This window comes from Leopardus geoffroyi, chromosome B1 (genome assembly GCF_018350155.1).
Source record: "Leopardus geoffroyi isolate Oge1 chromosome B1, O.geoffroyi_Oge1_pat1.0, whole genome shotgun sequence".
Classification (NCBI taxonomy): domain Eukaryota; kingdom Metazoa; phylum Chordata; class Mammalia; order Carnivora; family Felidae; genus Leopardus; species Leopardus geoffroyi.
In genome coordinates this window covers 37,265,093-37,335,866 of record NC_059327.1, presented here as the reverse complement: position 1 = coordinate 37,335,866, position 70,774 = coordinate 37,265,093, and the positions used below count along the sequence as shown (strand labels likewise).

The 70,774-nt window shown below is 46.0% G+C and overlaps 1 protein-coding gene across 3 annotated transcripts; it reads right to left on the bottom strand.

Moving 5' to 3' along the window:
* Window positions 1-13,847: 13,847 nt before the first annotated feature.
* LZTS1 (leucine zipper tumor suppressor 1) lies at window positions 13,848-62,843 on the bottom strand. Of its 3 annotated transcripts, none has more exons than XM_045458057.1 (4): window positions 62,609-62,843; window positions 23,276-23,615; window positions 20,842-21,645; window positions 13,848-18,033 (listed from the first exon to the last, which is right to left on the bottom strand). In XM_045458057.1, exons 2-4 carry the CDS (start codon window positions 23,480-23,482, stop codon window positions 17,362-17,364), a joined length of 1,683 nt encoding a protein of 560 aa, XP_045314013.1. In that variant the 5' UTR covers window positions 23,483-23,615; window positions 62,609-62,843; the 3' UTR covers window positions 13,848-17,361. The 3 variants fall into 3 exon arrangements, with proteins under 3 accessions (XP_045314013.1, XP_045313993.1, XP_045314003.1); XM_045458037.1 differs by having other exon boundaries at window positions 23,138-23,615; window positions 62,609-62,842; XM_045458047.1 differs by lacking the exon at window positions 62,609-62,843 and adding an exon at window positions 58,035-58,143 and having other exon boundaries at window positions 23,138-23,615.
* Between the last annotated feature and the right edge of the window lie 7,931 nt (window positions 62,844-70,774).

The window sequence follows — 70,774 nt, the reverse complement described above, 5'->3', positions numbered from 1 at the left end:
CCCACAAACCGTGAGATCATGACTTGAGTCAAAGTCAGACACTTAACTGACTGAGCCACCCAGACAGCCCCTCATTATGCTGCTTTCTATGCTCTCTTCCCCTTTTCTATCATGAGACCTCAGGAACCAGGGTGGTCAGGCTGAACCCTGTGGGAGGGTGGAGAAGGAAAGCAGGCTGAGGTTCCAGTAAAGCTAGAAGCCCCCACTCTACTTGAAGTCAGGGGTAGGGGCAGGGTAAAACCTGAAAGGTTGTATGCTCGTTTCTGGGCCACCCAGAGAGACACTTGGCCCATGAAATGTACCCCTGAGTACTTCAACAATGCCAGGCAGTTACTTGTATGTTTTGCCAAGGATTCTGAAAGATAAAAAACACAAGTATGAAAGATGTTTTAAGCCAATAAGGGCTGGTGTGGAGAAATTTAATCACAGGTTCAGGCTGCATGCCATGGTTTATAGGAGAATCTGCTTTGACAGATCATTACCTGAAGCACTCAATGTGCCCTGGACTGTTGCAGGTCATGCGGTTGTAGGTCATGCAGGAGAATGGTTACTCGTGTGTGTGTGTGTGTGTGTGTTTTAATAGCAGCTGTACTGAGATAGAGTTTACACACCATACAATTCACCTACTTAGAATACTTGCCATTCAGTGTTCTTAAGTATAGTCACAGAGTTGTGCGACCATCACCACAATTTTATAACATTCTGATATTCCCCCCCCCCCCCCCCGAAAATCCTGTACCAATGAGAAGGCACTCCCTATTTTCCCCAGACCCTATCAGTCTGTATGGATTTGCCTATTCTGGACATTTTACATAAATGGAATTATGTAATATGTAATCTTTTATAACTGCTTCTTTCACTTAACCTAATGTTTTTAAGGTTATCCATGTCTAAGCATGTATCGTGCTTCTTTTTATTACTGAATAATACTCCATTGTATGGATATACTAATTTTGATTTATCCATTCATTGGTTGATAAATATCTGGGTTGTTTCCACTTTGTGACTCTTCTAAATAATACTGCTATGAACATTCATGTACAAGCCTTTATGTAGACATATATGTCATTTCTCTTGAGTATAAACCTAGAAGTAGCATTACTGGGTCACATGGTAATTCTGTTTAATCTTTTGAGGATCTACACAACTGTTTCCGAAGCAACTGCATCAGTTTACATTTCCACCAGCAGTGTGTGAGGGTGGGATTTTTAATACCAAAGAACGTTTTGCTTGAGAAGCGAGTAACTTCTAGAAATCTTACTGTGCTTTTAAAGATGTATTTAATACCATTTTTAAAATTAGACCTTTATTTACTATGAGACCAACTGCTTAAATACAGTTGAAATTGAAGATATATGAATGTTGCAGCCTGCCTTTTTACTTAATTGCCTGTGAAGCTGCACTTATCATTCAGACAGTTTAATGACTGTATAATACTTTATCATAAATAGACCATATTTCCTCTATTGTTTAACACTTGAGATAGTTTTAACTCTCACTTATGCCGTGATGCATTTGTTGGTATATAAATAATTGTATTGTGAGCTATTTACTTAAGAGATTTCCAAAAGTATAGTAAAAAGAGTACAAACACTACTAAAGCTCTTGACTTATACTGGCAAACTGCTTTTAAAACATATTTATGACAACTTATGGTCCCACCATCAGTGTATGAGTGTTCATTTCATTTTGCCCACACTCACCTGAGTGTTTTTCTTTGTTAAATATAATCAAAAACAGCATCTTGATTTTAAGGAAAAAAAATTCTATTAAGGTAACATATAGACAATTACATAAATCATTAATGTATAGCTTGATGAATTTTCACAAAGTGAACACACCTATATAACCAGACTCAACTCCATGGACTGGACATTTCTAGCACCTGAGAAATTACCATCATGCTCCTTTCCAGTGACCCAACCATTCCCCACTCACTCCTCAGGAAAACCACTATCCTAACTTCTAATACCATGGAGAGGGTGTGGGGGAAGCTTTGCTAATTTAATTCATATAAAATGTATATTATAATAAATCAAGTTACCACAAATCCCTAACCTTCTTAGCCATTTGTGTTTCTTTCAGAAATCTAGGTCCTATACTTTGCAAAGATAGATTTCCTTATTTTCAGTTCAACACTTGGGTGGGAAACAACACAGCCACATTTCTAAATCCCAGGATCTCAGATTTGACCTGGGCCAGTGTGCCATGCTTCTTAATGTCCCGTATCCCTCCTGGGAATCCACTGGGACTTTCTTATCATCTTGCTTAGGTAATGATGGGTTTTTTCCTGCCCCTCATACATCATCAAGCCAATCTCCAGAGGATACCACTCCAGGATTCTAAGCCAGTAATATAATTTTCACATGAATGAAACATTTTACCCAAGATAAGACCACCGCTAAACTCATGGATCTACCCCTGATCAACTTTTCTGTAAGTGGTGACTCCTTTCTAAAACAGGATGGAGTAAGTATCTTAGGAAGCCATTGCTCTTTCCCCATAGACCTGGGCACAAGCCTGGAATGGGAGAACTATTTTCCCAGGTCTGAGAACATAGGATACTTTTCTCAGAAGATTAGGCATTTTTCTCCAGCCCTGCCTTATCTGTTCTGTTTCCTGGTCTTCCTCTTACACTGACACCCAAGAATTAACATACCACAAATGATGTCACCAAAAATTCAGGAGACTGGAGCATTTCTCTGCTGCTGCCATGTAAAGAGAAGGAATAAGAAATAGGGATTTCCTCAGAAATTCTTGGAAGATCTAAGTATATTGCTGTTTTTAGCACTATCCTTCAAGCCCACTTAAACCCACCATATCATATTGGTCTTTACAACCATCCCAAGATAGGGCAGGATAACATTATTCCCTTTTATCCAGGAAGCAAGCAAGTTAAACAATTACTTGGATTTGCTGGTAGAACAGGAACTCATGGATCCTGAAATCTAGTTGAGTGACTTTCTGTATCATTCTGTACCTCTGCTATGGTTAGGAGTGCTCAGACTCTGGCAGCCTAGTGTGGATAATCATGGACTTTGGAGAACAACAGGCCTAAGAGGAAATCTATGTTCTACCACAAAATTACAAGAATTTAGGCAAGTCATTTACCATCTTTGACCCTGTTTATCATATAAATGGGGATGATACCTACTCTAAACTATTGGATTAAGTGAAAACACCCCCAAATACCTAGCAGAATATCTAGGTTTGAATCCTGGCTGTGCGCCTTTCTTACTGATTGAAATACTGTTTTATCTCTGTCCCTTCATTTCTATGTCTATAATAATACACCTTTTTTTTTTTTTTTCAACGTTTTTATTTATTTTTGGTACAGAGAGAGACAGAGCATGAACGGGGGAGGGGCAGAGAGAGAGGGAGACACAGAATCGGAAACAGGCTCCAGGCTCCGAGCCATCAGCCCAGAGCCCGACGCGGGGCTCGAACTCACGGACCGCGAGATCGTGACCTGGCTGAAGTCGGACGCTCAACCGACTGCGCCACCCAGGCTCCCCGACACCTTTTATTTAAAAAAGAAAAGAAAAGGGGCACCTGGGTGGCTCTGATGGTTGAGTGTCTGACTCTTGGTTTCAGCTCAGGCCATGATCTCATGGTTCATGGGATTGAGCCCCAAGTCAGATGACAGCCCAGAGCTTGTTTGAGATCCTCTCTCTCCCTCTCTCTCTCTGTCCCCTCCCTACTTACTTGTGTGTGCATGTGCTCTCTCTCTCTCTGTCAAAATAAATAAACTTGAAAAGGAAAGGAAAGGAAAGGAAAGGAAAGGAAAGGAAAGGAAGACTTATTTTATTCATGATCAAATGATTCGCAGCTATGGAGAAATTGAATGCCCACACCTCAATGACTAAATCAATTACTTTTAGCTTCCTCAACTGTACATCAATCTGAGCAGGGCCATCCCTATAACCATCATGTGGTAATAGAAATCAAAAGTAAATGAAAACTACTTTCTAGTGCATGATCTCAAAACAATGTAGAAATATTAAGACTCCATGTTTCTTAAAAGAATTTGTGATCTTAAGCCTTAAGTGTTCAGGGGAATCTAATACATCTCTTGTATGGCTGGTGAGATACTTTCCATTTTTATTAATGTCAGCACTGAAGCCATATATTAAGTAACTTGCCCAAGGTCACATAGATAGTACACAATTGACCTGGGTTTAATTCACAGTTTGTTCTCCAAAGACAATGTTTTTTTTGGTAAGAAGGTCATGAATAAGACCTTAAGTCTTATTAGAAAAATGAGACCTATAGCCATAAAGGTGAGTCATGCAAGTTTCTAAGTGGGCTTGTTTAGGATTGCATTCCTAAATAAAACTGTTTAAGGGAAGAAGGGTCAGGACTGGCAACTTTTTGCAAAAGAGGAAAACAAAATAGCAAAGCATAGTGACTCAGTACTGCCTTCTCTCCCCACCCACCACCACAGCAGAGAAACCTCAAGAGAGCTGCCATGGGGGTGGCTGTGTGGGACCAGGGAGGTCCAACTATCCCACTGACCAAGAAAACCTCTCATTTCTGCTAGTGATACCCACTGAGGACCAGGGCTCAGCAGGCAGAGGTGGCAGTGACTAGGGAATCCTCATAACCTCAAGGCAAGACAGGATCCTGTGGCTCCTGAGGGGCCCAGGAAGGCACAGAAGCACGTATCATCAGCTCCAAGAAGGCTTTACACCATAGGCTCCAGAGAGTTTCAGTGACACAGCACTGTCCCTTCCAAGAGAGGGTGCCCTTCCCCAAGAAGAAGTTCTCAGAAGACAGCCTTGGCCCAGCCCCAGGCAGCAGTTGGACAGCCTAAGAGAGGGAGCCCTCTTCCGAGCTCTGGCTGGGTCCTTAGACCACAAGCCCAGCCACTACTGCTCATGGTTTGATCATCAAATATGTAAAATATTGGGTGGGCCCTGCATTTCAGATAATGCCTGGTTCACCCTCAGGTTGGGAGCTGTTAGGGGACCATGCCCTGTTAACCTCAGCCAAGACAGATGACCCTGAAAGAGGCAAGTGACCCTGCCATCTGTGGTGGCAGTAGTAAAGTGACCAGGGTAGAGAAAGAACAGATGAAGGGGATGGAAGGAGAAAAAAGGGAACAATCATGTCTCCTGCATGTCTCAGCACCAAGCCTGAGCCTTATACTGCCTCACGTTTTCCTCACACTTTATTTAGCCCACCTTCCAGGGGTGGTATAATAGGGAAAGATAGGATAAAACAGAGAGGGAAAGGTTAGGACCTGAGGTCCCTGGGTGGGGAAAAACACATATTTTTGGAACAATGCTGGGAGCGTTTAACTACAGCCAAACCTTCAGGCATAAGGTCCCTCTTCAGAATGTAACAGACACTACCTACTCCCACTCAGGATCCCCTCAGGAATTCAACAATCAAAATACCTAGCTAAAAAAGGTAAACCATAAAACTTATAAGAAGGACAGTATGACTAGTCTGACTCCTCACACAATGGAATAGAGCCAATCAGGAATGGACAATCCAGCACCTGGAGTTATCCTGCCAGTAAGGCTAGAACCTGAGAAGGAATGAGGGAGAAGGGAAGGGGTGCTGATAGGAACCTTATAAAACAAAGACCCTTACCTACAGTCACGGGCCTTCACTTTCGAACGCCCCCTCTCTGTAAGGAGAGCTTTCCTATTATTCTTACTTTCTGAGTTTATACTCTAATAAACTTCTGCCTACTGCTCATTGTGTCCACCTCCTCATTCTTCGAAGTGGCAAGACAAGGAACCCCAGGTTTTGAGGTAAAGAATCCTGCAACAGTGGTTCTGGGGCTTAAACCTTTGTCCTAGGGGGAGAGTCTGTTAAATGTTATTATTGGGGCGCCTGGGTGGCGCAGTCGGTTAAGCGTCCGACTTCAGCCAGGTCACGATCTCGCGGTCCGTGAGTTCGAGCCCCGCGTCGGGCTCTGGGCTGATGGCTCAGAGCCTGGAGCCTGTTTCCGATTCTGTGTCTCCCTCTCTCTCTGCCCCTCCCCCGTTCATGCTCTGTCTCTCTCTGTCCCAAAAATAAATAAACGTTGAAAAAAAAAATTAAAAAAAAATGTTATTTTTGATGGGCACTGTGTTATATATGCTTTCTCATGATCGATCAGTAGGCATTGATTCCTATTTTACAGATGAGAAAACTGAGGCTCAAATTAATTAACCATGACCAAAGCTCCACAGAAGCTGAGTACCAACAACGGTCACCATATTTGTGCGGATTCCCAGTCCCAGGCTTTTGGAGCAGAACCCTGACTTATCTTGGGTGCTGACTTTGAGCCTGGGGTTTGAGGTGGAGCCAAATGGTATCCCTAGAGCGCCCCTTCTGCCAACGGGCCCCCTGTGCCTTCTTATCCTCAAGTTCACGCATTGATTCTTATCAAAACCATCAAATATCCTGTCCCCATCTTATAAATTAGCTCAGATGCCACCAAGTCTGCCTGGAAGTAAACTGCCCGTTAAACAAAGAGTCGCTTGAGCCCTTCCTCCCCTCCCCCGTCACCACAGTCCTGCGGGGGCAGCAGGTATCTAAGCAAATGGTGAAACAGGACCACAGCTGCTGCCCAGCACATTAAATGCTGTTTTTTTAATTCCCTCTCGCACTAAGTGGTGATTACCCGGACTGCCTGGGGGCTGATCCTTCCAGCCACCTGACTTCGGTCAGTGGGGCACCCGGGAGTGCAGGAGCAGCTGGTGGGGCGCACTTCCGGCAGGGGCAGAACCGGCTATGGCAGATGCTAGGCACTGATTATTCAGGGCAGGGGTTGCACAGTGGGGCCTGCATTTGCACTTCAAAGGGGGACAGGCCCCAGTTCCCCACTCTTGGGACTTGTGTCTGTTCTGGGGAAAATCAAGTTGCTTTGAGTGAGCCATTGGGGCCCACCCCCTTCCTAATGGGAGGGCGGTTTTAAACAACACCCGGAGTTAAAGCGCTCTCCCTAAACACTCCCCAGAACCCTCCTCCTCTGTCTTGCAGCTCTTCTTGGTTGGGGTCTGTTTCGGTCTTCGCTGGGCATGAAGGGCTGTGGTGATTAGCTACCCACCCCCCCCCCCCAAATATTAATGCCCTTGATCTCAGTCCTCCCAACACCTCTTGTTATGCGTTGGATTGTGTCTCCCAAAGAGAGATATTGACGTCCTAATGTCCTAACCCCCAGTACCTTAGAATGTGACTTATTTGGAAATAGGATCATTGCAGATGTAATTGGTTAAGGTGAGGTAACCCCTAATCCAATACGACTTGTGTCCTCAAGAGGAGAGAGACACTGAGAGTGACATGTACAGACAGGAAGGCACAGGGGAGGAGACCAGGGGAAAATGCCAGCAGAGATTGGTGTGATGCTGCCTCAAGCTAAGGAACACCTGGGGCCAGCAGAAGCTGGAAGAAAAAAGGAAGGATCCTCCCCTGGAGGCTTCACAGGGAGTGAAGCCTTGCTAACACCTTGATTTCGGGCTTCTGGCCTCCAGAACTGTGAGAAAATAAATTTCCTTTCCTTTAGGACACCCAGTTCGGGGTGCTTGTTAGGCAGCCCTAGTACAGTAATAGACCCCTAAAAGGTTGGTGGCATTATCCCTATTTAAGCAGGAAACAAGCTGGAGAGTTTCCAGACTTCCCTAGGGGACCAAAGCTGAAGTTGTGGGGCCTCTGTTGTTCACATACCACTCTTCTTGGCATAGTTTCGCAAGGACCTCCCTATAAGCCCAGAGCAGTCTGTTGTGACTAGAGGAGACCAGCCCTGGTGCCACCTCCACAACCCCCACCACCATGACTAACCCCATGGGAATTAAGGTGTGACCAGGGCACTGAAACCACATGATGAAATGGAAAGACTAGACAGATCAATCTCCTTTTTCCCAGGATCCCCCCTACCCAGCTGTTTGTGAAGTCGGCCTCATGATTACTCCTGTGTCAGTCTCCTCAGCCTAACATTGGCCCTGAGTGCAGAAGCTGCCTCCCTCTCTTCCCCTGCTCTTTCTCCACTCAGTAAATGCTAACAGACTTCATCTCTTATGCAGGGTGTGGTTGGGATTCGAAAGCTATTAGCACCCTCAAGGAGCTTACAGTCTGAAGGAGACCAGGAAGGAAGATGTATTTTGACTCCTTCCAGGCTCGTGAGCAGCAGGAAGGCAGCAGTACCAAGACATGTCCTGGCCCAGAGCACAGACCCTGAGGTCATTTCTGTCCCCGCTTCTGAAATGTGGTTGTCTTCTTATGGCCTCTAGGAAATGGGGCAGTAAGAGCACTGCCGACCTGGGGCATGAGGGTCTTTGCAGGCTGTAAATGGCTACTGTAAGACCCCTCAACCCCACTGCTATGGGTGTCCTAATAGGTCAGAGTGAGGGTGCTGGGATCCAAGGGGTAGGGGGGTGACATTCCCACTCACAACCCAGGCCCTCTTAGTTACCGTGGAACAGCCCTCATCGAAGTTTCCTTTCATAAATTTTGGCCACTAGCATTCCAGGGAAGGAAGCCAGTTTGGGTAAGCTCAGGAGATACATATTAGGGCACAAGAGGGAGAGAGACAACCAAGGGGGAACCAGGAGAAACTGTTGTTCCAAAGGTCGTTAGCCATGCGGGGGACCTCTGTGGTGTCCCCGTCATTCAGTATGCCTGTGAAATGGGGATACCATATATCACAGTTGCCATGGCTCCTGTGGGACATGGACCTGAAGCCACGTAAGCCAATGTGCTTTTCCTCACAGGCTTCAGAGCTGCTGGGCTCCCTCATCTCTGTGACTCTGAGAGAAAGGAGGGACAGTTACTATGCCTTCCCTTTTTGGAAGACAAAGCAGGAGATCCTTCCCCAGCCCAGTCCTGCTCCAGCCTTCTTTCTAGGATGCTGAAGCAGCCTTAATGATTTCTGCTTGCCTAATCAGGCTGTTGTGTGGAGAGCCCTTAGCTCTCCCCAGACCAGCCTCCCCACTGTCATGATCATTTGTCTCTACACCTTTTTCCTTTCCTCTGTGTAGAGCACAATAGTCTGGAAATGTCTACTTCCTCTGTCATTTACTACCTGGGATGGCTTTACCAGGTAGCCATAGGGTAAGAGACTTGCCATGTACCCTCCAGATCTCCAGGACCATGTGGGTACAGAAAGCCAGGGTCTTTGGAGTTAAGACATTTGCTCAAGGTCATTTGGGGGAACTGGCAATGGAGACCCATGGGAAATCTGACTCCCCATCCAGGCCACATCCACTGTGGCCATGTTGCTGCTGGGCCAGCTTGTGAGGCCACTGCTCAGAGGTTAACCACAGGTGAACTGGCAGCCTGGCTCTATGCCACCCAACACAACACAACACAACACAGCACAATCCCCCTTAGACCTCCTTCCCTTGCCAACCCTAACTCTGGCTGGACCCTGCATGTGCCTAAAGTTCCACCACTGGAGAATTGCTGGAGACATCCAGGGATCTTTAAAAAGTGTATGTCAGCTAGGCACACTGGAGATATTTAACATATGTTCCTTCTCTCCTCTGTAATTTGTCCAACTTCATAAACAAGTTTGGTTCTTGGCAGTAAGCATTACTGAGCATCTCTACAATTTTATTTTGGAATCAGGAAGAAGGGAGTTGTGAAGGTAGCCTGTATTTCAGCTTTACACAGCACTCTTAGCTTGGTCTTGGTGTCATCCATGAGGGCTTGGAGGGTGGGATGGCTAGGACTAGGATGGATATCACGCCATCCATAATGCTTTTGCTTGTGGTGCAGTGTTGTGGGAGGGTGGGTGGCAATAATAAGGGTACAGGGAAGAGAGGGAGAAGACAGAGTAGGGAACATGTAGACCATGGTGGATGGCCTAGATCCCCCGCTCTAGGAAGAGACTTTCCCACCTGCTGGGAGTGTAGTGGCTGCAACTGTCAGCTGAGTCCCTCTCTGAGATTTGCTCTTGGCTCCAGATAGCTTCCTAGCCCATAGCCACACCTCTTCTAAGGGGGCCCCAGGTGATGACTAGGATGGAGGTGAGGGAGTTGAGTAAAGACTTTGTGTCATGATCTCACAGTTCATGAGTTCAAGCCCCACATTGGGCTCTGTACTGACAGTGCAGAGCCTGGAGCTTGCTTTGAATTCTGTGGTCTTCCTCTCTCTCTGCCCCTCCCCCATTCATGCTCTGTCTCTCAAAAACAAACATTTTTTTTTTAAAAAGTGAGAGCTTGTGTTGTGGCTACAATTAGGTCCCACACACTGGGGGCCACCATTCTATCATATGTAAAATACAGGGTTGTTATAAGTGGTAAATGCAGATGCTAGCTTGAGAAGCCATCTAGCCCCCAGCCCAGTAAAGGTTAACTTCCCTTCTGCTTAGCATGGGCAGCGCCCCCTTGCCCTAACCCCCTAGCCTGCTCTATTGTACCTCTGTCTTCTTGCCTGGAAGAACGGGTCAAGCAAAGGGAATTTTGGACCTTGAACACTCAGGCTATATGTGTACCGCCTGGCTCTGGGCCCCCACTGCCCAAGAGAGTGTCAGCAGCTGATGGGTCTTGATGGCTCAAACCGTCCTGTTACTTTTGGTTTAAGGAATTTAATTTGTCTCACCTGTCACTGATTACAAACACCATCTTAAGTCTACTTACAACTCAATTAGCCCTTATTGAGGTGGTAGGGGGTGGCAGGCCCTGAAGGGAGAATACAATGGGGACTTGGGGTGTGTGCATAAATGTGTGCTGGTGCTGGCACTGGAGAGGCTGCCCTTAGTGGGGTGGTGAATAGGATTGTAACTAGGTACCCCTGGGCATGGGGTTTTGGTCAGTGTCACAGGCTGGCTCCAGCACAGACCTGCTCCACCACACCCCCTAGCAATTCCCTCTTTGTTCCTTTCTTCTCCCAGCTGTGCCCTCTGTCTCTCCCAGGGGTTTTACCCCACAAGCCAGCTTTCTGGAGTTGAGAGCTGGGGAGAAAAGCTGAGGGTGGGGGAGACAGCTGTTCTTCAAGGGGTGGGGTTTTGCTGAGGCTGCTAAGAGTCTTGGGCACCAGTGTAGTTCAGCATAGCTGGAAGCAGTGACATTATACTAACAAATAATAATGATAGCAATAAATTATGATAGTAGTAATAAAAATAATAGCAATACTTTAACTTTCAGTGGGCATTATCTCATTTAATTGTCAAAAACAATTGTCTGAAGCACAGGGAAGTTAAGTAACTTATCCAACTATGTGAGGCTTGAACCCACAGACCACAAGATCATGACCTGAGCTGAAGTCAGACACTCAACCAACTGAGCAATCCAGGCACCCTGACCCAAAATTTTCTTTATAATTTTCATGTGTGGAAGGACATTTGATGTTTCAGGCTTTTTGGTGATCTTCATTGGAAGTGATGGGAGGAACTGTTTCTGAGGGAGAGGAAGGTGAGGGCTGTTGTAGGAGATGTTTGGGGCAGTAAGAGAGAAGGTGAGGTGGGAGAAGCACTGTAAGTCCCCTGTTAAGGTGTCTGCGGAGGCCCCCAGGAAAGGGGAGATTCCCAGGAGAGGGAACTGGGGTGGGCATGGGAGGTCCAAGTTAGGAAAGGATGATGACCCAGTCTCCCAAAATATTGACATAAGAGGACATTTTGGTTTTTCAACCTTCCTTTTCCTATGCCAATTTCCCCCATGCTGCCTTTCCATACAGTACCACCAATGCCTGTTATCACCCTGTTAATTTCCTTCATGGCACTTATCTAAATTGAAAATCATCTAATTTACTTCCAGAGTATAAGCTTCATAAGGAGAAAGGCCCTTCACTATTTTTGTTCACTTCTGTATTTCTGGTATCTAGAACAGGGCTTGGCATAAAGTAGAACTTAATAAATGTGTGTTGAATAAATACATGTACGTTCACATGAATGAATGAAATGATGAAATTTCAGGACTTGCAATGCCTGGGTTGGGGAGAAATTTGGAGGCAGTGTGACCTTCATATGATTCAGAAAGCACCTGATGCAGAGGCTGCCTGGGGACAGTGGCCGCTCTGCCTCCCACCTCACAGGCGCAAGTGTGCACACTATGTTCCTGGTTTTATGAGGACCCTGAGACTGTGCTCCTAGTACTGGACAGGCTGAGGCTCCAGCTGCTTGTTCTCTGGAGAGGAGGAGCCCCTCTCTCTTTTTCTATCTCTCATCCCTCCCCCCCTTTTTCTAAAATAATAAGTAGGTCTGGGGGCTTAAGAAAAGGCTTGTGTCCTCAACAGCACTTCAGGGGAAGATGGGCAGGAAGAAGGCTTTGCTCTCTACTTTGCTGCCCCTCCTACAGCTAAGGCAGTCTTTAGCCCCACACATTTCGAAGAGTCCTGCTTTTCTATTACTCCTAGCCTGTTGGACAGAGAGAGGCTTGTTGAAGCAGCAAGTAATGGGGTTGCTAGAGAATGGCTGTTTTTATGCCACATAAGAAATCACCATGAATTTAGTGGCTTAAAAACACTGCCATTTAATGTGCTCATGGTCCTGAGGTCAGGATTCTGGAAGGGCAGGATGGGGGGAAGCAAACCCCTGTTCAAAGGGGAGGTCTGCTGGATCAGCTGCACTTAGCTGGAGCCTAGCTGGGACAACAGGATTACTCCTGCTCAATGGATGATGACTGACCCAGTCTGATCTCTCCAGCATACCAGAGGGGCTTTTTACTTGGCAGCTCAGGGCCCCCAGGAATATACATTTGGAAGCTTCCAAGCTTAGGTTGCCTTCGAAGCTTAGGCTAGAATGAGTTGGGCATCACTTCTGCTGACTTTAATTGGTTAAAGTGAGTCCCAGGGCCTGCCAGAACTAAAGGGGAGGGGCCACACGAGGGTGTGATTAGGGGAAGGCATATTGCAGTGGCTGTCACCAATGCAATAGCCTACCCAACATGAGTCAGATCTAGGAGGAAGAACAAGACGCGTTACTCCAGGCCTGAGATGACCCCTTTGTTCCAGTACTGGGCCTTGAAATTAGATAGATGTAGGCTCCCATCCTGGCTTGGTCACTTCTCAGCTGCCTGACCTTCCTTGGCTTTGGAGGCTTACTGCACCCTGGCCTCCTGCCTCTCCAACCTTCAGTGCTGCTCCTGTCACGTGTATAGACAGGCAAGTGTGAACACCTGTCCTGGGATGTGCTTCCTGTATTTCCCTTTCTGCTTGTGCCTCTTATGTCCCATGGTTGCTCTCCAGGCACTCTCCTGCCTGCCTCCTTTCCAAGACACCATGATCTGTCCCCTCTCTGAGGCATTGCCATCTACCCCTCATGCGTTCCACAGGCTACCTTGTGTTTTCAATTTTCTTTTTACATCTCCCTTCTGTCTCCTGCCATCTGAGTAGAAGCCCTTTGAGTGTAGGATTTGAGTCCAGAGAAGCTGGGAATCCTTGTCAAGGTGAAACAGGCAGGTTGGCTTGGAGAAGGCTAGACAGATGGCCACTGTGGTGACTGCACCTTCCCAGCTGGGAGACTCTGAGGTAGTAGCAACAAGAGCCACTCTGGTCTCCTGCCAAAGAGGCTGGATTCAATAGGCCAAGGAATTTGCTGGTGAGGTGAGCAGCTAGAACATGAGAAAGGGGAGGCTGAGGTTGGGGTTGGTGGGGGGGTTCTCTTTTGGAGAGGACCCTGTGCCTTGCAGACAACCATGTCCCTTAGTCTCCTTTTCTCCTTCCTCAGGATCAGTCCAGGGTCTGTTCATAGATAAAATCACAGGGTTGGAGAGTAGTAGAGACTGGCTGGAAGTCCACATGATGCCAAGGCCCGTGCTTTGCCACCAGCCAACACTGCCTTCATCAAGGCTGTCTGCACCTCTCTCACTGGCAGGTTGAGATGTCACCTTTCCTGTTCCAGGGGGAGAAGCCCCAAGGAGCTGCCATGCCACAGCCTGGAAAAGCAGGGTAGCTTGAGTAGACAAAAGTGGTTCTAGAGGGCATGAGAAATGGCATTCTTTATTCATAAATAGAAACATAAAATTATCAGAAATAGTTTACATGGCCATTTTTGGGCATCAAAAATAAAACAAAGCTGTCAAAAGCAAATCAATCAAACAAAATAACAAGAAACCACCTAGAGAAAAATGACTATGTGCATATTCTTCCAAATGCCAGTCTGTCCAAAGCCAGCCTTGACTGGAGGTTCCAGCTCTGCCTGTGGACTCAGCACAAGACCGACCACACAACAGGTGAGGGAAGCATCTACTGTACAGGGTGCACAGCTTCCTGCCACAGCAGCTCTGGCTCAGGAGAACTCAGGATCCATGGGGAAGCCCTCTCCCAAAGCTGCTTGCCCCAGCCTGCCTTCCTCTGGGTATCCCTCTCAGCTGGGCCGGGGCAAGAGCAGGGCAAGGAGCAGAGGCTCAGCAAGTGCTTCTCAGGGGAGAGCTGGCTCTCCCTGGTCCCTGTAGAGTTCAGTGCCTGTGGAGGCCAGAGTGCACCCAGCAGGACACAGCAGCCAGAAGAAATACCCCCAGGGGAACCCTGAGAGAGTCTGGTCATTGCAAGGCCCGGAGGCAGAGTCCCCTTCTTGGTGAAGTGGTGCTGGATGCTGCTTGCTATCTCTTTGTAGGCAGCCAGAGCATTTTCAGACCAAGCATCCTTTGGAAGAGCAGAGCCAGTGGATCTGACTGAATGAGCAAGTATGCCAGCAGGAGTGTTCAGAGCAAAGGGCAGCCAGCTTCTGCTGGCTGGCCCTGGGCCAGACCCTCTGCTCTGAAGCCCTGTCATCTGACTTCCCAGTCCCTGCTCAGCCTCTGTTGTTCAGAGCCTCCTTCCAGAAAGGCTGAGTTTGGCATGGGGAAGGGAAGAAGAACCACATGGCAGTGAGGTCGCTATGTTACACTGTTGCACTCTGGTGCCACTTTGGGCTACTCTGGGGCCTTGGGCTGGTGGCAGACCAGGTAGGGCATCCATGGTTTGGCTTTAGGTCAGGATGCAGAGTGCAGGGCAGTGTCACACCATGGTGGAGTGCAAACCTTGCCCCTGAGCGCCCTCCCCTGGGCTTAGCACACACCTCTTCTCAGGCAAGGTCTTGAGCGCAGGGTGCCAGGCTTTTGGCTGCTTTTTGGGGGTGGGGAGTGGTGGGTTATCTCCAGCCTGGGAAGGAAACAGCAGCCCCTTTATCTCGTGGCAATCTCACTGAGAAAAAGGACTCAAACAAGGCACAGGCTGGTGAAAATAGAGGGAATGAGGGCAGTGTGTAGGAGTGCTGACAATATAGACTCCATTTTTGGCCCTCCATCTTGTTCGTGTTCACTTGATGACCTCTCTTGGGAATACGTGTTCTGGGCCCCTCGGAGATTAACATACGTACCTTAGACATGCCTTCCAAGGCTGGTATTGGGGGAGGCTTGTTTCAGCCTCCCATGAATCTGTTAGAACACAGTCTTTCCTCTTCCTGATGAACAGGTGGTGCCACAAGATCTAATTAAAGGTTAGCTGTCAATTAGGTGCATGCAAACCCTTTGATCTTACTATAATGCCTTTCTGTGTGTTCCCTGGCTGTATAAAATCTGTGGACTAAGGTCCAGACTTTGTGGAGAATAGCTGTGTAGAGTGCCTGGATCATCCCCCACCCTATTCTGTCAGTACATTACCCTGAATAAAATTCTGTGTAAACTGAATGGAGTCACCTGCTTTGTTTTCTGGTCTCAAAGTGCCTTCTCAGTTTGGGAGATAGTATACCATCCCTGTTCCACTTTCTAACAGTGTGGCTTAGGGAATGGGATATCTTTGACTTGAGGGTCTGCACTGTGCCCTGTGGAGGGCACTGCCCTCCAGGCAGGAAGGAGGCTTTTAGTCTATCTGTTTCAGGTTTAAATCTAGCCTATGACTAAGAGCAATTGCTTGAAATTCCAGAAAAGCTCCTCTGTCACATGAAGGCAGCAGGACAGGCACAGTTTAACCTCAGGGACTAGAAGGCAGAGCCAATTGCAGGGAAGGTGGCCCTGCCCTCAGCCCAACTCAGAAAGAACGTGGTGGCTCTGGAGGAATGGGGGCTGTAGTTGGGGTGGGGGGAAGGTGATGAGAAGCAGCTCCCACTCCCACTCTGGGTCCTATAAAGACTGTGGTCAGGGAGGCAGAACCAGGGGTTTGGTCTCAGATTGCTAAATACCCAGACTCTCATCCCTCCTACCTCAGTGAACCCCTCTCAGCAAGCAGGCATGAAACTCAGGAATCCAGCAAGGCTTGGCTGTCCTAAGAAAGAACAGCAGCTGTAGCTTGAGTCAAAAATAGAACATGGAACAGTTCTGGCTGCCTGCTAGATCTGGCTTGCTTCTGAAAAGACAAGAAAGAAAAAAAGACGAAAGAAGACCAAAAATTTTTTTTTCTCTGAACCAAGCAACTGAGAAACTCCACCATTCTCTCCTCCCCCAGCTCTACACATCTTTAGAAGAGAAACACCACCACCCCCTCCCTGCCCCCCTTCCCCTACCAGGTACTGGCCCAGCCCCCAGAAAGCTGAAGCCCTCTGGTTTCTTTACAACTGGGGGCTCCTATGGGGCCCAGGTGGAGGGAGGCTAGCCAGTGACCCTGGGGCTGTTCATTAAGACTGTATTTGTGCCTCTTCTCTCTGCCTGGGGCTCTGGGGATTGCCCCCGACCTATAAGCCACACCCACCCTGTGTCAGGTGCTTTTAATCTCCCCCTCCCCAGGGCCTCAGTGTCTATGGCTTTAAGAAGAGTGGTCACTGAAGTCAAATTTGGGCTACTAGTTGTCCAAGGCTGCTCACCTCCAGTTAGCAGGGCCCAGCAGGGTCTGGTCATTACTACCTAACCTTCTCTGGGCTTTGCTGAGTCTAGACATTCCTGGGCTGCCCCAGCTTTCCCCTCCTGTCTGTGGCTGTCCAGAATTGGGACAGCTCTGATGTTGCTAAGCAAGGTTCCCCACACCTCACTACAAGCCCTACAACTCGGAGACCACAGGAAAATAGCTCAGGTTATAAACAGGTCAGGATCCAAGGCTTATGGTCACAGATGGCTTCTTTCTACTCCCAAGGCATCCCAATGTGTCCAGGGGCAAAAAGGCAGTTGTGGGAACACACAGAAGGGAGTTTCTGTCATGGGGTGGCCATTGGCCAATATGGCAGTCACCATCATCCCTGGGAGAGGGTCTAAATATTTTTAAACAAAGGGCAAGGTTTAGGGATCTATTAAGCAAATGACGGAGATCCCTGGATGCATCTGTTGGGAAAGCTAGAGGTCTGGTGGGCTGGAGGGATGGTATATGCTGGAATGTGGGCAAGGGTTGGAAAAGTCATGTAGCAGTCCTTCTCCTTCTCTCTCCTCCCCTGTTGGGTCCCAGGTCTGTGCCTTGGGGAAGGTTTCTCTCAGAGACATGAGTTATTGAGCAGGGTAGTAGGGAGAGGAGCCCTCCTTTACAGGCTCTGTACCCCTGCCTCCCAATGTCAGGTCCCAGGCTCTCCCTCTCCCAGGAGGCCCCTCAGATCTCAGTGGCTATGATATCCTCGTAGGGGATGTCGGCCCCTTCAAGGTCAATTTCAAAGGCCTCCCCTGCACCGTCCCCATGGGCCAGCTGCTGCAGGGCCTTCTCCAGGCGCTGATTCCGCTGGTACATGGCCAGGTAGCTCTGCTGTAGCTGCTTCTGGTACTGGATCACCTTCTCCTTCTCCTCCTTCCACACCAGCCGCTCATGCTGGAAGCCTGAGGACATCTGGTCGTGGCCTTGCCGCTCCTCCTTGAGCTCTGCACGCAGCCGCTCCAACTCCCGCTGCAGGGCCGGGATGTCCTCAGAGAAGGTAGTCCCAGGCCCTGGCCCTAGCCCTGGCCCCAGAGACACAGCTTCCCGCTGCAAGGCAGCCTGGGCCCGCAGCTCCAGCAGCTCCTGCTCCAGCAGGTTCACCTTCTCTCGGAGAAGCTCGGACTCATTTTTCTTGCGCTGAAGCTCATTCTCACAGACCTCTAGCTCCAGGCCCTTGGTGCGCAGAGCACTCTCTAAATCCTGAGTCTTCAGCTCCATGCCCTCCAGTTTGCCCCGTGTGTCCTTCAGCTGTGCCTTCAGACTAAGGATCTCACTAGCCTTGGTGTTGATTTCTGTCTGGGACTCCTTCAGCTGCTGCTTCAGAAGAGAGATTTCACCCGACTTCTGGCACACCTGCCAAGGGTTGGGTTGGGAAGAAGAGAAGGTGCTAAGATATAAGAGGTCCTTATCTGGGGAGAGTAACATCTTAACTGCCTAAAGAATTAGACTGGTCCTGACATGGTGTCTCAAGAGAGTTCCCAGGCATGATGGTCTGGGTGACCCGTGAAGGCCAAGCCCCTCTCTGAGGTTCCTGTCATTCTGTAGTCTTAGTCTGTCCACATGCCTGTCTCAACCCCAAATTAGAGTCTATATCTCAATCAGTACCCAAACCCATGGTTGTGTGTAAACCAATGCTCACTACTGGTAGCTCCATCATCCACACTTAACATTAATGACCTTGAGTTCCATGTCTGGCAAACTTCTGTCATTCATGTTTGTGCCCACATCTTCTGACCTCACCCTTGTGCATACCTGGCTCCCCTCCCTCCCTACTGGGGGTAAAGACTATTTTCAAGCATTAACTGCTACATGCCAATGACCAGCTACATGCCAATGACCAGCAACACGCCTGCCTCAGAGACAGTGTCCAATTCAGATCTGCCAAATGACAAGCTACTATGTTCTCCCCCTGCCCCACCCCTCCACCATTTCTATTCTTTTTTTTTTTTTCAACGTTTATTTATTTTTGGGACAGAGAGAGACAGAGCATGAACGGGGGAGGGGCAGAGAGAGGGAGACACAGAATCGGAAACAGGCTCCAGGCTCTGAGTCATCAGCCCAGAGCCCGATGTGGGGCTTGAACTCACGGACCGCGAGATCGTGACCTGGCTGAAGTTGGACGCTTAACCGACTGCGCCACCCAGGCGCCCCAACCATTACTATTCTTGTTCCCCTTCGAAAGTTGGCCAAAAGCAGCAGACAAAGTCAAAGGCACTGATTCAGACCCATGCATCTCTGGGGTCTTGACCATTTGGGGTCATGGGTGGCTCAAAAGATGACCTAGACCAGTCTGGTTGGCTGTGTCACAAGAATGTTTCCAGCTGGCCTGTGGGAAAGCTGGACAGAATGAAGGTCAGAGCCTGGGCCTCTACAGAATGGATTCTTGGAACAAGACCAGAAGCTACCTTAATTTTTCCTCACTTCTCTCACAGTAGGAACCCCCAACTCCTTGCTCTCATGAGCCACTTATGAAGCAATGCATAATCTCATCCACAATGCTTGTGTGGAACCAGGAATGTCTTTCTAAGGCAAAGCCTGTGTTTGTTTCATGGAGGGAGCAACATAGAGTCATGGTTGAGGCATGGGCCTGCTTTTGAATCCTGGCTCGACCACATCTGTATATGATTGGCTGATCTTGGTGATAGTATGGGGTAGTGATTAAAAATGTGAACTTTGGAGCCAAATCATTAAATCAAATCCTGGCTCTGATACCTATTATGTGGTGATCTTGGGCAAGTCATTTAACTAGTTGTTTGCTACTATAACCTCTGTGTTGTCAGTTTTCTTAACTAAATTAAGGATTATTTATAATAACCCTACTTCATATAATAACCCTATGAAGTAGGGTTATTATAAGGATTAAATGGGAGAACCTAGGGTTTGGCACTTAATAAACACTTGATAAATTACTATTCTAAATATGTTTGCAATATATTTATGTGATATTATAAATACTTATTTTATTTATTGTTTTACTGTCTAGACTGACTGGACAATCTGGGAATGAGGTCACAGTGATGTCTAGCTTAGCTGGGAATTGGACAAATAAGCATGGATGCCTAGCACCAGGACGAGCTTATATCTTTGAGGTGCCCCAAAATGTCTCTGATCCCTGGCTGAGAAATGATCATTAGGGTGGGGTCTTCTGTGCCATCATCAATAGGAAAGAGGAAAGACCCCTATGGCCAGCATCCTTTCCTATGTGGGAAGCCTGGCAAATAAGTGATTTTCCCTTCTCACCTGTCCAGTATCCCCATTCATCTCTTTCATAGAAAGGATCATTTTCCTCTCTACTCCTGATAACATTTGTCACTCTAATTTCTAGAATGAGTACAGAAAGCTCCAGTGCAAACAGGTGCTTATGTTGCTGAGGATGTGTCACCCTGACCTGGGGTGGCACTGGTCTAATCAGACACAATGCCTCCTCAGTTCCTTTCCAGGGTAGGAGTCTTTGGGGAGAATAAAAGAACCACCATGCCCACACCCCTATCTGTCCCCTGTGCCACCTTGAGAGGCCCTTCAGGTGAGAAAAGCTATTTTCTGGAGATCAGAATGTGGGGGTTAGCTTCTCCAGCTAAGCCAGGTCCAGATGCCTCATTTCCAGATATGGTGTGCCCTTCTCTTGCTCTTCTATGTTTCCATTGCAGTCCACCAACTGGAAGCCCCACTTACAGTTCTGTGTAGAATGGCCCATTCTGTCAGTGATACCTGCCACAAATGAGGTCACTCTTACTAGTGCGTGGGGTCCCTTCTCTCAAAAATAACAAAGTCTGCTCTCTTGTGGGCTCTTGAACCAGCGTGAACTCATGCTCAAGCATGGTTTGTGTTTCTTTTGAGCTTCCTGCAAGCAGATGAAGTGGGTCGGCCCTCAGCCCAGTGAGGCCTCTATTCTCTCAGTTCCAGCTCCTCAGTCAATGACTCAGTTAGCAAATTGAATTCTGGGGGCCATGAGGCCCTGAGGCGGGAGAGAGTAGGAAGCTCACACTAATTGTACTCCCGACATGGTTCACCATGGAGCCCTTTGTTTGGGTCACAAGGCTGGCACTCTGGCTCACTTTGTCTGGGCAATTTGTGTACACACACCATGGGCTAGAACCTGGAGGAGAAGTGGGGACTGGTATCAAATAGCTGACCACCCCAAGCCCCCACCATAAGCCTCACCTCCCACTGAGTCTCTTCCAGTGCAGGGGCAAAGCTGGTCTTCTCCTTCTCATAGGACTTGAGCTTGGTCTCCAGCAGGTCCTGTTCCTTCATGAGGCTCTCAAGCTCCTGCCGGAGCTGCCTCTTCTCCTGCTGGAGCTGGAGCACCTGGAGGTGCAGCACCTGCTGTGTGCGCTGGCTCTTCTGTGAGGCTTGCTTCAACTTGCCACTGCACTTCTGCTCCAGGCCATCCAGCTCCTCCTTGCAGCGCCACTGCCGCTCTTCATAAGCCTGACTGGAGGCCAGCTCCTTCTCCTCAAGGCTACGCTGCAGCTTCTGGAGTGCTCCCTCCCTCTCCAGCAGCTTCTGCTCAAGCTCCTGGATGCTGCACTCATCTGTGGAGATGGGGGAGCGGATGCATGAGGAAGCCTTGTCTGCCTTGCTTGGGTGGGCCAGCTTGCTGCCCCCATCGGAGAAAGACAGAGCCTTCAGACTCATCATGTTGCTGTCCTGGAGGATGATGCCCTGGGTGATATTGTGGGCTGAGCCCCCAAAACGGCTGGTGGGCCCCACTGGTGTAACCAGTGGATCCAACTGGTAGCTGCTGCTGGTGCTGTGTGTGGGCAGGCTAGACATGGAGTTCCGGCCAGAGTCAGACAGTGCCCCAGAACACAGGCTGGGCTTTGGATCCTGTTCCTTGGGCTTGTCTGGAGGGGCAGGGTGCAGCTGGTGGCTGGCGCTCTCAGGGGATGAGTGGAGGATGGCTCCTGACCGTGGCAGCACAGGCTTGAATGCTGTGGGCCTCACTGCACCTTTCTCTGACCCCTGGTGAGGAAAACAACCATATTGATTCCATGTCTCACTTCAACTCCCCTCTCACCTTTCCCTCCCTTGCTGGGTGTGTATGCTGGCCACACAGCATCCTTTTTGGTAATAACCATAGGTGATCTTGCCTGTTGCTATGAAGCAGCTGAATATGGTGAGTCTCTCTCAAGAAGGAGGAATTCCTTTGTGGCTAGGGGATGTACTTAAGGATCACTGAGTTACTTTGTTTTACAAACTACTAACCTGTCATCAGCTTGTCCCAGCCCTTGTGAGATGATGAATAGCATCTTTAGGTTCCCTGGCTGAGATCCCTAGGCCAGGGCTCTGGTTCTGGGTCTCTGTGTGGTGTAGGGTAAGGGCATTAGGCTCAACAAGCATGGTCAACAAGCATCCCTTCTTCACCTTCACTGCCCCTTCCAGTAGGCCAGAAGCAAGAATACTGGCTGTGACTAATATCAAAGGGTTGGGAAGACCACTTGCAATAACAATCCTTTTTTTTTTTTAATGTTTATTTATTTCTGAGACAGAGAGAGACAGAGCTTGAGTGGGGAAGGGGCAGAGAGAGAGGGAGACACAGAATCCGAAGCAGGCTCCAGGCTCTGAGCTGTCAGCACAGAGCCCGGCACGGGGCTCGAACTCACAGACCATGAGATCATGACCTGAGCCAAAGTCCGACGCTCAACTGACTGAGCCACCCAGGCGCCCCAACAATCCTTTTCTTAAAACTGTCATTTTCATTGGAAGAGTACCTTGCAGTCTACAAAGCTCTATGCAAACTAAGTGGGTCACTTCCTAGAATATCAAAGTCATGGATTCATCCCCCCAGGTGGGGGCATGTGATTAACTAGGGAAATTGTTCTCAAGTCCACTGGTTGGACCCATGAGAACTTGAGCTGGCATAAGGGCTGGATTTCTGACTTTATAGGCCTCTTTTGACCTCATTTCTGCTAAACTGATGGTAACAAACTCAGTTATTATCCCACCGAAGACACTTTCAAGGCCTGGCTTGAGTGAGGAGCTGCTGCACCACAACAGCAGCAAGTGAGGGAAAGGCCCACCTTCAGGAGTCTGCTAGCAGCAAAGCTGCTAGCTCTCTACAAGCAGACTCTCCATTGGCTCTTCCAGATGATAATAGAGCTCCCTCCCCTTGCCATGTACTTGAAAATGCTGCTGTTGGTCCTGTTTTGACAATCCAGAGTTACATTCCAGTAGGGCTCAGAAAGGCTTTCATTTCTCTTTTGCTTTTTGTGTAAGGGATCACTCAAGACTTCCAGTTTAGGGGCATGACCAGTGCTTCAATTCCCTCGTCCAGCCTTTGATCTTTGTGGTGTGACTGAGCATTTCCACCCTCACCACCACTGCCCTGGCTTCTTGGGTTTTTAAATGTTTGTATCACTGCCTTCATTCCCATCCTTGCCCCCACTCTCTTCTTCCCATTTTGCTCTCTATTGCTTTTCCAACCCACCCACTCTTACCAAAGACCCTTGCTTACCATTTCTAGCTGACTGGAGAAGGGCATAAGCTTGGGTGGGGTGGACGGGCCAAAGTCCACCCCAGCCTGGCCGCCTATGTCCCCACTAGACAGTGCAGTGTAATCTGGGTGGTGGGAGCCCCGGGCTTTCTGGCTGACCTTGATGTAGAAGAAGTCTTCACTCTTTCCCATTTTGGAGCTGGACTTGCCATGGCCTGAGTCCTGGGAGAAGCCAAATCTCAGAAGCCCATCTGAATATCGATTGAGTTTCTTGAGATGGGAGGACTTGCCCAGCTTGTACCGTGAAGCCCGGCAGTGCTTGCCATGGAAGCTGTGGCCAGAAATGAGGCTACTGACACTACCCATGCTGACTTGGGGCTAAAGACAGACAGGGCAGAGCAGGGATCTGGTGTGGCTGCAGCAGTAAGGGGCAGTCCTGGTACCAAGAAGAAGCTGCGGTCATAGCAGAAGCCTCACAGAACCTGGGAGAGCTGTAGACCTGTAAGGGGACAAAAGGTAGAAATCAGCCTGAGATGAGCAAGCCACAGCACAGTCCTCAATGGTGACTTCGTGAGGAGCTGCTCTGATGGCCAAATCTGAGCAGTAGAGAAATGTATGCTTCTCCTGATGAAAACTCAGCCTTGACTCTGTTACTGGACTCTTTTGTTCACTCTTCCTTTGTCTACTAATTCAACAAACATCACTGAGACCCTCCTTTGGGATGGCCCTCCTCTAAGTCCTGGGATACAGTAGTGACTAACATGGCTATTGTCCCCACATTCATGGGGCTTGTGTTCAATGTAGTGTGGACAAGCCATCAACAAATCAATGTTTACCATCCTTAGGATATATGTGCTGGGAGCGGGGAAATAAAGCACAGTGAGCAGCATAGAATTCTGGGAGGTCATTATTTTATACAGGTGGCACAAGGGAGGCCTCTTTGTTGGGGTTGAAGAAACCTCAAGAAAACGAGGGAGCAGCCATGTGGAAATCTGGGGAAGAGAGATGCTCAGAAGCCTCAAGAGCAAAAGCTCTAAGTCCCTGTGGTAGCTTGTGCTTGGCATATGTAAGATCATCCAGGAGACCAGTCTGGCTGGAGGATAGTTAGCAATGCGGGTGGTGTACAATAGTCAGAAGTCAGAGAACTAGCAGGTTCCAGGAAACATAGAGTGTGGTTGGCCATAGGGCTTGGACTTTTACTTTGATTGAGATGAGGAGCCCCTGCGTGACTCTGAGAAGCTTATTACTTGATCTGACTTAGGCTGTGGAGGGTCACTCTGACTGCAGGTTGGAGACAGTGGGCTGCTGATTGGCCTGGATGGAAGTGGTGGGCCAATTACATTAGGTGAGTGACTAACATGGCTGGGCCAGGGTGGTAGCAGTGTATTACATTTTAGGTATAATTTTAAAGTTGAGCTGATAGGATTTGCTACTGGACTGGATGCCAGACATAAGAGAAAGACAGGAGTCAAGAATGACTTCAATGCTTTGTTTTTTAATGTTTATTTATTTTTGAGAGACAGAGAGTGCAAGCAGGAGAGGGAGAGAGAGAGAGGGAGACACAGAATCCAAAGCAGGCTCCAGGTTCTGAGCTGTCAGCACATTGCCTGACACGGGGCTTGAAGTCACAAAATGTGAGATTATGATCTGAGCTGAAGTCAGACACTTAACTGACTGAACCACCCAGGTGCCTCCTTCAATGTTTTTATCCAAGCAACTAGAGGCCATAAGTTGCCATTTATTGAGAAACAAAAGACTACAAAAAGAGCCAGTTTAGGATGAGATGGGGTAGAAAGTAGGAGTTTGGTTTAAGACATTAAGTTTGCAGAGTCAATTAGACATCCAAAGAGTGCTGTAGGATAGGGAGAAGGATGGGTGAGGAGCTGTACATTTCCATGTAAAAGTTGTTTGTTCTAGAAGCCAGCTATGTCACTAGATGACTTCACTACAGAAGTAAAGGCAGGAAGATAAGGGAAGTCTGAGGACTGGTTAATGAAGGTCAGGAAGGTGAGGAAGAATGAGAAAGAGAAACTGAGAAGGCTCTAACTGATAGAGGAGACATAAGAAAGAAACTGTTTCATAAGGATGGTGTCAAGTGCTGCCGATGATGACTGTATTGGTCAATGGATCTGGCCAGGTGGAGGTACTGACCTCGATGAGAGTAGTTTGGGTGAAGGAGTAAAAAAAAAAAAAAAAAAAAGACTTTACCAGAGAGCGTTCAGGAGAGAAAGAGGAGGGAAATAATTGTACCCTCAAACATTGAGAAGTACCTTCAGTTTCGCAAAGTGATTCTGAAACACACTTAACATGTTTTTAAAAGTAATAGGAATGTACAATCTAGTAATCTCACTACTGAGTATCTACACCAAAAATACAAACACTAATTCAAAGGGATACATGTACCCCTATGTTTGTTGCAGTGTTATTTACAATAGCCAATCTATGGAAGCAGCCTAAGTGGGATGGGTGGATAAAGAAGCTGTGATATACACACGCGCACACACACATGCACACACACACTGGAATATTATTCAGCCATGTAAAAGAATGAAATTTTGCCATTTGCAATGACATGGATGGAGCTAAAGTATATAATGCTAAGTTAAATAAGTCAGAGAAAGACAAGTACTATACGATTTCACTCATATGTGGAATTTAAGAAACAAAACATGAACAAAGGGAAAAAAAGAGAAAAAGAAAAACCACAACACAGACTTAACTATAGTGAACAAAGCGATGGTTACCAGAGGGGAGGTGGGTGGGGGGATGTGTGAAATAGGTGATGGGGATTAAGGAGTACACTTGTCAGTGATGAACACCAGGTGATATATGGAATTGCTGAATCACTATGTTGTACACCTAAAACTAATATAATACTGTATGTTAACTATACTGGAATTAAAATAAAAAACTTAAAAGTTAAAGGAATGCATTTTATAATCAATGCTTAACATAACAATAACCTTGCCAGTCACCACATTGAGGAATACACTGGGATGTCAACACCAGCATATTTGTAGATTTGGACAAATCTCTAAGCATAGGTCACATGATTTTCAAAGCTGGGAAAAACTGTGGTTGTCATGCATTGTGAAGGAGTATTTCTCAGTCAAAAGACAGATGATGGGAGGGAAACTATAAGTTTAATAAAATGGGAAATGCAGAAGAAACTCTTTCTTCTTTCTTCTGCTCTAAATTACACTGTCAATCCTAAAGTTGTGAAAGAAGTCCCAGGTGGGTTATAGAGCACTGTACATGCACAGTGAAAAAGAACAAGAAGACTCTTTAGACTCTGAATATGAAGGCTTGAACTCAAACTTGCATTGTTATCATGAATTATAAAATAGTTATGTTATGAATAAATGCATTCTATATTCCATTAGTAGAAACTAAACACAATAAAACATCATGGTGTAAGTGCAATGTATGTTTTCTTTGAAAAGCTTTTTATTAAATTGATGTCCTTTTAGAATCAAAGAAACACAATTATGTCTACTGATAGGATTGTTATGAGAAGTTTATAAGCACCAAAATAATCTAACAGGTCTGGTATGCCTACTGAATGCCCAGTACCTAATAGGCACTCCACAACTGGTAGGTATTTTCATTGGTATCTATCATTGCTCTCTCCAGCATTCATCACCCCTATGTTATCCTCAATGCCTCACCTCATTTTCCAGAACTAGTGCTCTCAATTCCAAATGCAACTTTCCTGCATCCCAATCTCTAATGGTATTACTTAGAAATACAGAGTTCCCTGTTAATTTAACAGCTGACAAAGACAAGTTGTGTTTTTTGTCCCCCACATCATCTATCTTTTGCTTAGCTGGGACTTCAGATCCTAAGAAGTTGTCCAAATGTAGGAAAGCTATTTTTTTAATTTTATTTTTTCTTAATTTACATCCAAATTAGCATATAGTGCAACAATGATTTCAGGAGTAGATTCCTTAATGCCCCTTGTCCATTTAGCCCATCTCCCCCTCCCACAACCCTTCAAATAACCCTCTGATTATTCTCCATTTTTGCGTTTCTTATGTTTTGTTCCCCTCCCTGTTTTTTACATTATTTTTGCTTCCCTTCCCTTGTGTTCATCTTTTCTGTGTCTTAAAGTCCTCATATGAGTGAAGTCATATGATATTTGTCTTTCTCTGACTAATTTCGCTTAGCATAATACCCTCTAGTTCCATCCACGTAGCTGCAAATGGCAAGATTTCATTATTTTTGATTGCTGTCCATCGATGGACATTTGGGCTCTTTCCATACTTTGGCTATTGTTGATAGTGCTGCTATAAACATTGGGGTGCATATGTCCCTTTGAAACAGCACACCTGTATCCCTTGGATAAATACCTAGCAGTGCAATTGCTGTGTCGTAGGGTAGTTCTATTTTTAATTTTTTGAGGAACCTCCATACTGTTTTCCACAGTGAGGAAAGCTATTTTTCTCCCAAAGACTCTCCTGCACTCTGCACATTACACTACTTGGGTAATGGGTGACTTAGTTTTTACCTACCCAGTACATATTTATGAATATTTATATATACAAAGTTGTAGAGATACAACAGTTGGCTATGGCATCAGACAGATATGGATTTCAAAATTAACCTCTGTGAGGTTTCTTTGCTTATAAAATGGAAAAAAATAACTATTTCATAGGACCAATATGAGGATGAAGCAAACTAACAAGTGCAGTGCTTGGTACATGATCAGTGTTTTACATATGCATGTGTGATCAACAGAAGTCCAAGATGAGGGTGTTGTCCTCAAGAAGTATATAACATAGTTGGAGTATAACTATAATATTGGGTAGACATATTGCATGAATCTATTTGTGGCTCTCTTGCTCCACTACCATCCCCTCTCAGGTGGACCCTCCTCCACATTTGTCTTTCCCCAGTCTGTTCTTCCTAAGCATCTGAAGTGTCACAGTATCATGCTCCCTGATGGAAACCCTTCAAAGATTCTAATTGTTCCTAGAATAAGGCACTGGGAAGAGCTTGGTTTTCGCCTGCTGCTCCAATCTTATCTCACCCCATTTCCTACTTGCTCACATCCACAAGTATAACCAGACTTGTCTCTCCTCTGTTGGTGAATACACCAAACCTTTTCCCACTCAGGAGCTTTCACATCTCCTGTTGCCTCTGCTGACAATTCTCTTTCCTTAGCTCTTCATGCAGATCTTTCTCATCCTTCAGTTCTCAATTCAGATATTACCCCTGCATGTGGCTTTCTATGGTTATGCTGGAAAAAAAAATCTATGTCCCCATTACTATTATTCCAGCCTATTTATTTCCTTCATAACAATTGCTTAACTTGTAATAATCTTATTTTTTGTTTATTGTGTGCATCTCTACCAGAATGTAAGCTCTATGAAAGCAAAGACTTCAAATTTATAGCTCCTAGAACAAAAATGAGGAAGTGAGGCATTGGCTAAAAGAGGTTACATGAGGGGCGCCTGGGTGGCGCAGTCGGTTAAGCGTCCGACTTCAGCCAGGTCACGATCTCACGGTCCGTGAGTTCGAGCCCTGCGTCAGGCTCTGGGCTGATGGCTCAGAGCCTGGAGCCTGTTTCGGATTCTGTGTCTCCCTCTCTCTCTGCCCCTCCCCCGTTCATGCTCTGTCTCTCTCTGTCCCAAAAATAAATAAACGTTGAAAAAAAAATTTAAAAGAGGTTACATGATGTGGTCCTTGTCAATTAACTGGCCAGTGGCCAAACTGGGACTTTAACCTATACCCAAACTCCATGATCTCTTTGCTACAGCACAATGTTCATGGGGACTGTAGGTAAGGCTCGGAGATGTTAGGATGGCAAAGTAAGTTTCCAAGGATGGAGGAAAGCCTGGAGGAGAAATCAAGGTCCATGGCCTCTAGCTATAGCTTCGTTTCCCTTTGGCAGATGACAACAAGGTTTTAGGGACAGGTAAGCTCCCTGGTTCACCTGAGCAGCAGTATGGATCACCTCTGATGCACAAGCACTGTGCTAGGCTCTACAGGATCGAGAGGAAGAAGACTAGTGATGCCAGGGAGCAAAGGAGAAGAGTGGGTTTAGGATGGTGGCGTCTGGTCTTCTGAGTTTATTCCTGTCCTGTAGCTCCAGATCCCCTGTTCTCCACTTCCTAGCTCTTGACACACAGAGGAGCTTTGAAGTTTGAGATTATCCCCAGATCCACTTGAAGCTAAACTAATTACCTTTAAGTGTCTAGGCTTGTTCTGTTTTCAACTTGGAGAGAGCATTACAGAAATGTGGATCAATCCTAGTTCCCAAACCCTAGTTCTTCCCATCTACCCAACCCTGCCAGACTTGCTACCTCTGCCCTCAGGAAGGACAAGACAAAAGGGCATATTTGTATTACTGGGAAACAAAACCCTCCTGGCCCAGAGTACTGTATGTACTTGCAGTGAAAATAAGCAATCACACTGACCATGGAGATTCAAGAAGGGGAAAGAAAGAGGGAAGAAGGACAGGAGAGGAAAAGTAAAGGATCCATAGAACCTCTCACTAAGCATGTTATAGACCTTCTCCTGCATGACCTCCTACTGACTTCAAGGTCCAGTGATGGCTTCTGCAGCATTTAATCTTTCAGAGATGAATGGTCATCTCTCCAACTATCTTTAAACCTTCCTGAAGTCAGAGATGGAGCTGAAGCTTCTTTGTATCCCCCTTGGTATTGAGCACAGTGCAAAGAACAAAGAAGGTGCTCGGTACATTTTTAATAAAATCAGCTCACAGGAACATAGGGATTTATTGAGCGAGCTTCTGGAAGGGAAGATGAAGCATAGAGAAGACATATGACTTACACTGAGGTCCCACAACAGGTAGATAGGAAGCCAAGTCTATGAAAAACTAGAATTCAAATCTGGTTTCAATCCAAATTTCCATTTCTTAGACTTTGAGTCAAATGGCCACTTGGAGCAGAGTAAATTTACCCTCTCTTTCACTCCCCAGTCCTATCCAAAGTTTTTGACCAAGACAAAGAAATATAAGGCAGTGTCTGTTTTTAAGAATCTGGTTGAGAAGCAAGACAAATACACCTAGATAAAGAGTCTAAAAATCAGCACTGGTTTAATTGAAAACACAGGAGACACTGGCAGTAGTTGGCTGAATTAGAGCCAGTGCTCTCTACCCCCAGCACACGAGCGTTTTTAAATTTTTTCTTTTGTATAGAAGTGAGATAAAGGTTCTCACCCTACATCTACCTGTTATAGATTGAAGGTTTGTGCCCCCATAAAAATTGAATGTTGAAGTCATAACCCCCAATGTGACTGATGGTATTAAGAGGTAATTATTATAATATTAGTAGGCTCAGATGAGCTTGAGGATGAGGCCCTCATGATGGGATTAGTGCCCTTACAAGAAGAGACCAGAAAGCTTGCACTGTTTATTGTCTCTCTCTCTCTCTCTCTCTCTCTCTCTCTCTCTCTCTCTCTCTCACAGACACACACACACACACACACACACACACACACACACACACTCAATCTCTCTCCCCCTTTCTTTCCCTTTCCCTTCCTTCCATGGGAAGATACAAGAAGAAGGTGGCCATCTGCAAGCCAGGAAGAGAGCTCTCCCCAGAGACCAAATCTGTCAGTGCGTTGATCCTGGACTTCGCACTCTCCAGAACTGTGAGAAATAAATGTCTGTTTTAAGCCCCCCCAGTCTGTGGTATTTTGTTATAGTGGCCTGAGCTAGCCACCCCATGTTCCCCCCTCCCCACACACCAGACACCCTGACAGAAAACACTGCCTAGGCTATCAGGTTACCCTGTTTCTGGCATTGTCTTTATAGTTTTCCCTACTGCTTCTCTGTCTTGATAGTGTTGATAGTACCAAAGTACACAGACCTGTTCTTTGAGGAGAGTCCTATAATGGCAAGATGCTTGGTGGGAAGTCAGGGAAGTGTAGTTCTAATTCTAGTTCTACCTCACCCCAGCTCTGGCACACACAAAACATTCACTTTCTGTCCCTACCTGCTGTAACTTGTTTGCTCCTTTAAGCAAACTCCCCAAAGACAGGACCTGTGCCTGCACAGTTGTGGGTCCATAGGAATAACCATCAGGTACCATTCATTAGGCCCCCTACCTGGTGGTGTGTTCTACCTGCATTATCACATTAGGCCTCAACAAAGGTTCACAGACTGGTGGATCTGTTTTGTCATCCAGCATGAGATTTAATCTTCCAGCATCTCTATCTCCTTATGCGTTAGATCAACACAGCAGCTGATACCTACCTGACAGATCAGGTATTCACAGAATTAAATGAAATCACATATATGATAATGCTTGGCCCCAGTAAGAAGAATGGTACACATGGGATGAATTTAAACCAAGTGCTTGTGAAATTATAAGTCAATGTGGAAAGATGCTAGAACTAGATCCTCACATGTCTTGAAGTTAAAAGAGCAGGTTTTACTTAAAAATACAGAGAACAGGGGCGCCTGGGTGGCGCAGTCGGTTAAGTGTCCGACTTCAGCCAGGTCACGATCTCACGGTCCGTGAGTTCGAGCCCCGCGTCGGGCTCTGGGCTGATGGCTCAGAGCCTGGAGCCTGTTTCCGATTCTGTGTCTCCCTCTCTCTCTGCCCCTCCCCCGTTCATGCTCTGTCTCTCTCTGTCCCAAAAATAAATAAACGTTGAAAAAAAAAAATACAGAGAACAAACTGAGAGCTGCCAGAGCGGAGGGAGATGGGACGATGGGCAAAATGGATGAAGGGAAGAGGCAGATATAGGCTTCTAATTATGGAATGAATAAGGCATGATAATAAAAGGCACAGCATAAGGAATATAGTCAATGATACTGTGACAGCAGTGTATGGTGACAGAAGGTAGCTATACTTGTGGTGAGTATCAACTTGTCAAATCACTATATTGTACACCTGAAACTAATGTAACATTATGTGTGAACTACACTCAAAAAAAACCAAAACCTAAAGTAGACCTTTAGGGAAAGTTTGCCACCCCTCACTCCCACCCCCCATCTCCTTATGGCAGGCAGGGCTGGATTCGTGGGGACTTGTAGCAGCTAGACCTGCTTTCTGACTACCAGAGGGCAGCTGGGGCTTGCAGAGATGTGAAAGCAGCCCCGTGGCAACTGCCAGCTGGGGATGAGGGTGGGGAAGGGGACCCTGGCTGCATCAGGCTGGTGGATGGGTCCATAGCCAGCTCCCCAGCAGAGGTCTCTCTGGGGCTAAATGGGACACTTACCCAGAGTTAATTGACTCTCCTTTCAAGATGACTCTCCCCCGACCCTCTGTTCCTTCCTCTAGTATATTGTCTGATTCAGCTTTCCTTATCTAGAATTCGAATGTTTGTATTCCTGTCCTTAACCTCTCCTCCCATTTGCTGCTCTAGATGAGGGTCAGGGGCTGGGGTTGGGGCCAGGGTTGGGGCAGGTTAATCATCTCAGCTCAGTCTGCAAGCCTGCTGAAGTTTGGTTTGCTGACGCCTGGAGGGCTCCATGTGCAAAGCTCAGTACATATTTTCTGAGTGAATGGGTGAATGAAAAGGAAGAGAGAGTGGAGGAGAAAGAGGGTGGGGGAGTGTGGGCAGCATGAGGAGTGGCTGAGGTCTGAGGGGGAGCATGTTGATTGAGGGTTGGGAGCAGAAGCCTACGCAGTTCTCACTTAAGTGCACTTGGGTCTGTGGAAAGGCAGAAAGTGAAAGAGAAATCACTGGCAGGCTGAGTCATACCACCAGGGTGAACAATCGGAAGCAATGCTGCTTCCCACTGCTCAGGAGGAATCAAAAGCCATTCTGCCTGGCAGCCTTTTGTGTTCAGGTCGTCAATATTCAGCTGTGGCTGAGCCTTCCTCCATCCTGGTGGGCAGCTTGTGTCTTAGCAGTGATGATTGACATTTCTCCTCAGGAATATGATTACCCACCGATCCCAACTTGCCCTTCTCTCTTCCAAAAATAAAGCCACAGTTACACGCAAAGCTCATGCAAATTTAACCCCGCTGCTTTTAGTGCAGCAGCTGCTCCCACGTGAGAAAGCAGAAGGCAAGCTTCATCCACATTCATGACTCAGGTGCTACTAGGCACAAGGGCCCATGTGAGCTAGGTAGCACCCAGTGAAGAGAGTCACTTCTCTTCCTGGTAAAGGGGGAAGCATCTAAAGAACAGTGGCTCAGATCTTAAATGAGAGATTGGGTGAGATATCTAGAGGAGGGCTTGGAAACTTCCTAGGCTCCTTTCCATCTCACCTGATCAGACATAAGGGGCTCAGGACCAGTTAGGACTTTGGAGGCCAGAATGCAGGGTACAGACAGCTCCCCTTCCTGCCAAATCCTTACCACCCTAGAGTGCACACTAAGTGGGGTACCTCCTGGAAGGGTGGGTTTGAAGACAGGTCTGTGTTTGAGTGACTGACTGATGGTCAGAACTGAGTCTCAGACAGTGACTGAAACGTGTTTTGTCTATTTGCCATCTCTGTGGCTGCCTAAAGTATTGTGAGGTCAAATTTAGGTTCAGTAGGGAAGAATTTGTAACAAATTAGCAATGCAGGCCATGGTTTAGGAAAGGGGTGTGGTGACACACCATTAGCTACATGACATCCCTGGTCCAGGTACCAAAGTTGGAGCCTGGTTAGCCTTTGGCAAATCAGACAACCTAGCATCTTGAATTGGATGGGAGATGTTCGAGGTTCCCACAGATTTCTAACTCTATGGAATGCCTTTGTGGCTCCACCTCACCAAAAATCCAACTCTTCTTTCATCTATCCCCAGCTCCATATTGTGGTTCTCTTCACTCTCCAGACCAACTTCCTTGGTCAGAGGGAAATACAACAGATGACCTATCGCCATTCCATCCAAGGAGCCAGTGGGAGGGGAAGGGCCACCTGAACAGTAAAAGGGCTTTAAGACCCTTCAGTGGCATCACAGAGACAACTATCTAATTACTTATGCATGAAACCCATCCTAAGAGGGCAGGAGCCTCAGGGCAATCAGGATAAGAAACAAGTTGGTACAAGATCATAGGTAGAAAAACAGAAGGGAAAAATCTTTTGAAGCCCAGAGGTGCTGCTTCAATGTTCCACAGTAAGAGGCTACTGAGGCCCAAAGAGGTTGGGTGATTTTTCCTGGGCCACACAGCAAGGGAGGAGAACTGGGGCTAGAGACTTGGCCTCCTGGCTCCCTAGCTGGTGTTCTTCCCACTTAGGTCTTTGTTAAACAAGAGAGGAAAAAGGGCTGGAGTGGAATTATTCTATGCTGAGATATACTCTTTAAAATTGCTCAGATCAAAAAAGTCAAATCAAAGATGAAATCAAATCCACATATCCCAGCAACCTGTGACTTCATGAGTCATCACCAGCCATAAACAGGGGCTGAGGCCAGGTGAAAAGCAGTATTGTTCTATAAAAAATCAAAGGATAAGTGGAGCATCTAAGTATGGTTGGTGTGAGGGTATGACAAGAAATAAGAAGAAGAAAGAGTAGAAAGAAGTAGGCAGAGTAGAAAGACTTTTCCACCTACAAGACCCTTGTGAGAGCACCATTTAGGGAACAGAAGAGTAAGATCTTACAACAGAAAGCATTGACTCTTCCAGAAGGTGGGGATGCATGAGACAAGGATGGAGCGTGGATAAAGTGAAGGAAGAATGTGAGTGTTTGTCCTAAAAAAGCTCCCCTTCCCTCCTCACCTTTCCCCCTCATCCCCACCACTTACTGGCTTTTATACCCAATGACTATATCCAGTATATAAAAGTATGTATTAGGGGACAGGGAAGATACCTGGAAGGTTTTGGTACTCAGAAAGGGATTGGAATTGGGGAAGCCCTGGCAGAGGGCCAAGCTCAGATTCCTGACCTCTGGATGCTAGAAATGACCTAGAGTGGCTTGAAGAGTTCAACCTGGTCCTTTAGGGAGTGTGGCTTTTGGGATTTGGAGTTGTCCGTGTAAATCTGAGTGTGTTTGTGAGTGTTAAATGGCATGGTCTGTCTGTCTCTTGGGATCTGTGTGCACAACATGGGAATCCTGTGACCATTCCTGATGAGTCTCCACATGTCCTGAGTTAATCTTCTCTTAGTACCACTGGATATGTCTGGCTGGGGAATTTTGACTTCTGTGTCACCTCTGCCCTGATTTCTCAACTTCCTTCCTTCCTTTCCCAGGGAGTGTTCCTGTCAATGAACTTGAAGCTTCACACCTTGCAAAGGAGCCTCTGGTGAACATAAGGCAATCCCCCTGCCTTCCTGGAACCTGCCCCCACTGGTCCTGAAAGTGAGATAATTAACCTCTCTCCAAAGTCTAGATACCCTGAAGGATGGCCCATGGATGCCCCTAAATTCCTCATTACTGTCCCCACCACCTCTGTGACACCTTCTGGTAAGGGTTACACATAAAGAGACTCTGAAGTGCTACCCAAAGATGTTGGGACTTGAGGGTTACTACAGCTTTGGTCCTGTCCCTCCTTGCCCATCATGTTCCAGTGATGCTAAATGGCTCATGGTTTCCCAACTTGCCATCCTTGCCACTCAGTGCTTTTCACACACTCTTCCCTCTGTCAGGGATGACCTCCCTGACTTTGAATCACAGGGAAAGGTAGACAAGCACCTCTGCCTCCCACTGCCTTCCTTGGTTGTGTCATAAGGAAGGAATGCCAGTCCTATGCCATGCTAGGAAATCAAACCCAAGACACAAATATCCATTCCTACACTTTAGGGGAGGGAGAGGGTTGGGCATACCACAGTTATACTGGGGGGCTTGGAGAAGAAGCTGAGATCTGGACAGGAGGAGGGGACTTCCAGCTAGAGGCTCTTATACAACCCTAGGTGACATCTCCTATGCTGTGTCCCTTAAATATTTTGAGCTGCAATAGCATACTTGGTGTCCTCAGTGCCTCTGGGGACAATAACCATATCTACTTCATCCCATATCTCTGAGGAGTAAATTAGCAATGCAAGTAGAGCACTTAGACTCAACACCCGACTTATTGTAAGCTCTCAATAACTGTCAGCTATCATCATATGATATTTCAAACACTATTTATCTTTCAAGGCCCACTTCAAGTGTTGCCTCTTCTGTGGACCTTCCCACATAAAGTGGAGGCATGTCAATCTCTAGATCCTCTTTGGCAATGGTTTTCAAAGGGTGACCCCCATAACACCAAAACCAGCTCCACCAGCAACCTTGTTAGAAATGCATGTTCTCAGGCCACCCAGAGCCTGGGGCCATACAATCTGTGTTTTAACAGACTTCCAGAAGAAACAAAAGTTTGACAACCACTGTTGTGGAATTTTGTTTGTATTATATCATTGTACTAATCATAGCCTGACATAAATTTTCACTGTAAGTTCCTTGAGGGTAGGGACCTTTTATATTCTGAGGAAATTCTGGGGAAGTCCTTGTGAATTTGACTTAGGTTAGCACTTTAATTAGGTTTAATCTGAGTAATTTGTAACTTCCCATTCCTCCCTGACCCTGTCTCTTGATTCCTTCAACCTTCTCATCCACCCAAGGTCCTGAGGAAAATCTTACCTGCCTTCAATGAAATAAGACCACCTTCCATCCATCATTCCTGCATCCTTTCTTTCCTCCCTCCCCTACTTCCATCTTCCCAAGTATCCACTTTGGGCTCATGAAATTGACAGTGAATGTAGAGTAATGGTAGAGGGTACTTCTGGGGCATCAGAAAGCTCCAGATATTGAAAAAGTTTGGATTAGGGATATGAAATATTGTCCCTGACCCAGTAACATTGCAAAGACTTTAAAAACCTAGGAGCTTCTCAGGTGGAGCTGATCTCTCAAAATGCAAAACCAGGGCAAAGAAGTCTGGCCCAAACCCCCTTGTATACAGAGTCCTTCAAGGATACCCCTGGGTAGCCTGCTTACACTGTGACCCACTGCATTATAGCAAAGTGGAAGAGAGTAGAGAGTATGAGAACTCCCTTTAGTACCTTCTCCATCCTGCTGTACTGGCTATGGGGCTCTCTCTCTCTCTGCCCTGTGGGTAGTATAACTAGAAGATGCACTGATTGTGGCCAATGAGATACATATGTTGCATAAATATATTATTTAGCCAACTTGCCAAGCAAGACTTGGTTCTCTCTGTTTCCAACTAAAGTCAGTAACTTGCAAACACAAGTTTTCTCAGGGAACACAGAAACTGTGAACACATTACAGGTTATAGCAGGGAGATCATATAATTTGGACACTTTTAAGAGTGAAAGAAGACACTAGTATAAATTACATCAGAACAGCACACATAAACTGAGGCATATGGTCACCTTATGTATCAGCCATTATTTCTCCCCATGAGGGCCAGGCCATGGATGAGGATGTCAAAAAAAGAGTTTTGACATCTCTTGGCCCCCATCCCCTCCCCTCAGCCATTAAGTGTTCTGTTGACCATAAGAAATAAGGAACAGGAAGCAACTAGGAAGTAGTAAGTCCTGCTAAATGGACCACTTATCAGGTGCTTTATCTATAGTGATACGTAGAGTGCTATGAGACCTTATACTTCAATCATCTTTGCATTGGGTTCTTATCTCATCTGTGCTGACCATACCCTGGACAGGTATTGGTAAGCAGAGTTCCAGGTGTTACAGGTAGAAAAACTGATTGTAGACCCAGGACTTGGGTTCAAAGGCCAGAACTCATCTATTGCCTCACACAACCTAGTCATGGGGCAAGCAAGGTGAAAAAAGGATTGAAATGCCTGGTAGAGTAGCCACAGCTATGTGTCACCTCCCAGTATATGTACCAAGTGGTCACTTTGACAGAAAGAGATATCTGTAACTGTTGGGGAGAGCTTTGGGGAGTATCTGTGCCTTTGTCTGACATTCACAAGTATTTAGTGAGCATTTACTATGTGCAGTCACTATCAGGGCTCTATAGACATGGCAGTGAACAGAATGGAGTCAGCCCCTATAGACATGTAATAACAGATCTAGCTTGCATTCAACATCCTGTCCAATCTAACCTCAACCTGCCTTCTAACTTTACGTCCCACTATCTCAAGCTTTGCCAGTGAAACACCCTTCCCAACTAGTCCCAGAACTTAGGGTCATAGACACTCAGGGTTGCATCTGACATTCAGAATGGCCTCATTGCTAGCATCCCTGATTGTGCCCAGAGTCCTGTCTAGTCCTTCCCCTTCTCCATGCCTTTGCTTGTGCTACACCCTCTCATCTGAGGCACAGTGCCTCCCCCTCTGCTGGATCCAGCCCTCCCTGCCTTTTTCTGCTCAGCACTGTGTATTGCTAAATAGTGCTTTTGTCACCCAAATGGATACTAAACTCTTTCTGAGTCCAGATGCTTACATCCACACCAAAGAATCAAGATCTCCTAGCAATCTTGGGCTTTTACTGCTATGTTTTGTATTTCTCAAGTCACATCTATTAAAACCTCTCCACTCTATAAGCTCTGTACCACCTCTGCATCTTACTCCCTGCAGATAACTTCATCTCTATAGTACAGAGATAAGTAGAAGCACTGGGATCAAACTCTCTCAATTCCCTGAACTCATGAACTTACCTAGAGTTGAAGTGATTCCTGCCTACTTTGTACCTGTCAAAATGGAATGTCTTCATATCAGGCTAATTCTTCTAGCTATGGCATGGTTCCATCAACTCCAACTTTCTCAGGGGTCTGGCACTAAGAATTATGTTCTATTCCTCTATTTCTACAAGTTCTGACTTTCTATTTTTTCTGTAATTTTTAAAAAAGTTTACTTATTTATTTGAGAGAGACAGAGATAGCATGAATGGGGGAGGGGAAGACAGAGAGAGAGAGGGGAAGAGAGAGAATCCCAAGCAAGCTTCATGTTGTCATTGCAGAGCCCTACTTAGGGCTCAAACCACTGAAACCATGAGATCATGACCTGAGCTGAAACCAAGAGTCAGATGCTTAACTGACTGAGCCACTCAGGTGCCCCATGGCTTTCCATTATTCTCTCACATGACCATTTAAACATGCATAGGTCTGCCAAATGAAAAGCAACACACCAGCTCCTGAACTCCATTCCCCCCCCACACACCTAGAAATCACTGCCTTTTCCTCCTGTTCACAGACAAGCTTCTTGAAAGAGAAGGTCCTACTTACTATTGCCACTTGCTCATTTCCCACTTATCCTCTGTCTACAGAAGCCTAGTTTTCTGTCTCTGATAATCCACTAGAAATGTTCTCCAGGGATATTAATAAATCCAACTGACACTTTTTAACAGTTACAAACTTGACCTCTCAGTCACTCCATATTTGTTTGTTCTTTTTTTCTTACTCTATTCTTTTTGAGACACTCTTTCCTTGGCTTATATGATACTATGATCTCTTGGCTTTCCTCCTATCCCCTTCGCCTCTCCCTCTTCCACTTTTCCCTCTTTTGACCTGAAAAGGTGGTGTTATTTGGGGTTCCATCTTGGACCCTCTCCTCTGGTCCTGGTTGGCTCATACTTTCCCATGGCTGTAGCCGCATCCACATGGTGATGATTGGATCTGTGTCCATAGCCAAACTTCTCTCCTGAGCTCCTGACCTGAACATTTAACTACCTGCTGGCCATCTTTACTGGGATAGGCCACCACATCTCAAACTCAACATATCTGAAATGGAATTCACCATTCTCTCTTCCTTGCCATTACCCACCTTCCCCCAGCATGTCTCTCCTTCTAGGTTCTTAGTCTTGGAGAATGGTACAACTGTGACCAAGCCAGAAATCTGATTCCAAGAAACCTGACCAAGCTCAGAACCCTTTCCCTCTTCTCACCCTGATAACTGACCAGTCTCTAAGATGTGTTATTACTGGTTTTCCTAAAAACCAGCATTTCCCTCTGACTCCACTTCCAATGTTTTATGATCTACGTTTCTATCATACTTCCCTTGGGATATCAATAGGTCTGTTATTTGCTCTTTCCCATCCTCTCCAAAGCTTCTCTGTTGTCCAAAAAATAAAATCCAAATCTCCTAACGTGACAGAGAAGGCCTTCATGATTAGAACTATTCATCTTTGTATCTCCATATTATATGGCGTCAATCCCTTCCCTCACTTACCCTTCCCTACATCCATTTTGACTAACTTGAGTTCTATAAATATGTAGTATTCTTCCACTGACCCACTTCCCAGGTTTTCCCATGCTGTTCTCTAGGCCTAAATTCCTGAGACTTTGCTGAAACAGGGCCTCTACTAGAAGGCCTTCCTATGCCTTCAACACACCCTCTGTTTAGTCTTTTAACAGTGTTAATCACACTGCAGTGCAGGTCCTTTGTAGTCATACACCTTTCTCAACAGATTATAAGACTTTTATACACTGTTCTCCCATCCCAGAGCTCAATAAATGTTTGTTGATAGATAGCATGTGTTTAAAAATCATATTCTAGAAAAATAAATAAAAAATAAAAATAAAAATCATATTCTATATTTTGGTACATGGTTTCCATGAGCTACCCTTTCCTAGCTAGAACACCACAAAACACTACATAGTGGACATTTATAAACTTTTTCATCCCTAACCCCCATGTCCAGGGGTCTTTTTGGAACATACTAGGTAGCCTGGAATGTATCTGTGACATTTCCCCCCCTGTGCTTTAAAGAAGTCTTCTCTGTGTGGCACTTGTACCTCAGTAGCCTCCTAGTCTGGTCCAGAGCTTTGGATGGTTGGCATTTGTAGGCTTGTGTGTTAGACCTTCCTCACATGGTAAGAGTACAGTTGAATGACCTAACCTGCTTGGACCAAGATCATGCATTAGATTCAACATCTTTAATGATGCTGTATTTTTCTAAGTCATCTGTACTCTGAGCTCCATTCTATAAAGAGAATTCTGTGAGGAGACACATTTTGCTGATTTGTCTGGGACTGTGGAAATTCCTGGGAGAGTAGACTTCAGTATTAGAATGGGGAAAGTCCCAGTAAAACCCAGATGAGTTGATGGCCTTATCTAGGAAATTGGGATTAGCACAAAGAAGACTGAAATTAGTCCTGAGTGACACCTTGATCTGGCCCTTGGCTTCTCATTGGGTGGTTCCCTAGGCTGATGCTATAGAAAACAAAGAATGGCTACCTGTGTGTGTCTCAAATGGTTTACCATTCAGGGGTGTGATCTTGGGCTTGTGGAAGGAAGTGTCTGTAGGGCTACAGTGGAGGGCAAAGAAGAAAATGTATGGAGGGAATGGTGAGTTAATTTGCAGGTGGGAAGAAACAGAAGAATTGAGCATATCTGTTAGCTCCCAGTCCACTCCTCCTCAATTCCCTGCTTTCCTGCGGACCCCAGAGTGAAGTGAGCAGGGAGTGGGGTAAAAGCCTGAGCAAGGGGAGGAGGTCTAAAAGGATCTGGGAAGGGAGAGATCCCAAGGGGGGAGGGAAGCCTGGGGGGAGGAGAAGAGAATGAAGGAGAGAGTAAGAGGGGAGAAGGAAAGTGGATAACAGCAGGAGGGGAAAGGGCCTTCATTGTGATGTAAATGCATTGATTGGGAAGGGAGTAGGAGCTGAGTGAAGAAGGGGGAGGGTACTGTGCTGAAACAGCCATGGAGATGAAGGCAAAGAATATATCATAGCTGTTGGTTATGGAGATCTGATTTCTTTTGTGCAAGTGTCACATGGCAGGTGAGCTGTTATTAAATGAGAGAAGTCAGGGCTTAGTAGCAAGGAGGTATGTGGTTGAATGCATCTTAGCATGATAGAAGAAATCATGGGACTGGACCACATTTTAATAGAAAGAACAGTATTTAAAGCCACTAGCCACTTATCCCTAACCCCATTACTACTACCACCAAAAAAAAAAAAATGTGTAAATTGCCTGTAAGTTATCAAGAAGTAATATAATCCTGGAATAGATTTGTTTTGTTTTACACATTTTAATATACAATGCCTTGAAGAGGGAACTAAGGACTGTTAAAAGTGTTCCCAGGATAGGATATCACAATTGAAGGTAAGTATATAAAGCTGGTATTAATTTTAACAGAATAACACAAAATGACTTAAGAATGGAGTTTTAACTGGGGACATTCATTCTGAAGGTTTTACTTCAGGAGGATTTTCCCTTAGAGAGTTGAAGGGAGGGAGAGTGGCAGAAAACTTCTGCAAACCCAGGTGGTAAACTATCCTAAAAGCACCCTTTTCTATGTTTCTACCCATCACAAAGGCAAGAATCTTGTGCAAGATCCAAAACAACAGGATTTGTCAGTATCTTGGAAATTTCCCAGGGGGGTTATCCTTGTCTACTGCCAATTCTGGCTTGGTGCAAAGTTGGGGAATTCTGGGACTGGAGGGAAGCTGGCAATAGGAGAATGTGTGTGAAAGCCCCTCCATGCAACCAGGAGTGTCCTGGGGTGCATTGGGAAAGATCTGTGGAAATAATGCTATCAACTATGAGTTCCTCGGAATGTCTCACTCACCACTGTATCATTTAGCACAATGCCTGGTACACGGTTGGAGCTGAATAAATGCTCACTGAATGAACTTCCTGCCTTAGATTTCTTCCAGCTCAAATAGATCTTCCACACTGAAGCAACTGGAAGTTACGTTGCTAAAACACAGACCTGATCAGTTCATGTTAAAGTCCTTTTCACCTTCTCCCCTTTGGAGAATTGTCTTAATTTCCTTCCTCAGAGACCTGCACTCTCATTCATGACTTTAATGACCTGAGTCCCAGTCTCCCTTTCTAGTCCTGTTCCCCACTTCACCTTCCACTTGTTCTTCACCATTTCCTCTAATACCACTCAGTACATAATACCCTCAGAGCTTTGCTTGCTCAGCTGTTTGCTCAATTTAGAATTTCTTTCACAACTTGTCCCTATGACCCAAGCCTGTGATAACCTACTCTTCAAGGTCCCACTCAAATATCACTTCCTCCATGAAGCCTTCCTGTCCTTCTTGCTTCTTTGCCTGTGGTTTCACAAGAGAGGGCCTGAAGCTATGGCAGCACTGATCTCATGTAACGTCTCAAGTTGCTAGTTATTTACCTATCACCCCAGTAGGCTCTGGAGTTCTTGAAGACTCACACTTTGATTTGTTTTCACATATTCAGCTCAATGACTGTTAAATGAAGGAGGGAAGTAAGACATAGAGGCTCAAAGAGGTTGGAAGAAGGAATGTTAGGGGTATGATGTTAGGAAAATATAAAATGACAGATACCTAGCTGTTTGCCTCAGAAATTTCTGCAATCAGCATTGAGTTTCCTTTCCCCCAGCTAGCTTCCAGTAGGAGTAGAACTGCTACTGACCACAGGAGGAGAGCAGGGGGCCCTTTGGCCCAGGAAAATGTTCTCATTCCCTTAGGCAAACCCCACCCCACCAAATGTCATCAGGGTAGAGATGAGGTGGAAGTCCCCTACTTTTCTCAGTCCTCTCTAGAATTTCTAGGAATTGGCCCTGATCTTCTCAGACATCCCACACTAAGGGTGTGCCCTTTCTCCTGCTTTAATATGCCCAGTAATAGTGCTAATTGAAGGAACTTCAGCTCCTTCTGCAGCCTTGTTTTGTCAGGTGTAAAAGTCCTCTCTAAATTTCTGGATGTGGATACCGTTCTTGCTGGCACCCTTCCTTTGGAGTTCAACTGTCACTCAGGCCTCATGAAAGGCCTCTTACAACTCACTCATTCATTGTACTTCATTGTCCCTGTCCATTCATTAACATTCACTGGGATAATTCCTCTCACTGCCACATGCATAGAGGCACGTGCACATGTGTTCAGACCTCACTTCTCATTAGCAGTGAGTACACTTGTAATAAGAAGCAGTACTGCCTGAATGGGGGACCGCCCTCCCCCTCTAATAGCTGGGGAGTCTACTGCACTAATGTTATTTCAAGAAGTAGCAGGAAAATTGGTGGCCTCTGCAAAACAGGCAGGGAGGAAAGGGTGGGGGTGTTCCTGGCAGCTCTCTCCTCTAAAACACCATTAGCTACATCACTCCAGACAGATACTGCTCCTCATCCCCTTCCCCTAACCCCATTCCTCCCAGAGCCAGCTAGTTCTAGAGATCCAGTCTCTGCCTTCCTCTTGGACATTAACCTGGCATTCAAGGTTCTGCAGAAGATGGCTCTCAAGTAGCTTCCACCAGTCTTATCTGCTATATCCCCCTTGAATTGAATTCTACTCCCACAAGCAGGTCTGCTCCTATGATCTTTAGCTCATGCTTTGCTTATATATTTTCCCTAACCACTGCTTAGGGGCCAGGTAGTTGCAATGGCTTGGAGAACTGTTATTCTACCTCAGAAATTCAGCAAAAGTGGTGCCTTTTCAACATTTTTTAATCTTTATTTATTTTTGAAAGACAAAGAGACAGAGTGCAAGCAGGGGAGGTACAGAGAGAGGGAGACACAGAATCCAAAGCAGGCTCCAGGCTCCCAGCTGTCAGCACAGAGCCTAACACAGGGCTTGAACTCACGAAACCATGAGATCATGACCCGAGCCGAAGCTGGATGCTCAACCGACTGAGCCACCCAGGCACCCCAACATTTTTTAAACTAATGGTTAACAAGATGGTTGTTAGGACCATGAAGAAAGTCATTAGAGGAAGCACACCAAAAATAAAACCGTGAAGTAAGAGATACAAGAGAAAAGAGGCAGTGGAATGGTGGTGCTTTCATTACGGTCTATCACCTACCCACCAAAATATAGTCCCTGCTCTTCCCAGCCTGGCCCAAGAAGCAGGCTCAAAAAAAAGAACTGATATCATGACCTGATCCGAAATTAAGAGTCAGATGCTCAACTGACTGAGTCACCCAGCACCCCAGCAACTCATTTTTTTTTTTAATTTTTTTTTCAACGTTTATTTATTTTTGGGACAGAGAGAGACAGAGCATGAACGGAGGAGGGGCAGAGAGAGAGGGAGACACAGAATCGGAAACAGGCTCCAGGCTCTGAGCCATCAGCCCAGAGCCTGATGCGGGGCTCGAACTCACGGACCGCGAGATCGTACCTGGCTGAAGTTGGACGCTTAACCGACTGCGCCACCCAGGTGCCCCTCATTTTTTTTTTTTTTTTTTTTTTAATAGCGGAGTAGAAAGGGCAATGGACTAGGGCCTTAAATTGCTCCTCTGGGCCACTGATTGATTGTGTGGTCTTGAGTGAATCATTCTCTCTGGAGCTCCCCTTCATCATCTGCTCTTGGGCAGCACTGCAACTGTTCTTTCCAAGGAAGACTTTGAGAGGCTCTGGTGAGATCAGCAACCAAACATGCTTTGAGAAGAAAGAATTATTGGTGCATGCCCACCACCAAGTTCAGTCTCATGCTGAGAACAGGCCATATCAGAGCCATCTGAAAGGTAGTCACTGGCTGAAAGGACTGAGCTCCCAGTATGAGAACAGACCAAGGTGGGCCACCTCTGGGGGGCCAGAGTGGAGCTGATCTACAAAAATTACCAAGGTCAGTGTATAACAGGAGCTGGGAGAGAGGGTCTAGGAGGACAGGTGAAGAAGAGAGAGTTCATTGTTTTTATTTGGTTGTACTTTTAATCATGAGATTAGCCAAGAAAGGTAAACACATGTCAAGTTTCACTCTTTTTTAAATGGAGAGTTGAGATCTAAAAGCCCCAAAGGAAATTCCTCACTTATATGTGTTACTCATGGGGAGCTGTGATCTGACCCATGGGTACCTGGCCCACTGTGGTTCCTTCCTCTGCATTTGCTCTCCCTTCCCTCCCTGAGGGCCTACATCATCTCATATCTAACATGTGGTGTAACCTTCAAGAAGGCCTGCCTCCTCTCTTCCCACTAACCCTTTCTGCACAAAGGTCTTCTAAATACAGATTTCAACACTTGCCACACTAATCTTTCTGATAACCTTTTCCTGCTCCCATGGCCTACCTCATCAAGACCAATGCTGCCATCTGACAGTGTTGGGAAACCTTCCCATTAAGTAATATAGTCAAAAGGCTTGTGTTTGAAACCTATCTAACCAGCACTTCCTCAGAGAAACAACATGGCCAAGCACCTTAACTCTCTGAGCCCCTTTCCTTATCTCTGAAAATGGTATAAAAATCTCACATGTGGTGATTTCATAGGTGTGCAGTGAGAATCAATGACACAGTGCACGTGAAAGGGCTTTACAAACTATAAAGTGCAGCACCAATATTAGAATCCATTCAGATCTCTTGAATTTCTCTCAAAGTTCATTCAAAATTGTTTTCTTATTCTCCTATTATTTCTATTTATAGGGATTTTAACTCCCTTAACTAGCCAGACAAATCCTTCCCTCTAGAGCTCAATGACCTTCCTATTGTGATATTTTCCTTCACTAAGGATACCCTTAGTACTGAGTCCCTGACCGGTCTCGGTTCTTCTGCATGCAGGTCAGAGTTAGTGAGCCCCCACCAAGCAATGTGCTTAGGGTTCATCCATTGCCTCATTTAATCCTTGCAATAAATGTAGCAAAGTATCTGGATACAATGTCAGTATGCAAAAATCAATTGCACTTGTATATACTAGCAACAAATAAACAGCAAAAGAAATTTTAAAAACTACCATTTAAAAAATGTACATTTCAAAAATAACTGAAGTAATACATGGTCTCTGCATTGAAAACCATATTGTTTAAATTATTTAAAATGTTATTTAAATTATTTTATTAAATTATATAATTATATATATTAAATTATTATTTAAATTATTTGAAGTAATTTGTGATAAACGTGATAAAGAAAATCTAAACAAATGTAGACATAGGTCAGGTTCATGGATTAGAAGACTCAATATTCTAAAGATTTGAATTGTCTCCAAATCAATCTATAGAATCAATATAATACCAATGAAAATTCCAGCAGCTTATATGTTGAAATGCAAATGCTATATGGTCCTATTAATAAGATGTTGGTAAAGAGGGTAAAGTTATGGTGTCAGGATGAGGGACAGAAGGACAAAGGGTACGAGGGCCAGAGGAGTTTCAGGGGTACTTTTAACACTCTTACCTTTTGCCTTGGGTTCTATTTATGTAAAATTTGTTTGAAAATCCATCAGTTTGTTCATCCATGATTTGTGCATATTCCTGTATGTATATCATATACTTCAGTACAATTTTCACTTTAAAAAATTCTCACATTGACCCCAGGAGGTGGTTCTACATCCCAATTTGCCAATGACTATACAAGGCACAGAGGGAACTGGTCCGATGTCACAAGGTGGATGAGAGGCAGAGAGCTATTCACAGAGGCAGAGAGGTGGATACACAGCCCACCCTGTGTGCATTCCTTAACACCCTCTCCTAACTTTACATCTAGTCGTCACTGAGGCTTTGTCTCTTCACAAGCAGGGACCCTGAATCCTACTTGCCTCATGCTCCCTTTGCTGCCTGCACAGGGCTAGACATGGCAGCCCAATAGATGCTCAGTGTTATGGGCTGAAAGTTTCTGTCCCCTCAGATTCATATGTTGAGGCCCTAACCCCCAATGTGATGGTTTTTGGAGGTGGGGCCTGTGGAGGCAATTAGGTTTAGATGAGGTCATGAGGATAGGGCCTGCATGATGGGATTAGTGTTTTTTAAAAGGAAGATACCAGAACCTTATTTCTCCACCACATGAAGGCACAGCAAGAAGGTAGCTGTCTGCAAGCCAAGAAGTGGCCTCTCACCAGATACTAAATCTGCCAGCAACTTGATCTTAGACTACCCAGCCCTCTCAACTGTGAGAAATTAACGTTTATTGTTCAAGCTACCTGCTTTATGGTATTTTGTTATAGCAGGTCAAACAAAGACACTCAGTAGGAAGAAGAAGGCCAGAAGCTAAATCTATAAACTTTCCAACCTACACTTTCCCTCCTTCCTTACCTTCTACTCTTTTCCTTCCTGGCTCTAAAGAATGTTCCTGAGCTTGCCTGTTCTTGACTCTGCCCCCTACTTGGCAGAGTGGTGTTACCTTTAGGATGGGGCTGGCAGGGTGGTTTCCGCAAAGTGGCTTCAGCAGTGCTCCCAGAATGCAGTGCAGAGTTGGAGCAGAAGACCTGCTCCTCTCCCTCAGGCCTCTAGAGCCAGGCTATCACCAGCAGGGTGAAGTTTCCTCCACTCGCCTACTCCTGGAAAGACCCTCATGGGTGACGGGGGAGCCAGACTGGTGTGCCTCAGCTCCCACCTCTCTCTGTCCCCAGGACTTGGTCTTGACTCCTCTACTTCCATTTCAGCCTCCAAGCTCTTTCCTCCTTTCTACACTTGATCTTAGCCGAAAGGCCAAGAAGGGATCTTTCCTCCTTTCTAAAGAGAGAAACTGTCCCTGTTGGCAGAGCCCTGTGCAGAGTTCCCTCCCCAACAGAGCTGAGGTATTCTTCAGTTTCCACCTCATTGAAGAATCAGAAACTGGATGCTGTCAGGAGTCTCCTCTGAAAAGGCTGATGCCAGCCTCCCATGGCTTAAGAAGAAGGTGGCCACTGCCCAGGAAAGGCTGTGGGGAGATAGTTTACCAACATTACCATTGCCTCTGGCCAGAGGTAGGTGCCCAAGTTGAAATAGCAGAGTCCAGATCCCTTAGATGTCAATCTGGAGGACATAGGTCCTCTTAATCTCCCATTTGTTAGGTTTGGATGAAGGACTATACATACATGATCTGGAGTAATCTGTACCCCAGATGCAGAAAATGAGGTCTCAGGTTTTATATCTAGCAAGGGGCAATGCCTGGCTTTGAACCCAGACTGCCATCAACAGAGCTCTAGCCACACACACCATCTGTTTACCCCTAGTGGTATTGATGCTCTGTAGACCTCAACACCAGCCAGTGTTTCTCCTGCCCCCTTGCCCAACCTTCTCCCCACAGGCTTACCTGCTCCTCCAGACCTCATCCCAACTCTGCCCCTGCCCCTTCCTCCTGCTTCACTTCCTCCTATACTCTGGGTTCAGTCTGTAATCCTTGTTAGTCCTTTGCAGCCCTAATCTTGGACTAACACTGTAGCCTCTCCAAGCTTCCGTTCCTACCTGTAATTGGAGCTAACAGTAGTACCTACCACACAAAGTTTCTGTATATATCGAGTGAGATTTTATTTGTAAAGGAAGTGGGACATATTTGAGAGATTAGTAAATGGCAGCTATGTTTGTCTTTTTGTTTTTTAACATATAGAACTCGGTGACTGAAAGCATTTTTGTGCTCTAATTCTAGACTCAAATTCTTCATATATTTTTCCCCAACGTTGCTGTTCTCTGGGCTCTACTTCTTTTCTTTCATTATCTAAAGAACTGGGGCATTTCCATTTAGGGCCTTTAGAGATTAGATATTTTTCAAACATGGGTAAACATGTATCAATTTTTTTTTTTGTAGAAATTGCTCTTAAAGTGCTTAGAAATCACTAACAAATAGATAGTAAAGTCGCTGAGGATGCCAGAGGTATCCTTGGGGCCTACCATAGAGCCTTGCCCAGAAGAACTCAGTACATTAAAGGAAAGGAGCAGATAGTCAGAAGCACAGGTATGAATAGGGGGGAGCAGACACAACCCCTTAAGCTGGTGATGGGGTGTTTTTAGCTAGAGACATCTCCTCATTCCCCTGCATGTTCTCTGAGTCACAGCCAGCTAACAGCAGCCTGGCCCCAGGGTGTAGATGAAATCAGATACCTCTGTCTTCCCCAGAGGCATTTCTGTGGGTCTCTGGCCCTAAAATCCTCTTGGACTGAAGCATGTGATGTTGGCCTATCCTGTCTCTTGCTGTTACTGCTCGGCCCACACTTGCTGCCACCTCCTGAAACAGGAGCACCTATGGGGAGGGCTTTTCACCTGAGTCCATGGAGCGGCTAGAGGAAGAAGAGAGAGTGGGAGAATCTAAGGGATGATGTCAACTCAGTGGCTTGGAACAAGGGGAGTAAACATGAAGCAGCACAGAGGCTGGTCTGCACCATGAAATGTCCACTCTTGCACTGGATCTGGTGCATACTGAGCACTCTGTGGTACTATGGCAAAAGAAACCTTCATAGACACCAGTCGTAGAAACAAGACTCTACCTTCTATTAGTACCTTTATATGACTCAATGTGGAAATATATATGCCTGTAAAGAGTGAGATCCTAAGAGCCCTTTCTGGTCAACAAGAGAAGTGGCTGATCCCTGGGGTCCTCCTGCCACTGTGTCCCTGAAGACTCCAATCCTGAATGCCTGAGAAGTGCTGTGCATCCAGCACAGGTCTGGGCAAAGCAGGGAGATGGCGCTTCAATTAGACCAGATCCCAGAAATCCCACTTGCCTTCTTGTTCCTGTTCTGTAGCTGCTCCAGGGCCAGGCAATAGAGCAAGGTCCTCAGTAGCTGGCAGAAAAGGTATGAGGAGCGGAGAAAGAGGAGAGTTCTTGGTTTGTGTCGCCAACCCTTCATCCTGTTTTCCTATCCTGGGACACACCTTTCTAGGGCCCCGCTGAGTGCAGACATTTTAAGTAGGGACCTCAACATAGCACCATTATTTTTGACCCTTGGCAGGCTTTCCTGAAACCACTTTATGCTGATGAGAGTAAGGCCTAATTCCAGGCTGCCTTGTGTCTCTCTAACAGGTTCCACATCTCTCATCAGCTTCTGAATCCATGAAGTGCAGTCAAGTGGGAGTTTATAGCTGCTGTCCCAGGGACTGTGCCCAAGGCAGGCCTTTGAACTCTGTCTTTCTCTGCAGACAGGAGGTTCCCACTGCTGTCTAATGGGGGAGGGCAGAGGCTGCTGGAGGGAAGTCCTGTGGATGCCTTTGTTCATGGACAGCTCTCTAAGATCTGTTCAAGCTGTCCTGGCCCTAATCAGATGGCCCTGCAACTGAGCTAACAACCTCTCTCCCAGATGTTTCTAAAAGCCATGAGAGCCTCTTGTCACTGGAGGCACTGCCTTCTCCCCAACAGATACCAACATACTAGAATGGAGAAATTGCTAGACTCTGAAGATGTAGGTTCTAAAGTCAGATCAGAGACCTAATAGCTGTGTGCTTGTGCCATGGAAGAAACCACCTCAACTTTCTGGACCATGCCATCAAAGTGGAGAAGTTTCCCCTGCTTAAAAAAAAACACACACACAAAGAAAAAAGAAAAATAAAAAGCAGAGAAGGAGCTGAGAAGGCAGGTGGAAGGTGCACTAAATGCCAGACTGCTCATTTCACATGGGAGGGTTCATGTATCTGTCCCTGGTATAGAATGTGTGTCAAAACAGCAGCAGCTTTGATTTGGTCCACCCAGGCTGCCTGCCCCATCTTGTTAATGATGCTATTTAGGCAGAATAATGTTCCTCTGTCCAAAGACAGAGGTGGACTTTTCAGCTTTTCATTCTCCTATGTGAGACTTGGCCAAACTTGGGCCTTCTTTCATCTGTTCATCTCCCAATGAACTAAATGCAGAGAGAAGTTTCATTTGATTTGTTTTTCTTTCTCCTCTTTTCCTGACCTTATATGCTACATAATCCAGGAAATGACCCAGATGGAAAAGGCACTGGCTTTGAAGCAAGAGGCAGGAGGAAAAAAGAAAGAGGTGCAGTATAAAATCCTTGTATCCAGCCGATCACCCTGGGGAGAAATCTTTCTCCCCTAACTCCATTCCACACATGATCCAGATGGTGTTATGGAGTCTTCTTGAGGGCAGAGGGAAAATCCAGTGGCCCTTGAGGGTCTCTGAGCCCTCCCGTCCCTTGCCTCCTGTCCTCCACACATTTGTCATAAGCCAATGTGAGCAAGAGATCTACTTCAACACTGAATCTCTGACTCAGGACATTCAATGATGCCACACTCATCTGTTGTACATAATTTCATTAGCCAATTTTAATTTAGTCAAATTGACAATGTAGTTAGAGAACCAGAGTGACAAAGGTGGAAGTGTTTCACCCCCTCTCCCGTATTGTTTTTAGTTATGACTGTCTCTTTGTGCCAGAGTAAGCAAATAAGAGAGCAGTTGTGAGGAGGCACTTGGGTGGGTCAGCTGACTGAGCTCAGGTCATGATCTCATGGTCCGTGAGTTCAAGCCTCACATAGGGCTCTAGGCTGTCAGCACAGAGCCCACTTCAGATCCTCTGTCTCTCTCTCTACCCCTCTCCCATTTATGCTCTCTCTCTCTCTCAAAAATAAATAAACATTGGGGCATGTGGGTGGCACAGTCAGTTAAGCTTTTGGTTTCAGCTCAGGTCACGATCTCACGGTTTGTGGGATTGAGCCCCACATTGGGCCCGCATTGACAGTGCAGAGCCTGCTTGGGATTCTCTCTCTCTCTCTCTCTCTCTCCCTCTTTCTCTGCTCCTCTCCCACTCATGCTCTCTCTCAAAATAAATAAATAAACTTAATAAATAAACATTAAAACAAACAAAAAAATAAAGCATTAAAAAAAAAGAGAGAGTGGGGCACCTGGGTGGCTCAGTCAGTTAAGCGTCCAACTTCAGCTCAGGTCATAATCTCACGGTTTGTGAGTTTGAGGCCTGCATCGGGCTCTGTGCTGACAGCTCAGAGCCTGGAGTCTGCTTTGGATTCTGTGTCTCCCTCTCTCTCTCTGTCCCTTTCCCGCTCACACACTCTCTCTCTAGATAAACGTTAAAAAGAGAGAGAGAGAGAGAGAGAGAGAGAGAGAGAGAGAGAGAGAGACAGGGCGTAGTTGTCATGCAGTATTGCCTGACTCCAAAGTTTCCCCTTCCTGATATCCTGGACATATCTATATGAAGGGCTCATGGCCTTCTTGCATGGATGTCTTAGTCTCATGTTGGCCTTCCTTCCATTGGCTGACAGGAAGGAGATGAGGCTAACAGAAATAGAGCTCCTATTATGTTTCATGTGCCTTTACTTATATTGGGTCATGTAATTTTCACAAAAATTCTACCTAGGACACAATACATTTTATAGTAAGAGAAAGATGAGAAAGCAGGCTCAGAGAGGCTAAGTGACTTGCCTGATGCCATACAGCTGTTAGGTAGCAGAGTCAAACACTGCCAAAAACAATGTTTTTTCTGCTTTCCACTCCCAAATTTGCCTTAAAGGTTGACAAGCATGAAAAAACCCAAGCCTCACTTGTGGGGCTCACCTGCTCTACCGGGGCCGTAGGTTGCCATCCAGGTGAGGATGAACTTCTCTGGAGACTAAAGGCATATGGCATGAGCTGAAGTGTTTCCTGAGGAAAGACTCACTGGAGGCTGGAGATGTCACAGGACACTGCCATGGCCTTATCCTCCCTTGGTTAGTCAGGCTTCTAGAAAACACAAGGGAAGCTCCTGGGCAAGTAGAAGACGATAGGGAATGATGTTCTGAGATCTTTGGAGCTGTGGGCAGGAGGACCCCTGGAACCCAGTTCTGAGATTGAAGAAGGTCCTTACTTGACCATATCTGACTCTCTGAGCACTGGAATGGACATCTGCCTCCTGGCTGGGAATCTCTCCCAATGTGACATCAACTCTCTGGGTGGTTAGCAGAGCTCAGCGGTACCCACAGCCTTCTCATTTTGTTCAGATTTGGTTTAAATTGGGCACATATGAGACACAAACAGCAAACTTGATTTTCATTTTGGAAAGGTGACAACTGGTCACAACTGAGACTGGCATAGTAAACCTTCACTATCACATTAGATGGGAGCTTCTCAGAGCTCTTGGAACAATGAAAAAGGCAAAAGAAAAGAAGGAAATCAAACATCTGAAGACCCCAGAAAAATAAGGAGGAATACAGGAGAGAAAAATGGAGGCTGTGGAAGTCCATTCAGTGGAAGTCCAGGGACTCCCTTGACTTGGGTGGGGAGAGACCCACAAAGACTGAGAATATCCCATTATTGACAAGGACATATGTCTTCTGGGGCAAACCTGCCTAACACTAAAGATTTGAGGATCTAATGAATTCTATTGGCCCTTCCATCTTTGTCCACAGTTAGCAGCAGGTTAATGTAAAGAGTCTGAAGTGGGAGCACCAATCCTAGTTCTGCAACTAACCAGCTGTGGGACCCTGAGCAAGTTCCTCCCCAGTCTGGGCCTCCATACCTTCATCTGTTTAAAAAAACAAAAACAAAACAAAACAGAACAAAACAAAAAGGCTCCTGTGATTCTGTCTATGTCTAAAGCAGTGCAAAGCAAGGTGTTACCCATGTATCTTCTTATAAATAAGTTCCTAGACTAGGAACTTTCCTCTCCTTGAGCCTTAGCTACCCTACATTTCCAGGCAGTGGAAGATCTCTGGGAACATGTGCTATCAATCAGGAGATAGGAAGGAGGAAAGAAAGTCATTCTACTAAATAATGTTATTTCTAGAAAGAAGTCTCTCCAACCCCAAATCTATTCTATTCTCCATTACTGGATTAACTTCTTAAAACCAAGGTTTACTATAAGCCACTGTCTACCTATTACTTGTCATTTACCACTGCCTACTAAATAACAAGCAAACTCCCAAGGGGTGCACAAGGTCCTTCTCAATCTGATTCAACCTGCTTTTGTTTCCCCACAACCTATTGTCCCCTATCTTTTCCACCCTCCCTCCATCTCTTAAAATCACACCCAGGAGTGCCTTAGTGGCTCAGTAAGTTGAGTGTCTAGCTCTTATTTCAGCTCAGGTCATGATCTCACAGTTCATGGGGTCGAGCCCCACCAGGGGCTCTGGGTTGACAGCATGGAGTCTGTTTGGGATTCTCTCTCTCCCTCTCTCTCTCTCTGCCCCTCCCCTGCTCATGTTCTCTCTCTCTCAAAATAAATAAATAAATAAATAAATAAATAAATATTAAAAAAATAAAATCACACCCAGATCACAGGGTACTTCTCAACTTCTATATCTTCCATGAAGACTTTTTAGACTAGTTTAGCTTTGTATAGGGATATTTTCTATTTTTTTAAAAAAAATTTTTTTTTCAACGTTTATTTATTTTTTGGGACAGAGAGAGACAGAGCATGAACGGGGGAGGGGCAGAGAGAGAGGGAGACACAGAATCAGAAACAGGCTCCAGGCTCTGAGCCATCAGCCCAGAGCCTGACGCGGGGCTCGAACTCACGGACCGCGAGATCGTGACCTGGCTGAAGTCGGACGCCCAACCGACTGCGCCACCCAGGCGCCCCATATAGGGATATTTTCTAATGCATCTGTTGTCTCCCCTAATACCAAGCCTGTCTGGAACAGTCTCTGTCTCATTTGTGGGTCCTGCCAGGAGCTGGTAGAGTGCTTGATATGAACCTAGTATATGCAACTTTAAGAGAATGAAACTAAAATAGAAAAAACTGGGTCCAGGGACCCAGAGCAGGAGTTCTTGGAGGTGAGTAAAGACAGCAACTTGGGGAAGAAGGTTTTGGATGGAGTGGGAGGAGTGGATAGCATAGAATTTAAGGATCCTTTCAACTCTGATATTTTGTGTTTCTATGAAGAACACTGGACATTTCTTCAACACAGACTCTTTAGTTTCCTGATAAATCTTGGAGCCTTGGGTTTGGAGGTCCTGTCTGTAGCAAGAGCTACCCACTCCCAGCCAGTGCAATGCCTCTGAGCAGGGCAGTTGCAGACCCCTGGAGGGGAGAAGCGCAGGCAGCTGGGAGCAGACAGCTCCCTTAAGTGGAGCACTGCCTTTTTAGTGCAGGTGGAGGCTGTGGCTCTGCCTGGTGGTTTTTGCTTTCCCCACCTGCCTGCAGTTCAGTTTGCCTGCTGGTGCCACTGTGGTATTGGGGCTGGAGGAGGTTGTCTCCTCAAGATGTGAGCACAGTCTCATCCTTCCCATCCTCCTCCACATGTGTACTGCTGAGATGCCCTTCAATGGGAAAGAGAAGAAGAGAGCTGAAGTTAGAATGTCTGAAGGTTGCAATAAATATGGGAGGTTCTCTGAGTGCTTAAAGGGTCCTTCTGAAATCCTCTGGCCTCTGACCTTGCTGCTGAGGTGGCCAGGGCAGACCCAGCACAGGCATCCTCCAGACACTCTGGTCAGACTGCCTCTTAGTGATCAGCAGAAGGTAAAGAGCAACCTCAGGGCTCATTCCCCCAGACTTCCATCCCCTGACAAGCTCAGTTAATTCCCCATTGTTTCTGCCTCCCTAGCTGTGTGGTGGCTTCTGTTCTCAGGGTTTTTTTCATTATCTTCATGGATAAGAGGGTGGGAGGGAAGGAACCAAGGTTGGGGGATCCATCAGGTTCCAGGCCAGCTTGTGTTGGTACTGTATTCCCCTTCCAACCTCTGCTTGGGAGACCAAATGAATGTTATCAGTGACTCAGAGAACCTTCTGTCAAGGTCACTCTGTTCTGCCTGATGCTATCTCTGCTGTCTGACATGAGAACTGATTCTGTTCTCCACCTCCTACCAGCCTCAGTGCAATCCTGGGCACTGGATGAGCTAACAAAGAGTGCCCCATCTGTTGGCTGGAGATCATGTAGAGTCTCGCTATACCAGGACAGAAAGTCTTTAAGTTTCTGCCTCCCTAGCTGGTTGGTTCCTGTGTGGTATAACCCTTTCTCTCCCTGAAGCTTCCTTGAAAGCTGAGGGAGAACCAGCCTTGAAAGTTCCCCTGTTATTCCTTCTTTTCTTGCCTGTCTGGGTTTTCAAACTCGGTGGCCCTTGGGCACCACAGGGAGATCTGAGAAGGATCTGAGAAGGAAGGGCCACTGTAGGCCTTACCATTACCCTCAGCCATTTGAGTCTGAACCTTAAGTGAATTCAGAACCTGGTGCTCTACATGTGAGGCATGGCATATTTTCCTTTCAAGGGATTTATAATCTAGGCAGGGAGGAAGGATAGAGAAGCTAAATACTAATACATGGGAACAGATGCTCAATGGGTGTGACAGTACATATTGCAAATTTAAGGAAAAGGAGCCAACAGGGGGGCAGTCTTTCTCCCATAGCTGATGTCCTTTCTTCCTTCTAGACCAAGCAGGTGCAGCCCCTCAGTAGTGAGCATACCCCTCGTGTCTCCTCCTATTGAGCCAGGACACACTCACCTATTGCTCACCACCCCACCATCTAGAGTTATTGGAGTTCCTGGGGAAAGGTGCTGGCAAACCCAAGCTTTGTTTCCCTGCCTCCTTAGCTTTCTCTTGCCTCCTTCCCTTGCATGCCTATACTCAATTCTCTCTTCAGCAGGAATATAATGTTCAGCTGCTTTACACCCACTCTCTGAATGCTGCCAGCGAATAATGACTAAGGTGGTGGGTGGAAGTACAGCAAGTTGAGACCAATTTAGCAGTCCAGGATGCCAGGAGGAGGGTGATTTAGCAGCAAATGGCTTTGCAACTGCAAGGAGACTGAAGATGCCCCCAAAGCCAACAGGCCAGTGAGCCAAGTGCACAGCCCCACCCTGGTGCCTCAGGCAGGGATTGCCTCAGCCACCTGGCAGTCTATGCATTGCAGTTACATTCATGCAAAGGACAGGGTCTGTCCTTCAACATCAATTGATTTCCAGAATAATGCCCATCTTCACCCCTGATCTCAACTCCACTTTGACACTTTTGAGGGGTCTGTGTCCTTGTGTACCCCTTAGTCTGAAAGTCTCATCTAGATTTATCCCTCTTCTGGTGGATGCTATGGCCTGGGAACTTCTGCAGCTCTGAAGGGCTGATGGCAATTCAAAAGACTGCTCTGGGCATGGCAGAAATTGAGGTTCTGTGGCATCAAGGAGGGGTGCTGCCAAGTACACTTTAGATAATGCCATGGAGAGACCAACCCAAGTAGACACAGGTGTGGATCTTCCAGGTCCTGCCATCTGGGAATGTCTGAGGATTCATGCTATGGGATGTGACTGTGAGTGTGGATATCAGAGGAGAGCATGTCTCAGTGGGAGAGATGAATGAATGAATTTGGGGTGTGTGTGTGTGTGTGTGTCTGCCTGCTAGCAGTCATCCTTAAGGCAGTTATCTTCTCCCACAGTGATTAACTGACTTGGAAGCAATTCTGTGGGTGATCTGTATAGGGCAGCTCCTTACTGCCTTTGTTCCAGGTACTGGACAAAACCCACATCACATCTGTTTAGACACCACTCTACTGGATTGATTAGAACAATTAGTTTTAGCTGATAGCTAACACACATACACCCTCACATTCTGTCTGCCATCAGGCCTAATGATAGGGTGGTAATAGCCTTGGACTGGGGGTCAGGAAAACTGAGTTCTAATCCCAGCATTCCACTTAAAATTTTGGGTGAGCTCCTTCACCTCTGATCAGCTCATTGAGTTTTCCCATATGTCCAACTGTGGAAGATATCTTCTTACAGGGTTGATGATGATGATACTAATAACACCATCACCAGCAACATTAATATCCCTTTTCAAGTGGACAGTCCTGTACAAATAAAAAGAGCTGTTAAAATTATTATTATAGGAAGCCTAGGGATGATGATAGGCCGTCAAGTAGAAGTTGATGTCTGTCAGGAAGCAACAGAGTAACAGAAGCAGGATGGAGATTGCAGACACAGGGACAGCTTTGCCAAACGGCAGTTAGCCTGAAGCTCAATGCGGCCATGCTTGATTTTTGACACATCCCCACCCACTTCTCTAAATCCTTGGAGAAGGGGATCCAAAGTGATTCTGCACACTCATTTTGCTGAAGGCAGTTGTTAGAGGTGAGTTACCTCATATCTTTCATTTCCCAGCTCTGTCTGCTCTCAGTGTCTTCCTGAGTTGCATGGAAGGAGGAAACAGGCTCCCACCAGGATTCCCCTTGGGAATAAAAGCTCCATCTCCTCAGGTCTCAGCTTGCATCTTGAAACTATAACCTTGCTGCTGCTATGTCTACTCTTTTTACACATTCCTGAAGCTCAACTTCAAGGTTTAGTTCATGACCACCTCTTCCCTGGTGTCTTCGAGATCACCTCCCTCATGCTGTGCAGCTGCCATGTTCAAAGTTAGTACAATCCAATTTTCAATGTACTTGTCATTGATTCATGTGTTCTGGTTCTTCTTTTCAATTTTCATCACAATTTTTATTCTCAAGGAATTATTGAAACATTTCTTAAAATCCCCCAACTCCATGGTACCTTGCATGGATAAAATCTTTAATAAATAGTGAAATGCAGTTTTAGGAAAACTAAAATAATCTCAGACCTCTGAGAAGGCATGTGGCAACCTTTGAGAAATAATAGGGTTGTATAAAGGGTATGGGAAGGGAGTCACCAGACTGTAATCATGTGACCTTGGACAAATCATGACCAGATTACTTCCCCAAACATGGTAGCAATTCACACTCCCAACAGCAGCTTATGAGTGTCTATTTTAGATCAGTGGTTTTCAAACTGTAGCAGCATAAAGATCTATTCAAAAGCTACCTCTGAGTCCTACCACTTAAATTACCTAAAGATTCCCCAGACAGCTAGATACTACTTTGTTGGCAAACCCCTAGAAACACCCCATCATTGCCCTGGAACCACTGCCCTCCTGGGGTTCCAAATGCACAATTTTAAAACCTCAATTCTAGACCCTAGCAACTCCTGCTTATATATATTTGTGGGTTGACTGAACCTGACATAGAGTGCCTATGTTGGAAGGGTGGCTGGGAGCTAGATTTTCCTTAGGTTTCCAAACTGGAGTCAGGAACTGAGATGGAGGAGCCCTGTCTAGGCAGCAGCCCCGAAGGAGGTGACCCAATAATAAAGGCAGGAAAGCAGAGGCCACACCAACGAAGTGTGTCCATGCAGTAACCTGCTATTGGGAAAACGCTCCCTGCCAATGGTCTCTGACAGTTCTTTTCCTTCCCATTACTTTATTAAACAAGCATTTATTAAGGGCCTAATCAAAGTAGCCACAAACTATACTCTGAGCTAGGCATTCACGACACTATCTCTGCCTCTAAGAACTTAGCAGGCTCTTCAGGACCAGTGAGTAAATGCCAGGATAGCATGGAAGAACTCAGAGGAAGCCATGTGATCCAGAGAAACTCAGGGAAAGGAGAGGGGAAGTTTTCTTGAAGGTGTTGATTCTCATGGTTAAAACCAGAATTGCAAGTGGGAGCTTGTTAGGTGGAGGTAGAGGGAGAGGGACAGGGCAAGGATATTTTGCAGAGAGGAAACATGTATTTCTATTTTTAAAGCAGAAGAATATGGAAAGAGCCAGGGCAGGGGTGCCTGAGTGGCTCAGTTGGTTAAGCGTCTGACTGAGGCTCAGGTCATGATCTTGTGGTCTGTGAGTTCAAGCCCCATGTCGTGCTCTGTGCTGACAGCTCAGACCCTAGAGCCTGCTTCAGATTCTGTATCTCCCTTTCTCTCTGCCCCTTCCCCACTCATACTCTCTGTCAAAAAAATAAACAAACATTAAAAAAAAAAAAGTAAAAAAAAAATAGCCAGGGCTGAGCTGAGCAGAGTTCAATTCCTTGCTCCTCCATTTTCTACCCTAGTTACGTTATTAATTTCCTGGTCTAATAATCATACACCCTGCAGGGCTGTGCTGAGGATTAAATGAGATAATGCATAACAAGTACTGTGTACATAGTATACTCAGTGAATGTTAACTATTGCCCATTACACCGACTATAAGCTGGTTAACCATAGGTTTGCCTTCATTACCTTATTCATCTTCGTAGCCTCACTGCCTGGCCCAAAGCCCTGCATTTTGTAGGTATCCAATGAATATTTATTAAGTGAATGCTGAATAAGTACAAAGGCATATAAATAAATTTTCAGGATTAGAAAGCCATTTTTTATATGGCTGGAGCCCATCTACCTCTTTGTCCAGACAGACAGACATAGGCAAACACATGGCTTCTCAAGACTGCATGGCAAATCTTTCCCTCACATACTCCCAAAGCATTGGGTCTCCCAAAACACACCTTTGACAGCAACTATTTCACACACATCTACTGTGGCACACACAGACAGGAGGCTCCTCCTGCAGACACAAATGCACACGCTGGATTGTTAAAGCAGGTTTTACTTCATGAAGTGCACAGAGGCTGCCATAAACGTTAAATAACAACCATCTCAAATGTCCCATCCTCCTTCTTGCTCTCACATAGACACTTTTGAGAGACAACCTTTTTTTCTCCACCTGGGTTTTTTCTCACCTCATGAAGAGTGAATGTACACACTCACATCTTCTCAGCTGAGAGTTTATCCTTTGACTTCCTAACTTTGCTCCCATTAGCAGTGGACCTCAGGGAAATCCCTGCCCCTCTCATGCCTCAGTTTCTTCACTGGTAAAACAGAGAATTAACAATGCTTCATGCCAACCTGGTAGTTACATTGTGAGGATAAAGGAGATAACAAATGAGATAACGTCTGTGATGTGCAGAAAGCACCTCAGAAGAAAGGCACTGGATAAATATAAGGTGTAAATGCCACACCTGATTAGTGTGTGTGCCTCTGCCCACAGATTTCCACCCACACACTCTGCTCTTCTCCACCCTTGAACACAAACACCCTTCCTGCCTGTAAATGCAGTCTCAAATACACATTTTCATGTATGTACAAATATATACACACTTTCAACACCTGTATTTTCTGCAGAATGCCCACAGAAAATTATTTTTGAACTTAGAGGAAGCTCAGGTTACAAACTCTAGCTCCTACCTACAGAATCACTTCAAGGGTACCTGGCGCTGGAAGAATTGCCAAGCAGACGGCTCACCTCTCTGTGGCTGGGCTGCTCAGCTCCCATGACTGCAATTAGGCTGCACTACCAGCAGAGCAGGAGACCCTTTATCTGGTACAGCTCTTGCCAAGAGCTCTCCAGAACTCAATGCCTCCACACTAGTTTGCCAGCATCCAAGACCCAAGATCAGGGCTGATGGTTGCAGGAGGGTGTGGATGGAATGGGAGAGGAGGGACCCAGGAACTTTAGATGCTTAGATCCCTAACACTCTTTGTTCCTGGGGAACTGAGTGCTCTGAAGCTAACAAGTCTCAAGCACTTTCCTAGGCCTGACATACTTGTGGGTGAGAAGAACACTCATTTTCTCCACAGTTTACTCCTTTCCACTTGGAGCACGAAGGAGAAAGCTCACCTGGCTTGTGGTGTTTTGGTGCCTGTTGCTGCTGAGTTGTATGCTCTGAAAGATGGAGTTAAGTATGTTGAAGGGTGTGGTGGGGGGTGTAGGGAGTGGGGGGCTGGCTGCCTATGGTGGGTGAAAAAAAGAAGTGAATGTAGTGTGTGTGGGTGTGGAACTGTGCGTGTGTTAATTTGGCTAAATGGCAACTCGAGGACTGATCCTGGTGACCCACAACTCCAGGGTGCCACTTACCTTCATTCATTAACCCCCTGTCTACCCACCTCAGCCCCTGTGACATATTCCTTCAGTGAAACATTACAGACCTAACTGTATCGCATCCCTGCCACCCTGTGAGTGCAGACACAGCCCATCTCCATAGTTCCAGAAGTCAAAGTGCAGTGACCGGACCCCAGCTGTCAGACCCTCTGTCTAGGACCTGGCCCCCTGAGGGCTCACACACACTCCCCTTTTCCTCATCTCAGACATCACTTAATATCCATCAAGATCAGATTCGGGGCTTGGAGTAGATAAAACCAGTCTCCGGGAGACCGAGACAAAGACAGAGGACAGACGCAGCATCCTTTTCTCCAGACTGGGACCAGAACAGCAGCACCCACCCCGGCAGAGGGAGAGACCCTGACAGTTACATGCAGAGACAAAGACACCTAGACAGAATCTGACATAGACAAAGACCGACGGACGCACGGACGCGCTGGCACGCCGTGAGGAGTGCAGTTTCCCTGGGAGCCCTGGTGCGGGTGCCGCGGCTGCAGACACTTCTCAGGAACGACCCCTCGTCCACCGCACCTTACCTGCCCCCTTGAGCCTCGGACTGACTTGAGAATTTTTTTTCAGTGTGTTTCGCAGTGTGTTCCCGGTTGTCTTAGCAGAGCTGCCGGCCGAGCGGGTCCCGCGGCGCCGCCACAACTCGCGGCTCTGGCTAGCTGGACCAGGCGGGCAGAGAAAGTTTCGGCCTCCCCGCGCGTCCGCCGCCCGCCAGCTCTCCGCGCGCCGGCCACGGTGCGGGTCCCGGAGCCGAAGGCGGGGCGGGGCGGGGAGGGGCGGGGCGGGGCCAGCGCCGACACCGCTCATTGGCTGGGGCGGGGCCTGCAGCCTCTCACTTGCGGCTCGGCGGCCTTTGTTCACCGCTGACAGCTGGGGCTGCTCTAGACCTCTGGGCTCCTTGGCGTCCGCCGTCCGCCGTCCCCCATCTCTCAGCTCTCACTTCCAGCAGACCCCGCCGGGCGGCCCTGAGTCTTTCTCTCCACCCACCCCTCCACCCCGCCCTTCCCTTTCTCCTACTGTTCTATCTTGTTCTTGTCCCTTCATTTTTTTTTCCTTTTATTATGTGCATTCCGTTCTTATTCCTTCCGGTTTCCTTTATCCATTCCTTCGCTTTCTCCTTTTTCCCGTATTCCTCTCCTTCTTTATCACCCCTTCTAGTTACTCGCCAGTTTCCTTTCCCCAGCACGGTCTCCCTACAGCAACCCCCAAATCCCGCAAAAAGGTTGGATTTCTAGGTTCAAAGAGGGACCCGCAGCCTTGGTGAAGGGCATTGCTTCACCCTGCTAGGACTATAGACTGGAGGCCGGAGCACTGGCACTCCCACTCCTAAGACATTTCAAAGGCAAACTTTTTCAGCTTCCTTGCGGGGACTTGGTTTCAAGTGATAGCTGAGGCCTATTTCAAGTTTATAGCTTTAATTCTCACCCAGTGCATTTTTAACGCTATCATTTTCTCTACCACTCCCACTTTTAACTTCTAGCAATTGAGCTAGGAAGGAAACCCAATTTACAAGCTTTGGTAGGACAAAAGACCAGTTAAATGGGGTGCTGAGTGTGGCATGAAGCTCTGATCCTGAGAGGTCACCCAGGCTAATCCGCTAAAACCACGAATAGCTCTACCCAGGGAATGCCATCTTCAGCCAAAAGAGGTGTGTATGTGTGGAGGAGGGAAGATGGAGATGGCTAATCTCTGATTATAAGTAGAGTGGGGGAAGACAGCCCCAACAGAAGCAACATCATTTTGTTTCAGCCACCCCACTGCTCAAAACTTTGTAAGAGATCCTTACTACTTCCAGATCTTGACTCTGAAAACCCCTACTCTCAATCCCAGGCTTCCTGGAAGGCAATACAACATAGAGTTTAAGAGCACAGACAGGCTCTGCTAATTGTCTTCTCTGCATCCCTGAGCTAGAACATTAACTTCCTTATATCTCAGTTTTTTTGTTTTTTGTGTTTATGAAATGGGGGTAACAATTCCTGGAATGTAAACTTTCTGAGGGGAGGGACTTGTTCTCTTTTGTTCTTTTGGTCTGCTCTGTTTACAGATGTATCCTCAATACCTAAAACTTGGGTAGCATATAGTAGTCATTCAATAACTGCTTGTAAATGAACCAATTCCTAGTTCATAGGTTTGCTATGAGGATTAAATAAGAATCCTTGGCATGTGATAAGTACATACACATGGTAGCTATTACAAATAACATTACAACTTTTTTGAATCAACTCCAAAGGCTATTCAGCCTTCTCTAAACATCACCTCTTCTTTTTCACCTCTGTGTATACTTGTCACTCAGTTTGAGAAGTCTTTCTCTACCTGTCAGAATTTGAGACCTAAAACACAATCCTTATTTACCCCTTCTTCCATCATCTCAGTCAAAATGACAGTTCCTTTCTCTAAAGCTCCATGCCTCTTGTGTCCCATTCATTGACACAGCATATGTAAGCTTGCTTGCATGGTGGCTGTTACTGCAGGCCTGTCTTTCTCTAGACCATGAACTATGTAGAGTCAGGGACTTGGTGTGCTCCCTCACAGGTGGGAGTTTCTCAGAAACATTTGCTGAGTGGTTTAATATAGACCAAACATCTCAGCACTTAAAAAAAAAAAAGGTATTATCTTGGAAGGTAGAATAAGGGGTCAGGTTGGCTTCAGACTTCAGTCAAACTAATTTTTGTGTTTTTAGATGTGAAATTCCATGGAAGGGGAAAAAAGTCCTGGAAGTCTGTTCCTCATTCTGGCCCTACAGTTACTACTTAAATGCTCTTGGATAAGCCACATCCTTGACTAGTCCTCAGTTTCTTCATCTGTAGTAGTTTGGATGAGACTCTTTAAGGGCATTCATCCAGCACTGACATAGTGTGACTCTCTGATAGAGACCTTCTAGGGAGAATATAAAGCATGATGTGTAGCGCTCTTATAATGACTGAGTTAGGCAAAGGGTATGGGCAGTGTGTTGGTGTGTTGGTAGAACCAGGATACAGTATGAAATAACAGAAATGCCCTGTGCAAGGGATGCTTCAAAGATAGAATGGGGTGCATTGAAAGTGGGGGTGGAAGTAAGGAAACAGAATAAGGGGAGGAGAGCTGCCATGGTACTGTGTGTGTGTGTGTGTGTGTGTGTGTGTGTGTGTGTGTGTTTTCCTAAAAGCCTCAGGAATGTGGTCTCCAGAAGCAGAAAGCCATAATTAGCTCCCTGATTCAGCTGTTGGGTATGGTAACACAATGACTCGCTGTGTCTGCCCCTGACACCCCTGTTGGGATTCTCGATGTGGCTCTTCTTCCTTTTTCTGGTGAAGGGGCACTGCCCTAACTGGGCCCCAGGTGTCCCATCTGGACCTCTGCATCCTTCAGGCTCTCCTTTGCCTGAGCTTAGTCTGGAAAGATGGGTCACAAAGCATTTTTTTGTAAAAAATTCCCTACCCTCCTCATCTGTTCACCACCTAAGATTCAAGTAGTTTGCCATTCTGGCTTCTATCTTTAGGATCTCAGATTGATCACATAGGAGCAGGCCCATGGACCAGTTAATCTAACAGCCTCTCTGGACTAGATACACCTCTGCCTTTCTCAATGTACTTTCACCTATTACAACTTAAATAATTGTCCATCTTGTCTGTGTGTTCTTCTGTAAACTTCTCATTCAAAAGACTATATCCTTCTTGTTCAACATTGAATGCCCAGTACATTGTTGGTATACAGAAAGCACTCAGAAATATTTGAATGAGGTCTATAGAGGGGGGAAAGATGATATTTTAGAAAGAGAAATGGACTCAAATACAAAAGAATCACATCTAGTCCCACTTCTTCACATTTGTGGTCTTTTTAAAACCTTTCTGAGACTCTGTTTTGCTCATTGATAAAATGGGCTTATTAACATTATCCTCACCTGTCTTGTGGCAATGATGCAAAAATGAAAAGAATTAATGAAGTTGAAGGTGGTAAGAAAAGCAAAACATGTAAAATAGTTGTTTAATATTATTTCAAGTCTAAAACTCCAGATACTTGTGTTAGACAGTAAGAAAAGCTGACTATAGGGGCTCCTGGTAGGCTCAGTGGGTGGAGCATGTGACTCTTGATCTCAGGGTTGTGAGTTTGAGCCCTATGTTAGGTGTGGAGATTACTTTAAAAAAATAGAAATCTTAAAAAAAAAAAAGAGCTGACTATATTTAACTGAGGTTGGGTAATCTCCAAAAGTAGATGAGAAAATATAGTGCTAGATCACTGAGTCACTACTGCATCTATATCCAAGCTACCCAGGAAAGTACAGGAAGGCTGATTTTTCTGAAAGTCAATCCAATGCCTCTTGACCTGGAAGGATGCCCCACCAGTGTCCTGTCTCCCTCCATGATTGGGGGGTGGGAGAAATAGTTCCCCTGGAATTTTCCAGATGTTTAGTTCTTATAACCAGAATTTACATTCCTTCCCTGTTTGTCCCTGGACACCTTGTACCTCTTATCCCTGAACTTTAGTAAACTCTTATTTCCATTGGGAGGAACATCTCTTCCTTGACTTCTCTGGGTGTTATGAAGACAAATAGGATAAAATGCGAGTAATGCTTTTCCTTTCCTAGAAAGTACTAAATGACTCCAAGAAATTGTTAATCATTATCATCAGGAGGATTATCATGTAGAACTTCATTCTGAGTACTTAATCTGTATTCAGGAGACCAGGGAAGTTGTAGAGGGAACAAACACCTTTAGGAGCCCTAGGGAGAACATGCTGATGTTAGAATTCCTATCAAATGAAGACTTATTTACACTTGCATGCTCAAGTTATCTCAAGAAGTTTGCCCATCCGACTCTTTCATTGAAAGGAAAACTGAGTCAAAGAGCAAGGTGAGAAATTGACCCAGCTTTACTGGAGCTGGGACCCCAAGGTTTTGAGGCATGTATCCTATTGCTGCCTCAGAAGCCTTGTAACTGATACAGTGCCTGAATGTGGTTTGGTTTGGTTAGTGGAGACCAAAGGCAGGCAGCCTTCCCCTGAGCAGAAAGTAGTGAAACAGCCACATTGGCTAATGCAAAACCAGGGCTCAAATGGCACTAACTAGCTTCTAGTGTAAACAGGCTTTGTTCATCCATCAGCTGACAAGGCTCATGTGATAATCCTTTAGCAAACCCTTCAATGTAAATACAGGGTTGAACTAGATTACAGAGAAATAAGGAGGAAGTATTATGATTTGACATGTCCTGCCTCACCTCAAATACCATTTTCAGTGGGATACAATAGGCTATTTCTAATTCTGGTCTGACATATCACCTGTTTTGGAATCTATCTCTTCTGTGGTTTTGACTAGTTTGTCTCAAACTGTGAATCAGGAGGATGTTTCCACTCATAAGTAACAAAAAGCCTAAATCAAACTGGCCTAAACAATAGGTAACAAAAATCTCATGAATTAATACATTAAGAGATTAGCTTCCAGATTAGTTCATACCTTGGCTTCACAGTGTCATCATAGATGAGGTCTTTGCATCTCTCTGTTCTGCCATTCTTGGAGTATGGGCTTTGCCTCAGGATGTTTGCTTCATGACTTTGGTTGGATATGCCAGTCTAGTGGTCATACCCAGAACCAGTGATGGGCTGAGAAATAAAGGACCTTTTTCTTCCTGCATCTCTTTCTTAAGATCAAGAAAACCTTTCCTGGAAGGCTCTCAGCTGACACCGGATAGGATTGGAGACACCATCTAGCAACCATTGGCATACTCAAGGAGAATACCATAATTGGCTTTGACCAATTGGTTGGGGTGGAATATATACTGGGACATACCTGTACATTTCACCTTTGTATACAAGGGGAAGAGGAAGCCATGGAGAAAAACAGTCATTGCTTGCCTATGATGTATCTCATCTTTGCTGGACATTTTATCTACAGTGTCTTACTTAAAAATCACAGAAATCACCATCTCTGTTTTCCAAATGAGTAAATTAAATAATGTACGCCAAATCCCACCACTAGTAAGTGAAGGAAAAAGGACTGGAATGCAAGTTCATCAAAAGCTTCTCCTGTCTCTATTGTTCCAGGCTATCTCTTCCAGTTGACTTCCAGGTTGACCCTTCTCAGCTCTACCCAAGACTGGAGACCCCCGAAATGAATTGAAGTCTTCCAGGAACCACTATAAGCACAAGAGATAAAATAGCTTTCTAGTATCTCCAACACCTCCCTGTATGTCCCCTTCCTTACCTATTCACCTTGATTTCTCCCTCTTCCTCAGCATGTATGTCTCCTTGGTTCTATACTGCTCCCCACCTTCATCAAAGCCACATTCATCTCTTTTCCCTTGCTTTCCTTCAAACCATAATAGAAGTCTTTCAAGGCCCTCCCCAAGCCCTCACTTAGTCCTCCTGGGTCCCCTACCCCCAATTCACTGAAGCCTATCAAATAGCCCACCTATGTCCTGCTATTCTTTCATTTATTGTGCATTTTGTAACTCATATTCTATTATTTCAGGTGAATGCATCTTGTTTTCCTGGTAGATGTTTAAGTGCTCAGCCCAATGCCTGGCATATGATAGGCACTCAACAAATATTTAATGACTAAATGAGGGCAGGGACCACCTCTTATTTTTCTATATCCCTAATAATACTTAGCCTGCCAATGAGCATATGGGTGGTGACTAACAGACTAATTGACCTTGGGCTAATTTCTCCCTAGGGCTGAGGTTCCACATGCAGATGAAGAAGTTGACATGACCTTTGTCAGTTCTGAGGGAGGTCTTTGGCAAATGGACCCTGTCAGGCTCACATTTACTCATATCCCTGAACTCTTTTAAACAAACAGAGCATATGAGAGCATGGCTTCTGGGAAATCATTTAGATCCCTTATGGGGAATGCTGGCATGATTATTTCCTTCCCCCAAGAGGGAGGGGGTGGAAGGGATAACAGAGGCTTTTTAGACCCTGTGTGCTGAAATTTAATTCACACACTTAGTCATTTCTCAGGAAGCTGCTGGGATTGGGGGGGAGGGTCCCAGACGGAAAGGCTGATGTTGTACCTTAAGAGTTGGTAGGATCAGACACTGGTCTTCTGGGATGAGAAGCTACTGCTGGCCTGCCTGGCTTTTTCATTGAAATCTCCAGGTCACCGCACCTCTCAACAAGCATTGTGATTCTCCTCTTGGGTCTTCTGGGGTTAACCTCACTCCCTATACTTTATATGTGAACCTCTCTAGATGTTGACCACACATTTTGCTTTATTCCCAGACTGACTGCAGTCACCATGAGAAGGCTTCAATCTTATTGCCTGCAAAAAATAGAGGAGCTACGGAAAGGGACAGAGGAGTGGAGGTGGTGGGTAGCTGTACCAGGTATTCTCTCAGGTTACTTTCAGCATTCTCTGACTCTTTTTAGCTAAGTTTGCTAGAAACAAAAAAGAAGGATTGTTGCAGCAGCCAGGTGAGCATTCCATCCAGAAGAGGCTTTTAGTAAACTTTGAGAAGTTTGTTTTCATGATACAATCAAGGCAAAATGTCAAATAGCATCAGTTTGCTGGAGGTTTCCTAGTACTAGTACCTATCTCACACTGCTTAGCACCACACCTGTCATACAGAAACCCCTTTAATTATTTTCTTTGATACCTCTCCTCCCCCTGTCAGAAACCCAGCTGGGAAACTTTGGCCAAGTCTCCTGCCCATACCCTCGGTTTCTGGCACTTTCGAGTGGTATTGACGATGTAATTCCACAGGGAGGGACACACACACACACACACACACACACACACACACAAATATAAAGCAGATTAAAATATGTTTACTAAAATTCTTGGGGATACTGTGATTGCTATACAATGGAGCATGTCACACTAAGCTGAAACCAGTAGGTTTATATTGTTTCCTTCCTAGCTCCACTGCCCACCTCCTTTCCTAAAATCTTTGAATTTTATCAAAGAATATAGTCTAATGATTGAGGCAAGAGTGAACTCTATGGCACTAGCATGGGGAGAGGAGTCACCTGGGAGGGCAATGGGACTTCATCTTGTCCTTGAGATCCCAAAATTGGGTTCCCAGCAGAGCTAGGATGCTAAGAACAAAAGAACTAACTTGAAGTTAAGGGGGAGGCAGCCAGGGGACCCTGTCCAAAATGGCAGCTTGAGAGGAAGTAGCTGACTGCCTGTTCTGAAACCTCGCAGAGCAGTGTTTAGCATGTTCTCTCTCATTAATCCTATTTAAAGCTGAGAGGGGAGGCGGGGAGTCCTGTTTCAACTTGCAGTGGTTAGGTTCCCTGCTGCCACTGCTGCAGGGCTAAACCTAGTGCTGGGAGGGGGAAGGGGCTTTCTGGAGCCACCTCTGCTGGCTCACAGCTTCTCAGAAGAGCTTCTCAGAATCCCTCTACCATTAGACCTGATTTTACTGGCCTGCCATGGCCCTAATCTGTGTTGAGGAAGAGGATGCTTAGTGAGAAGGCAGGAGGTATGCACTGACAGGGTGGCTGGTTGTCTATTCTGGTAATGAAGGGGTGTTAGAGAAAGGTGAGGAACTCTCCATTGAGGTGCAGGTGGGAGAGGGAGAAACAAAAAGGAAGGGGTTCTTGTGCAAGAGTGCTTTCTGAGAAAGTGCCTCTCCCTCTGGGCATGGAGAGGTCTCTAGCTGGCTTAAAAACACATTCTCTCTTTGGGGTGCCCATAAAAAAGCCAGATCTAGGGAAAAAGGGCCTTCCTGGCCTTGAAGAGGTAATGTGTCAGTGAACCTACCATTAATAATGTA

Coding starts and splice junctions, on each gene's coding strand:
- LZTS1 (XM_045458037.1), bottom strand. CDS start 23,482: ATGGGTAGTGTCAGTAGCCTCATTTCTGGCCACAGCTTCCATGGCAAG. Junction 21,646..23,137: donor TCTCCAGTCAGCTAGAAATG/GTAAGCAAGGGT, acceptor TTTCCTCACCAG/GGGTCAGAGAAAGGTGCAGT. Junction 18,034..20,841: donor TGGAAGAGACTCAGTGGGAG/GTGAGGCTTATG, acceptor AACCCTTGGCAG/GTGTGCCAGAAGTCGGGTGA.